At 44.9% G+C, this 72089-nt stretch overlaps 1 protein-coding gene across 1 annotated transcript; it reads left to right on the forward strand.

The window, feature by feature from the left end:
• Positions 1–11440: 11440 nt before the first annotated feature.
• Positions 11441–21227, forward strand: LOC144771696 (protocadherin-8-like). The gene is made up of 3 exons (XM_078656034.1): positions 11441–14028; positions 19172–19379; positions 20134–21227. Exons 1-3 carry the CDS (start codon positions 11626–11628, stop codon positions 20547–20549), a joined length of 3027 nt encoding a protein of 1008 aa, XP_078512160.1. The 5' UTR covers positions 11441–11625; the 3' UTR covers positions 20550–21227.
• Positions 21228–72089: the final 50862 nt, after the last annotated feature.

A 72089-nucleotide genomic window follows, 5' to 3' on the forward strand; every position in this document is an offset into this window, starting at 1 on the left:
TTGAGTGGCAGGGGGCGCGAGCCGAGGGGTGTGCCCCTCGCAGTTTGCTCGGGCCGCTTGTGCTGCGAGGCGCGGTACGGAGGAGTGGTGAAGTCAATCCATCACCCTCATTTCCTCGCCTCTTGTCTATGTGAAACCCGCACCTATACGGCAAAGCGCTTGGGCACCCCCGGTTGTGGCCAGAGAAAACCTAGGACCGGGAGACGTAGAAGGGCGCGAGGAGCGGCCAGTTGCGATCCCAGGGGGGTATTGCAAAACGGAATCTCGGGAATCTCGAGTGTTGAACTAAGGCTGAGTTTTTCCATTAAGCCTGAACCCTTGAGCTTTTGGGTGCCCCAACTTGGGAAAAATACTGAAAAACTCCCAGAGAAGGAGGAAAAGGAAGAGATCATCATTAACCCTCGGCAAGGCAGGCTGGTGGATAGTACACAACAGAGGTAAGTGAGCTACAGTGTGGAGGAGTGTGGAGGAGTATATGTTTTAAGCTAGAATATATGAATATCAATTGGCGATTACTTACTCACACTGTAAAGTAAGAAGAAAGGAAGTTTAGTAGGGATAAAGCAAATAACCCCCCCAATTTAATCCCATAAAAGGGTATGGGCCCCAAACTAAGACAGAAAGCACGGAAGGATGCGCAAGACAACAGCCTGGAGACGAGCGAAATACCGGCTGAATCCAGATTACGGGAAGAGAGCCAAGAGAGTCTGATTTCCCAGGAGGACATTTCCGCGGGGAGACGCAAGAAAGGGTAATGCAAAAAAGGATCAAAAAAGGCCCCGCAAGCAAAAAAGGGGTGCTCCTCAATATCTTTTAAAAAACAGACTACAGAGCCCTCTAACCCAGTAAAGGACTTCTTAGGTAAACACTATAAAATCCAAAATCCAACGGCAATTAATGTGGACTTTGATGATGAGGATGGCTCCGAGACAACAAATAGAGAAACAGATGATGTGCTTCAAGTGGATCAAAACCTGAGAGGAATGCTAGGAAAAGAACAGGAAGATGAGATGGAGGATCCCTTATTAATAAATTTAACACTAAACAGTCAGAATTCAAATCTGCTGGTACCTCGGCTCTCTTCATCCCCAAAACTGTTCTCCCTCCAAGTTTCGGGGAATGAAGACCATCTGAGAAGAGTTAGCCTTGAGACAAGTTTTGTTTGGGGGGCACCCCCCAGCCAAGTACCATTGAGTGAAGAAAGGGGAAATAACTCAAATACGCAGAATCCTGGGGAAATTAGAAGCCAAATAATCCCAGAGAGAAACAGCCAACAGGATCCTGATCTTTCAGTGGCCCCTACCACCTCAATGATGGACCTTCTATTAATGTTACAAAAATCTCTGCAAGGGATCCTCGAAGTTACATTGTTGAACAATGGGGTTCTGAATGCTCAAAAGCAATACCTAAAGAAGATTGAGGATGAGTTGACTGGAATTAAAGGTCAAATGTCTACCCTGATAAGACCAGTAGGAACTCCCCAAGTTACTGAACAAAGCTTGGAAAGCGGTCTGGTAGAGCCCCCAGATAATGTGTATATCTCTAGGCGCCCAATGCTGATAAGAAGGAGATGTGACCATGTAAAACCCCACACCAAAGGAAGAGCAGGAAAAAAGCAGGCCAGACAGGTAGCGCCTAAGGAAAAGATGAAGAAAAAGGAAACCGGAGGTACACTAAACGTCATGGCTCGGGCCTTTGGCCCGACCAGACCTTCGGAAATAGAAGCATTAAGGAAGGCTCAAAACACACAGAAAAAGAGACAGAATGGCAAGGACCCAAAAGAGATAGTACAAAAGAATAAATCCATAAGTCAGAGAATAACCACCTCACTAAAAAGTCAAAGGCAGACCCCCCTGAGACACCGTAACCTGGAAGAAACATCTCAGTAGCACGAGCTAGAAATGGGAGTAACAGGGAAGAAAGGACCAAGACAGATAATCATAGCGTCCCAGGGAAAGGATATGAACAGGGGAACAATAAATGGGTCTACTTAGAACCAGCAGAAGAAGGCCAAAGGGGTAAGAAGACAAGAAAAATAAAACCCCTAAATAGATCACAAATTTTGGCGATCTTCTCAAGATGTGTAAGCCTGAGTGGGATCGATACAAAAGATCTAAGACAGGTGGGCTTCATAGATAGCACCTCAGGTAGGGAAATAACAAAGTATTGTTACACTCAGATCTGGTAAGAAAGGCAATTTTGAGGGCAGCCAGTGAGATTCTCCAAGAGGGAGTAAAGGTGCTGACTGAAAAAGACCTAAGGGGAAATGCACTTAAAGGAAGGGACTTCCTAAACTGTCATGCAGGTCTGAGGAAGAGACAGGTGAGAATACACCAGGGTAAAGAGGAAGGGGGTAACCGTCTAAAGGTGGTGATAAATAACACTGTGAAAGAGGATTGGTGGGGCAATTGGAGTCAATGCAGTTATCTAGGGGACTCAATTGAGTGCGATCTGGATGGAAGTGGGGTAGCCAGGGGACTGAGCGAGATAGAGTAGGAGAGAGGGTTGCCGCCTGCCCTAAGTCTCTTAACATGGAATGTAAATGGGCTAGGCAATGACCTAAAAAGGGAACAGATAAAGCATTGTGTAAATGAAGTAGCAATTGCCTGCCTACAAGAGACTTGGGCATGCGGCGAAACCCCTATCTTTGAGGGATATTACTAACTAAATCGACCGGCAACGAGACAAAGATTTGGTCGCCCTTCGGGGGGGAATAATGACGCTTATCTCAATGAAGATATTAAGAAATGTGACATTGTTAAAAGTAAAGTGTAAATGGCTATTGGTATGTAGGATAAACCATCTCTCCCAGGATAAGTTATATGCAAAGTTACTTGTCATAAATGTATATATACAGTGGGACAATGTAGATGACTACGCAAGAGAGATGGGAAACCTCAAACAGGACGTAGATGATATTTCTGAAAGGTACACTTCAGACATACTACTAATTTTAGGGGATTTTAACCATAAACTATATGCAATGAAGACCGATCGTTGGTACACAGAATTATTAGACACCTATGGAATAACCTATGCAAAGTTCCCAACATGTGACCCCTCAAAGCTGGATTGGGAATTGGTCAATTATTTGGGGGAAAATTGACTCTTTTGCCTAAATGGCAGGTTTAAATCAGACTGCCCTGCAAAGAAGACTTTTAAAAAAGGACTACAAAATTCCCCAATTGACTATGTTTTTATGCCAGCTTGGAACTTCCCCTTAGTGCAGGACTTCAAGGTACTTCACGGTGAGGGTAGCGATCATAACCTGCTCTCTGTAAGTTTAAAATGGGGAAGGTTGGAACCAAGGGAAAAGGTGATTCACCAAGAATTAGATTACCCAAAAAGGGCAACAACTAGAGTAACCAAAGAGTATGTGGAAAAGTTAAAATCATTCCAACAAAAGACAGAACTGGTACATCTAGAAAATTTAAACCTAAAATGGTACGAGGAGAAAATTGCCCAATCAGTCGAATGTCTCAGGATAGAATTAAAAAAGAATAAAAGAAAAGGTTTAATAAATCATGCCAGCCGTCTGAAATGGTTCTCAATGGACTGCCAAATTAAAAAAAGGGAAATAAGGGCAGAAGCTAGAAAACAAAAGAAAGAATTTAAGCAAGAGAGGAAAAAATATATTATCTCTCTAAAAGTAGAGCTTAAAAAGATGGTCCTCGATGCAAAAAGGGAGTATAAAGAGAAATGCTGGGGAGAGCTGCTAGAATCAATTGAAAATAAGAACTTGAGACAATTTTGGAAATTGATAAAAGCAGCATCATCTTCCCCTGCTGGAGACATGATCTGCGTCGTAAGTGAAGCATCCTGGGACAAATATATAAGGGAACTGTATGAAGCAAGATTAGTCTCAGGAGTAAGAGTACTCCCAGGTTGGCAGGAAATCTCAGACGAATTTAAATTAGATTTCGTAGAAGACCACGTTGGGGAAATAATTAAGAAGTTGAATCTAACTAGAGCGGCAGGGCCGGATAACCTCCCAGCTATAATCCTTAAATCCCAAACAAAATGGTGGGCACAGTTTTTTTCCCATCTCTTCCAATTAATCCTAACAGAGGGAAAAATGCCAACAAATTGGAAGAGGGCAATAATCAGACCTATCCACAAAAAGGGTAGCCCAGGGGAACCGCAAAACTACAGATTGATAAACCTACTGGACATAGGGGAAAAAGTCTTTTCAAAACTAGTCCTAAACAGACTAAATGACAGGGTTGAGGAGCACTCAATAATACCGATTGAACAGGGAGGGTTCAGAGCAGGTCATTCAATGATAGATCATTGCTTCTCCCTATGGGCAATGGCGAGGAAGTCGACGGAGCAGAACGGAAAACTCTGTTGCTGCTTCGTGGACATCCGAGCCGCATTTGACTCGGTGGACCGGGACTGTTTCTGGGAAATATTAACTAAGAAAAATATCCCAAGAGACTTGTTGACGGTATTAAAAGAATTGCACCTGGAAAACTGGGCCCAAGTTATCAGGGATACTGAGGGGACACTGATGCCGAAAATCCCTATCGGAAATGGCCTGAGGCAAGGCTGAGTACTGGCCCCCCAGTTATTCTCCATCTTTCTATCTGAATTACCGGAATTCCTTGAAGTGAAGGGTAGTGCCAGTCCAAGAATGGATGGCAAAAAGGTGTCGTGTTTGCTATATGCAGATGATCTAGTAATAGTGGATCAAACATAAATTGGCCTTCAAAGGAAACTAAATTCTTTTAATAAATATTGTAAAAAGTTGTTTTTAAGGGTAAATCTAGACAAAACAAAAATCTTATGCTTTGGGAAAAAAGTGATCAAGTTTAATTGGTTTTTAGGGGATCTTAAATTGGAAACCGTAAATGAATACCGATACCTAGGTGTGTGGTTCGATAGAAAATTAAATTGCCAAACACACCTTGAAGCCCAAAAAGCGAAGTCACAAACCTCAATTGCTGGTTTAAAAATGTTTAACCGGGACTATGGGGATAAGTCTCATCGGCCACTATTGAAAGCATTCAATGTGATGATTCCACCACAAGTCCTCTATGGAGCAGAAATCCTTTATTTGAGCGGTAAGGGAGCCTGGGACATAGAGGAAGGAAAATGCCTGAAAAAGCTCTTATCCCTACCCCCATCGGCAATGGTGCAAGCCATAAGAACAGTGCTAGGGACAACTGCTTGGGGAGTTCAGGCACAATGTGCAGTAATTCAATTCTGGAAACGCCTTGAAACTGATCAAAAAATTGCACATTGGTGTCGAAATGAAATACAACGAAGTGACCTAAAATGGGCAAAAATGTGTAGGAAGAGAATGTTACAGGCCTGCGAAAATATAAAAGTGGATATGTCTTGTGATTCGCTAACTATAGAGTGCTCAAAACATGAACTACGAACTAATGGACAAGTGTCTACTAGAAACATGGATAGGGAATATCTTGGTAAGAAAATATCAGTGGATTTTATGATGAAGGCATGGGCAAAGGAAACCTGGTTCCCTTACTTGGATCTATTGCCTAACCCGTGGTTTAGACAAGAGATCCTAAGATTACGCATTGGGATCAACCCATGGTTATCAAATAAAGAATTTAAAACCAAAATGTTGGACCCTAATGGGCATTGTAAATGCAGGCTGGGTACAAAAGGGGACCCCGTGCACTTTTTGCTGGACTGTATAAATATTTTAGAACAGCGTAAACTTTGGCTGCGCCCAATATTTATAAAATACGATATAAGGAACAGGAGACAAGCACTTGAGTTAATAACAGAACTTCCAAGCATTGACATTGCAATCGCACTTGGGAAATTTATAAAGGTTGTACATAGTTTTATAATAAATCAGACATAGATTTTAATGTTTTAAATAGAATTGGTCTAGAGATAATTGGTTTTATGAATTTTATTAGGATAAAAAATGATTGGAATAGCTGATAATATGTGTACCCAGTGCCAATTGTCATATGTCTGGGGGAAGTCCATTTACACCGCTATTTTAAAGGAATGAAATTTAATGATAATTTTGTATGAATTGTTGTTGATAGATAATATTTTAATGCAAGTAAGCACTGTGTATTGGTTTAAAGATTACGATCTAAATTAACTTACCTTTTGACTTGACTTGACCTTATGTCACATCAACAGCAAATTTCAAATTTCAAAATGGTAGTTGGCCAGTGCCAAGCTTCAGAGTCTTTCGATATGTCATATCAGCATGGTCCAGAGACCTACCAACATAGTAGCCACCAGCATTCCAGGTATAGATCCCTCATTCAGAGTCACACAAATACCCTACAGTTATAAACGCACTGCTATGAGGAAGACGATCCCATATGTCCAATAAGTAACCACAGGAAAAGGGGGGAAAAAGTAGGATATATTGCCTGAAATAGGGTGACGGTTGTAAGTTCAGGGCAAGGGGGAGAACCCCCTGTGACTCAAGGTGAGAAGTGAGAAGTAAAGAACAGGGAAAGGTAGAAGGAGCACAGTGGGCTGTCCCAGAAAATCCTGAAACAAGTGAGTTGTGGATCCACCCATCAACCTAGGTGCACATGGAGCTCCTCATCTTGGTTCAATCAATCAATCAATCAAAGACATTTATAGAGCGCACTACTCACCCGGAGGGTCTCAAGGCGCTAGGGGGGGGGGGGGAGCTGCTACTGCTCGAACAGCCAGGTCTTGAGCTTCTTCCTGAAGGAGAGGTGGTCCTGGGTCAGGCGGAGGTGGGTCGGAAGGGAGTTCCAGGTCTTGGCGGCCAGGTAGGAGAAGGACCTTCCTCCTGTTGTCGCTCTTCGGATGCGGGGGACGGCGGCGAGGGCGTGGTTGGTCGATCGGAGGTGGCGTTTGGGAGCGTAGAAGTTGAGGCGGCTGTTGAGGTATCCTGGGCCTTGGTTGTGTAGGGCTTTGTGTGCGTGGGTGAGGAGCCGGAAGGTGATTCTTTTGTTGATCGGGAGCCAGTGCAGGTCTCTCAGGTGTCTGGAGATGTGGCTTTGTCTGGGGACGTCGAGGATGAGTCTCGCCGAGGCGTTCTGGATACGTTGGAGTCTCTTCTGGAGCTTGGCGGTGGTTCCGGCGTAGAGGGCGTTGCCGTAGTCCAGACGGCTGGTGACGAGGGCCAGGGTGACCGTCTTCCTGGTCTCGGTGGGGATCCACCGGAAGATCTTACGTAGCATGCGCAGGATGTTGAAACAGGACGAGGAGACGGCGTTGACTTGTCTGGTCATGGAGAGGGAGGAGTCCAGGATGAAGCCCAGGTTGCGTGCGTGGTCTGTCGGTTTGGGTGCGGTGCCCAGGGCGGGGGGCCACCAGGAGTCGTCCCAGGCGGAGGGCGAGGAGCCCAGGATGAGGACTTCCGTCTTGTCTGAGTTCAGTTTCAGGCAGCCTGGCTGTTTACTGGGTAGACGGATGATATACTCCGACTCTAGTCTCCTCGGTGTTCGTTCCCTGTCTCCCACTCTTGTGTGTGCTGGTATCCTGTCAATACCAAAGAAAGAGATCTTAAGAACTTCGGTGTTAGGGCCATGCATATTGCAATGCTTGGCCATGGGATATGAGGTACCATTGTTCCTGATAGCTCTCAAGTGTTCCAAGATTCTCTTCATGAGAGAAAAAATGGGGCTTTCCATGTAGCGCCGGCCACAAATGTATATATATATATATAAATATATATATATATAACCTTCTGGCATCCTCCAGTAGGTAGCTATAGGTAGGTCTTAGGGACTTGGTGCCCTGTCCTGAAGTTGTAAAAAAAAATATGTAGGAAACACTGATTGTCTAGGCCCTATGGTGGGACCCAGAGGGACCCCCCTCATGCCAAAAAAGAAAAACTTTGGGAAAAAATGCAGCCGGGCCACATTTCTACAATATATACCCTGGGGAGTCTACCCCTGTCGCCACAAAATATTTATTTGGGGAGGGGGAAGTGCAGCGCCCATCCCCAAGTCTTTGAAGGACCTTGGTAGCTCTCCCCTGGACCCAATGTTTTTATGGGGTGGCACACCCCCCTCCCTGAACCTCTAGGGGACCTGGGGAGTCTATCCCTGGGGCTGACATTTAGTATTCTGGGAAAGGGGATGTACGGTCCTCTTCCCTGAGCCTTACAGGGATAAGGGCGGAGACAACCCCCCGGCTGAAAATATATATTATCAGGGGGGCATGGCCCCCTTCTCAGTGGCCTCAAAAGGTCTGGGGGAGCCCACCCCCGGGGCCAATTCTTTGTGGGAGGGTGAATGCAGCCCCCCTCCTTGAGCTGCTAATGGCCCCAGGGAGCCCAACTTCAGGCCGGCTCACAGGCTGAGTCCAGGAGTGCCCACCCCTGGGGCATAAAGGTTTCCCTGCCCAAACTGGTGTGGGCAGGTTAACCTGTGTTTATTCTTTCTTGGCTGGAGCATTTTCAAATCTCCTGCCAAGTGACAGCAAACACGAAATCCACTGACAGGAGCTTTACAAATGCTAGTGCCAGCTAGGAGTGGACTTCAGATCTTTTTCCACCACCCCTCCTGAGCCTTGTTAGGCCCTGTGGACCCGATCCTTAAGGACCACTCTTTTATATAAAGGAGAAGGGGCACACATGCCCCCCTTTCCAGGGCTAATTTCGGCTCTGATGACACCTTCTTCTGGACCCTCACACTTTAAAAGTGGGTACCCTGGTGCCCACCCAGGGGACTCACCACAGTTTTGTTTGGGGCAGTGTGGGGATACCCAAAGCCACTGCAGCCCCAGATACAGCGTGAGCCAACATTGCTCCTGCCCACAAGGAGCAGCTCCTAATTCTGCTTGCCTGGGAGAAAACAATCTTTTGATCAGTTTCCTTGTACGCTTCATTGCAAACAGGGAAACAGGTCAAACGTCCACTACTAGCGGGTAGGAGCATTTTTGAAGCTCTCGCCTAGTGGGAGCAGACTTGGTATTCGCTCCAGCTTGGTGAAAGTTTTGAAAATGGTCCCATCAAGCAAGCTATATAAATAGATGGATAGACAGAAATATAGATAGATAGATAGATAGATAACAAGCAGCTGTCACCACTGTGTGTAGTCATAATTCAGACACACGATTTTTTTTAAAGGCAGTATTTGATTGGTCTATAACTATTGATCCCTTGAATGGATTTCGACCTATTCACTTAGCATAATCGTCTAATATCTGTGGTGCCAATTTTTGTGCAGATCTGTGCAGAGCAGTAAGTTATGAGATGTGTAAAAGATGCGTTTTCCAAAGTAACTCCCATGTGATATGTTGCTCACACCTACAGCTCAAACTGTTAAATGACTTTGCACCAAACTTGGCATAAAGAGGAACTTCACTTAAAAGGTGCATCATTTGTGGTTTAGTGTAAATATGACCAGAAGTTTTTTGAGACAGAGGCATTTAAAGAAGTTGCCACCTGGGCTTTAAAATTTTAGCACGTTTTTGTATCAATGCTGTTTGGGATTTGAGAATCTTTCCCGAATCCATAAATTAAAAAAAGGATTATAATTGGATGAGACAGCCTTTTTCCCATTGTCCTTTGGCTGCTGCAACAGAAAAATGTCTCTTGGGCTGTTATTTCAGGACCCTGGGAGACATCCCCACTTCCTAAAATAAAAAATAAAAGGCTGCATAAAGTGGCAGACTAGGGAGACCCTAACCCCTAGGCCATATTATGTGGACCCTCAAAGGCTCACCATCTGCACTAAGTTAAAAAAATAACTGAGTCAAAGGAGCCTCTGTATCTTTTCGGATTTTCAGGTCTTCTGGCACCTAACTTGGTGGCCTGTTTCCAAGAGGTACTGAAGACTCCGCCATCACTCTGAGAATAGTGGTACTGCAAGACCAGAAAATGTACTGCAAATCTATGGCAAGGTCAATGCTTGTGTACCACAAACCCAGGGCAAGCTCCTCCAATCTATAAATCTCCTGTCATGGATGCACAGACATGAATTCAGAACCCGTAAACCCTTGAAAGGGTCTGTATGGGTTGGAGAAGCTTGTTCTGGGTTTGTGGTACCTGGGAATGGCACATGTCACAGATTTGTAGTTTTAAACTATTATGCTGCGTTGTGTTATGTTATGTTATATGATGTTGTGTTATGGCATATGGATTGTCGTGTGATGGAGGAGATCTAGTGGCAGGGCACTGCAGAGGTCTGTATAAGAATATACAAAGCAAGTATGTCCATTACATCCACAGACCTCCTGAGACTAGTAAACCAGGGTCGTCGTGCTTCATACCCCGTTTGCGCATCATTCTGCCTCAAGAGGCAGATGGTTTAGTTCCCCGGGTTCACGCAGGTCGCATCTCACGCTGTGATTTTGTTCTTCTGGAGCGAGCCTCGCGTTACTGCGCACAGAAGCGTCACTGGAACAAAAAAGACAAAACCCCTGAATAGGGCGAGCAGCGAGCCGGGCGGGATGGGGCTTTAAGTGCCTTTTAATACGAGAAGGGTATTGTGTGGGGCTCAGCGCCTCGCACAGGCCGAGCCCTGGCAGCGACGACCACTGAATGGGGGAGAGAGGCTACATGTGCCCCCCGCTCATTATCCTCCGTTGAGCCCCGGCTCTCTGCGGTAACTGTTCCACTTTCCCCCCTCTTGAGCCTGTCACTGCGGAATAAAGCAGGCGTCGGGGCTCAGAGGGGATCGCCCGACAGGCCATTCTGTTCCCTCGGCTAACGAGGGTTTCACGAGCCTTTGATACTGTCTAATCTTTGAAGTCTCTTCAGCGAGCCCCCGGCTTCGGTTTTAGGGCATTTTATTCTTTAGCTGCCAAAGAGCGGGGCTTAAATAGTGGCCTCGGCTGCGTCCGGCATGTTTAGGCAGCCGAGGAAGGGCTTCAGAGTGAGCGCCTCAAAGCTCCAACGCGGGAAGTTTCGAGATATAACTGGCGCCCTAGACGCCCATTTAATAACAAGCGACACGTTGGATGGAGCCTATCGTGACGTTTAATTAAGTTCTCTAAAGGCTCTTAATGCAGATATGAAAAACTCAGAGCATACCGAGTCCGCTTGGTTGTGTATCTTGGGTTCATCGGGCACAGAGTGATTCACACGAATGCGATCATTCTGAAGTGTTCCAGTGAGAAACACTCCGGAAGCCAGGCTACGTGTGTCAGGACAGGACACCTGTCGGGCAGCCGAAAGGGATTTCAGGGGCGCATTTAACTAAGACCTTTGTCATTTAACTCAGTGGGTCTTTGTGCCCTCGAGAGCAGACACTCGAGCATTTAAAACAAAAGTCGAAAGTTATAGAAAACAAAGAGAAGATTTACAGATCTCTCTCTTTCTTAGTGCAGTTCCCTGTCTAAGCTTCTCCGCGCTAAGTGGATTTTCTGATGTGGGGCGGTGGGCTGTGGGCAGAGGCATTGAGGCGAGCGCGGCGGCGCGGGATGTGATTGGCTGCTCGGTTCGGCTATTTGCATGTCTGCAAACAAAAAGCACAGGCGCTGACAGCCCGGCTCTCAGAGTCTGAAAGGACAGAGGAGGAGCGGAAAGCTTTCCCGGGATTAGGAAGAGATGAAGCCTTTCTTCTGACAGTGTAGAGTAGGTTATATGGAGCGACCGCTGAGCTACAAAAGTTGTCTGGCTTTGTTTTATTGAGGGATCATTCAGAGACAGTGTTCCTATCCTTCGGCAGGCAGCATACACCTGCCAGGACTTTTAACATGGGAAAGTGCTTCCACTTGCTAGCGGGCGTCTTCTGCCTGCTCTCCCTGCTCACCACCTGCACTTGCAGGACCGTCAGGTATCGGATCTACGAGGAGGATGAGCCGGGCTCCGTCATCGGGACTCTGGCAGATGAGCTTTCCCTCAATGTACCCGGGGGGTTCCGCCTGATGAAGCAGTTTAACGCGTCCCTGATCCGCATGCGGGAGAGCGACGGACAGCTCTCCATCGGGGAGCGCATCGACCGGGAGCAGGTCTGCGGACAGACCCCGCACTGCACCCTGGCCCTGGACGTGGTCAGCTTCTCCAAGGAGCAGTTCCGGCTCGTGCACGTGGAGGTGGAGGTCCGGGACATCAATGACAACGCCCCCCGCTTCCCCAGAGCCGAGATCCCACTGGAGATGTCTGAAAGTGCAGCCGTGGGCACCCGTCTTCCCCTGGACATCGCCATCGACGAGGACGTGGGGACCAACTCCATTCAAAGTTACCAGATCTCCGTGAACAGCCACTTCAGCCTGGAGGTGCAGACCCGGGCGGACGGGGTGAAGTACGCGGACCTGGTGCTGGTGAAGGAGCTGGACAGGGAAAGTCAGGGCACCTTCACCCTGGAGCTGGTGGCCAAGGATGGAGGTGGTGTTTCACTGTCTGGAAGTACAATAATCACTATTCAAGTGCTGGATGTTAATGATAATAGTCCAAAATTCGACCGCAACTCTTTTACAGTGGACCTGATGGAAGACGCCCCGGCGGGGTCTCTGTTGCTGACTCTAAATGCGGCTGATCCGGATGACGGGGTGAACGGACAGGTGATCTACGGCTTCAACCCTCAGGTCTCTCCCGAGGTCCGGGAGCTCTTTAAACTGGACTCCAGGACAGGGCGGCTGACTCTGAACGGACAGGTGGACTTTGAAACCAAGCAGAACTATGAGTTCGATGTGCAGGCGCAGGATTTAGCTTCTAGTCCGTTGGTTGCAAATTGTAAAATCATCGTGCACGTCACTGATGTCAATGATAACGCGCCCAGCATCACCGTGACCCCCCTGACCTCCATCACCGCCGGGGTGGCGCACATCACCGAGGCCGCCAGCAGGGAGAGCTTCGTGGCCCTGATCAGCACCCTGGACAGAGACTCGGGCCCCAACGGGCAGGTGCACTGCTCCCTCTACGGGCACGAGCACTTCAAGCTGCAGCAGGCTTACGAGGACAGCTACATGATCGTGACCACCGCAGCCCTGGACCGGGAGAAGATCTCCGAGTACAACCTCACCATCGTGGCCGAAGACCTGGGCTCCCCGCCCTTCAAAACCGTCCGTCAGTTCACCATCCGGGTCAGCGACGAGAACGACAACCCGCCCTTCTTTGCTAAAGCCGTCTATGAAGTTTCTGTCCTCGAAAACAACGCCCCGGGCTCCTACATCACCACCGTGGTGGCCAGAGACCCTGACCTGGGGCACAACGGGAAGGTGACCTACACCCTGGTGGACACCGAGGTGATGGGGGCTCCGATTTCCACTTATGTATCTGTGGATCCGGCCACGGGCTCAGTTTATTCTCTCCGGACGTTTAACTATGAGGTTATTAAACAGTTTGATTTTCGGATCCAGGCTAGTGACGGAGGTTCTCCGGAGCTGTCCAGCAGTGCCCTCATCAAGGTGAGGATTGTGGATCAGAACGACAACGCCCCGGTCATTACCCAGCCCACTGTGTCCAATGGCTCAACTGATATCGAGGTGTCCATGAATGCCTCTCCGGGGTCTCTGGTAGCCCACTTCAGAGCCAGAGACCCCGATGAGGGGGTCAATGCTGTCCTCACATTTAGCCTGTCCCAGGAGCACAGAGACATCTTCACCATCAACAAGGCCACAGGTGATTTGTTCCTCAATGCAGACCTGAGCCACCAGTTGGGACACCTGTACAGAGTCCTGGTCAGTGTCAGTGATGGCGGCAGGCCTCCTCTGACCACCACGGTCACAGTGAACATCCTGGTGACGGACATAGAGCCCTCTGCCAGCCACGAGGCCGCTGGGACCTGGGAGGAAGAGCCCTTCCACTGGGACATTCCTCTGATTGTCATCATTGTCCTGGCAGGAAGCTGCACCCTACTCCTGGCCTCCATCATCGCCATCGCCACCACCTGCCGGAAGCACCGGAAGGACCCCCAGGCCCAGAAAGAGATCCCCGGCCAGAGAGACCTTTCTGACGCCGAGAGCGGGGAGCAGGAAGGAGACAGCTTCATCCCTGGACAGAGAGACGAAGTCTTCGATGTCCCATCCTTTCTTCCTCACAAGTCCCCTTTCAAAGAACCTACAACTGGCGACGAGGCATCGAGCGTGGAGGAGAGTGGGGAGGTCACCTCCTGCCTGTACGAGGCCAAGACCATGCTGCACAGGACCAAGACAATGGTAAGAACTACATTGCACTCGAAACTGTACGATAACTTTACCTTTAAGAGAAACATTTTGAATATTTGTAAGTGGTTTGTACCATGCCCCACTCGACAGCCTTTAACAAAGAATTTGAGTCTGCAGAGCCCTTGAACATGGACATAGTTATCAAACGTCGGACTTTTACTTTTAGATAGCAGGTGCTCTAAATTCTGCTATTGTGCTGGTCTGAATATGAAAACAGGGCCCAGTCCGCCAATGTAGCCAGTTGGGTCAGTGTCTGCTGTTGCTCACAACATGTTTTCTGTAATATGTTCGTCTTTAAGTATTTCTTGAATAAGGAGGTACCAGGCCAGCCATGAACTGGGCTCCAGAGCATTCTACTGGGTTGTGCCCTGCACCATAATGACTCTGCCTCAGTGTTTCTCTTGTATTCGAGATCCCATTGTTAAATATCTCATAAAAACATTAGAGCACAAACTATTATATCACGCATAGCATTTTTCATAAATGCCCGCAATCTCAACGTGATACTCTCATCACCTTGGATTCTAGCGCCAGCAATGCGTTGCCGTCACGCTCACTTGTTAAACTCAAAGTCCGACCACTATCATCTGTCACACTCACTGTGCAATTACCCTCATTTGTCAAACGCTCACGAGCTGCTCCATCCATCAGGCCGATCGTCCTTCAGGCTGCCCCTCACCCACCGCCGCCCCTCTCCCCGTTTCAGAACGTAAAGGCAAGATTATACCCCTACCTCAGAGGGCAGCGTTTGAAAAGCTCAGAAATGCTCCCAAATGCACCTGTTGCTAATCTCTGCGTGTGTTTCTTTTCCATTCTTTGCTTCTCTTGCTATATCAACTCCTGCAACCTTTCTGTGCTCTCTGCCCTGCCGCTATACGTGCTCTTGTGTGTAAACTGAACATTACCCGTGCCCTGGTGGCAGCTCTCTAGCTCAATAGGTCACGCGCCTGCACAGCCTGACTGCGTCCATCTTGTAAAACGCATTTTAGCGCCAACTATTTAATGTATTCCCAATCTCAGCGTCCCTATCGTCGACCTCTAATTCTCAGTTCATAGAAACCAGGGGCTTAAGTCTAAAGGGAATACATGAATTCAAGGGTTTCTGTAAATTCCTCATCTGGAACACATCGCAGTTGTAAAAGTTTTAGGATATAGGGTTCAAAACATCAAATCCACGCTGATATATGATGCGTGCCTTGTTTTCAATGGGGTGGGCTTTCTGATGGAGGGGCGACGACCGTAGTCGTGGACGGATGAATGAATGGAAGGGCAAGCAAAACGAATGAATGCTAAAAGGACAGATTGATTAATTGGCAATGGATGGGCACATTCATGGATGAATAAAATACAGATGGAGGAACGGGAAGGTGGACGGTTGACAGAGTGGGCAAGTGGATGGCTGGTTCAATAAGCGGATGGCGCCGTGGATTGTAGGTTGATAGGTTAATGGATGAAGAGGTGAATGGGTGGGGGGTGGGCAGATGCATTGATAGATAGATGGATGGATGTGCCAGGGATCGGATGATGTATAACGCATAAAGGCATGGATTTAGAAGGAATGGTTTACTCGCTGGATGGGTGGATGGATGTATGCATGGATGGATTGCTTTATGGATTTATGAATTTATGGATTGATGGCCTTTGGACAATGGGCTAGTGTTTGAAAGTAAAGGCTGTAAGGACGAACGGATGAATGGAAACATAGATTTCTGCTGATGGATGGGTCGATGGATGGTTGGATAAATGGATCGATGGGTGGATGGATTTAGGAATTTATGGATTGATAGATGGTTGGGCAATGGGACAGTGGTTGAAAGTAATGGATGTAAGGATGAACAGATGAATGGAAAGATAGATTTCTGGTGATGGATGGGTCGATGGATGGATGGTTGGATAGATGTGATGGATTAATGGATCGATTGATCCATCGATTGGCACTCAAATGAGAATGGAAGAGCCGTCGCAAGGAAAGATAGATTAAGGAGAAGGTTGACTTGAAGAAGTGGATGGTTAGACAGATGGTTGGATGGACGGACGGATGTGTGGCTGCATGGACGAACGGATGGATGGATGCATTGACGGACGGATGGATGGATGGATGAGCGGGTGGGTGGATTGAGGGAGGAACTGTTTCATGGTTGGATGGGCAAACACATGATCAGATGGGGGGTAGGTGGATGGATTCATTTTTGGTGCATTGGCTATACACATATTCTTATGTGCGGTAAATAGACAACAACGTGTTAAACTAGATACAATGATGATGGACGTAATATAGAAACCACAGGCATGTTAATACCCCCACGATGCTCGTGGAGTGAACCCCATATTCAATTAACCACTTAAGCTGCTGTTTAGTTGGCATATGTACATTCCTCGTGAAATATTATGGTGTTTCATTCCATATTTTTTATTCCAATTTTTCTCTATATCTGATCGTGTTGCATTAGAATTTGGCTGAGGTCTTGTGTTTGGTTGTAACGAGCATAAGTAATAGTTTTCATAGTGGTGCTCAAATGTACTGTGTTGGACGTTTTGCTGTAAGGGTATTTACCAAGGTTGACTTGTTACCAAATTTAACCGAGCCCCGCTCGGTGCTTTGTTATTCTCAATGCCGGAACGCCTTTCTAGTCCATATTCTCCGAATGGCGCCAATTCTAACCCTCTGGTGACGCACTGTTATGCAATACCCTCATCCGTGTGAGAGCAAACCCATTTCTGCTGCACGGATGACTTCCGAGGGGCAAGATTTTAACAAACGTTATAGCGGCACAGTGTATTTTTGCACAGGCATTTGCGTAAATGGTCGGTGTAAAATATAACTTTTTCAACGATGATAAGGCTGTTGCACTAATCGGTCGGTCGCTGAGAATGTTAGGGTAAACTTCCACAGCACCAGTTCTAGAAGTATATAAACTAGGGGGCAGATTTACAAGCCCCGTGCGCCACTTTTGCGTCATTTTTAACATGGGAAAAGTGGTGCGGCTTGTAAATCTGACCCCTAAGATATTGCGCAGTGGCGCAATTTTCAGCGCGTGGCGAGCCGCTGACAGTTGAGTGGAGGCTTCCGGTCTGCCCTGGTCTTCCCGCGTTAAGACCAAGATCGCCGCGAGCCATCCTGACACTGCCATCTACTTGGCGCAGGAGCTGCGGGGCTCATTTGCTTGGCAAAACGATGACATCATTCCTGCTTGTGATGTAAGGTTTCTGTGTAGATGGCACCTTCTGTAGGGCGCGTTTTCACACAGCCACAATACTGAAACAGGTGCATGGTAGAGAGACCTCAGCTGCAGGGCTTAGCAGCAGGACCACTGTAGAGGGGGTCCCCATGGTAAAAACTCAATGGGTTTGAGATTACGAATGAATGACGTGGATGTGATTTATTGAAAGGAAAAGCTGGTTGATGGTGGTGGTGTTTATATGATGGTTGTATAGTAATTATATAGATACTTAAAGTGAAAAAAGTGCACAGGGTTATGCACACTGTTAATCAAAATCACCACATTTGGTGTCAACTTGGAAGAAACATAACTATAAAAAGTACCAATTCCAAAATGAAGCTAAACACTTTTGTAGGTTATTGCTATGCCGTTTACCTTCATTAGAAGGCCTGGTGGTGGAAAGTGTGAAGCGCTTAGTGATTTTGGGATAATTAATGAGTGATAGGTTTGTAAGCAGATGAGTGAGAGGATAGAGAATATTAATGTTATTGCGCATATGGGGATTGAGTAGAAGTGAGTGATGGAGAGCATAGGTTTGGTGAGTGAGGCTGATTGTTGAACTTGGGGATGAGCGATTGTGAGAGTGTAGGTGGGTGAATTGGACGGGTCTATAGGAAGAGTGTGCATAATGAGAGTTTGTGGTGAGAGTATGCTTGCATTACGTCACCTGTGAAATTGCAGGAATGTTGATGACTGTGAAAATTGAGTGACCTGATCATTGCCTGGGCCATGTACCACAATTAGAGGTAGAAAGGGTCAGCATCTGATACCTCTGGCTTTCCCTTTGATGCCACTCCAACTTCTCTTGCTACCCATGGTTTCAAAGATCACGAAGGCAACAGTAGGACAAGAAAGAAACAGGGTTTTAAGAGCATCATTTACTTTTGTGTGTTCCCTCACAACCCTCTCCCTAGCCTCGCAGTAGCAAATAGGAATCTGTTGAGTGGCTCTGGGTGGGGAAAGAGTTCAACCCTTCCAATATGTTGTCACCAGTCAAAGGTATGTGATGTCACTTTGGTATTCTTGGCAAATAGGTGAATTGATGTCTATTTGTAAGATGGCACATTTTGGTTAGTTTATGCCAAACAACATAGGATTCAGTTGGACAATATGATGGCGAGTTTGTAGAGGTGATTGCAGATTGATTGGTAATAATAATATAGCTTGTAAGAGGCTCAGTAACACGTGTGAGTTCACTAAGGCTTTGAAAATACAATGGTAGTGCATGTGTGCTTGTGTGGAAGGGTGGATCTCTGTGTGTGTGTATAAAATTCAATTACCATACATCAGATTCGACAGAGAAGTAACTCAAGTTGTGTTTCTTTTCATGTTTAATGATTCCATACCAAAGATGCCCTTCCATTCTTCTCCCCGTGGTAGAGGTAGGGAGTCAAACTGGTCAAGTGAGCAGAAAGAAGTGTTGCTTCTCACCACCCTGGCATCGGTAAAGAACTAATATACATTTTTTGTGAGAAAGGATGATGGAAGAGGAAGACAATTAACATTTTATATTCTGATCGAGGTTGCCTCATCTCTTATCCACCCACTTCTTAAGGTTCCATTTTGCAAGAGAGGAACCCGCAGGGCTACCATTATCAAGAGGTCTATATGCGATGGGCAATATCCACGGTGGCCTCTACCCATGATGGAAAAGACCTAATTCCCAGCCCTGATCCTCACACACAAATATCACAGCTTTTCCCCCTGTTGTCTCAATATTTTTGGGGAATAATCCTGGTTCTCGGTTAAAAAACAGCACATCAAGTGCATAATTGCAAACAGTCTGTTATTCAAAAGAGAAGGCGAGATGTTTTATGTGTATTGGTTAGACATCATACTTGTCTTAGGTTAGTGTCAGGCATTTGTGTTTAACTTTCTGAATAATCCTGATGTCCTATATTTTTTCTTTGCAGTCTTATGCCCCTTCTATTCACTATGGCAAAGAACCCATGCCACATGCTCCCCACTGGAAAGGAAATTCTTTCAATACGATCTCCGCCCGAGAAGCAGAACTGTTCAGCGGCAAAGACAGTGGAAAGGGGGACAGCGACTTCAATGACAGTGACTCTGATATTACTGGGGATGCCCTGAAGAAGGACATCATCACTCGCATGCAGAATGGTAAGAAGTCACATCTTTATTTCCAATGCAGCATTGTTTTGTCACAACTTGAGTCCATCGTGCAATCGAAGTACCAAGCAATTTTTTGTTTCTCTCGGAAGCACAGGACCCACATCACAAAGACGGCTGTAGAAGTTAGGTATGGCTTACTCTTGTAGTACTCCTGGCTTACTATTAATTTACAGGAGTAAACCAGGAATACTCCTGGATTAATCCTCATAATCAGGAGTACCATCAAAACATGGTAAAACATAGCAATATTTTTGTGAATTAGGCCCACTAGAAGAGTACTTTTTTATGTACTCATAAATGTATCTGTTAATTGCTCCTGAAATGTACAACTCCCTATCAATTGAATTGGAAATGGAAGTCATAGTTCTTTCTGTTTGTACTATTTGTATATGAATATTCCCTGAATGTTCCAATGTTGGATCTTTCAGGCCAATTCACAAAGAAATTATGACTATGTGATGTAGTACTGCATGACTACTAATTCACATACTCATTAATGTCTTTGTGAATTGGCCTCCATGTGTTTATCTTTTCTTGCATATTTGAAGATCACTAAATACGGTTTCACTAAGAAGATCCAAATAAATGTATTTAATATCAAGAAAGGATCTGTTGCCTTGTTTTAGTGTGGCTGATCCTTTGTATTATTGCATCTTGTGATGAATACTCATCTGACTGTTTATTTTGGTAATCCACAATATTTGCTTCCAAATTAACTCAATATATACCTGTCTGTTTATAGGTTTGTGGGCGTGTACGAATGAGTGCAAGATCCTCGGACACTCAGACCGATGCTGGAGTCCTACATGTGATAATAGGTCTACCAGCCCCAACTCCACCACCGTCCATCCAGCGAAGCGCTCCGTATCCACCTTCTGCAAGAGCACATCGCTGCCCCGCGACCCCCACCGCAGGGACAACTACTACCAAGTGGGGCAGCAGCCACCTGCGCATATCCCCAAAACAGTGGGGCTACAGAGTGTCTATGAAAAAGTGCTGCCCGGGGACTATGACAATAGGACACTCACTCTAAAATCACCCCCTCGACCTGGAAGGCTAGCCAACCTCCAGGAAATAACTGTGCCCCTTTATGAGTCATCAGGCTCTGGGAGGTATCTACCCTCACTGACTGGCACTAGTGAAAGCAATGAACTTTGAGCAAATGCAGCTCAGCAGACATCTTGGAGTGATATTTGTACACTTATAAACATATGTATGTACTTATGTATAATATGATATGCGATCATGTGCCTTACAATGACTCTTAGCAAAGAGCTTCCTAATGTCATGTCAGTGTTGTTTGTTGATTGCAAACCAAAACTGTTTATAACCTATGTCATTTTTATGAAATGTGCAGTATTTATTTATTTGGTTTTAGGTGCTCGAGCAAATTTGAATCCGCACAGTTCACACATGACTTCGCATTCTTTTGCATTGCAAACATGCATGCGGTGTGTACTATATTTGTAAAGATAAACAAATGTATTATATTTTTATATTGAAGTATAGAAAGTTAACTCTTTTGCCAAAGGAACCATCTAAAAAATGTAAAATCTTCACTCTTTACACGTGAAAGAAGACCTACATTCCATGCCACGAGAAAACAAATCTGAACACAAAAACTTGTTTTACCAAGTGTGCCCTATCTTTTGAGCCTGTGGTTCTTCACACCTTAAATGTTATTTAATTGCTTTAGGATTCTATACATTGTCTCACAGATAAAATTCATATTAAAGATTTTGTGAATTGTCACCCTTTATGGTGTTCATGCTTAATAGATTTTAAAGTGAAATGAAAAATGTGGTTTGGAATAAACAAAACCAGATATTCAACACATATACCACCTGTGTGAATTTAGCTTTATAATGTATTTATATTGTATATTTTTTGTACGTAGCACTGGGGGTTTCTTTTTTGACAAAATTCAAGTAATGAATAACATACTATGTAAAAAGTATCTCGATGGACTTCTCTTGAAAATTGTGTCCCACCCACTAAAGTCATAAGTTCGAACAATCTAGTTTTCCAGACAAATATTTAACATGAAAACGGAGTTTTTGCACAAAAGGGGATCGAAAGTTTCTTAAACAACCCGTAGGATATAGATGCATAGACATTGAAGGGCATATTACCAAGGCAGGTGAAATGAAATTATCGCTGCTTTTGCGTCCGTTTTCGGAAGCAATGCGGCGATAATTTCATTGCCCTATTAGCAAGCTGTCGTTAACATCAGTTAGCAACAGCTTTTAGGTGATAGCGAGCGATTTAAGGCCCGCTTTGCATGTCAGCGATATTTATCACTAATGACATGCAAAGTGGGCGTACCCAACCTGTTAACGACTGAGGGGCATATTATCAAGGGGTTTTATCTCCGCTTTTTTGGCTTTAAAAGCCAAGAAAGCGGAGATAAAATTATCTCCCTATTACCAAGCTGTCGCTAACACCAGTTAGCGACAGCTAATAGGAGATAGTGACCATCTTGGGCCCCGCTTTGCATGTCAGTGATATTTATCACTAATGACATGCAAAGTGGGCGTGCCAAGATGTTAGCGACTGAAAACAGTCGCTAACATCGCTATCTCCTATTACCAACTTTTGGAGATATTCGCGCTTAGCGCGAATATCTCCAAAAGCTAACACTTGCCCAGGAGCAGTTCTTAGCCATGTTATCCAATGGGAGGTGGATAACATGGCTAAGAGCATTTGCTCGATAATGCAAGAATATCGCTGACTTTTCAGCGATATTCATACATTGCGGCCGTTTTTTATCGCATTTGCGATAAACCTTGCTAATAGCAAGGTTTATCTGCGATAAAAATCGCCGATGTGCGGCCATAATTTTTGTCTCTAAACAAGTTAGAGACAAAAATTATCTCTATTGGTTGGTAATATGCCCCTGAAAGCAGTCGCTAACATCGCTATCGCCTATTATCAACGCAGGCGTAGTGATTAAAATATTCTCGCTAAGTGCAAATATTGACAAATCTTCCTATTAGCGATAATGTCTGAATATCGCTGAATTTCAAGGATATTCACGCATTTTGCCGCTATCGTCAGATATTTTATCGCTTTGGAGATAAACGTTGCCAATAGCATGTTATTTCTGCGATAAAATCCGGCGATGCGCGGCGATAAAAAAAATGTCGCTAAGCTTATTTAGCGATAAATATTACTAGTTGTTGATAATATGCACCTGAGTTCCCTAAGACCCCCTTAGGCCACTAAGATGAGAAACACGCAGTGACACAGAAAGTGTGCCATAGGACCTAGAGCAGACTAGGAAAATGGGCCTATTACATCCTGAAGTCATATAATTGGGTCGTAAAGGGTCCATTGCATCACTAAATGCCAGTGTCACTAATCACGCTGCACTATTTTGCCTGCCCCTCTGGAATATCTGGTTGATGATAGTGAATTATCATGCCTCTCCCAATGAATTGTCCCAATTGCACAAACAGTTCTGTGGATAAAGACTTGGATCATTTGAGGATCAGAGGTGGTATAAATTGCATCTGGTGTCTCTTATTAAACATCTGAACGTCCCTAATGGCACCCCCAATTAAAAAATGCGTTGGCCCTATTTTCAAAAAATTTGCTGTGACTTAAGGCATCATGTACATACCAATGAATTGTCCATTATTTTGCCAGAGAGACAGAGTTAATTTCCATCGCCCTGGTGGAGGAACTGGCCACTGTATTTATAAATGACTGCCAACCGGCAGAGACTTGCACCGAACAGAATCCTGAAGCAAAATATTTGTTTGAAAAGAAAAAGGAGAATGCTCCTTTTGCCATGTAAGTCCTCTCCCATGGTGAGGATAGCATTTAACAGTTTTTACTGCCTCTTACCAATTCCACGCCATGGGAGTCCTCTCCCATGGTGAGGGGACCATGTAGCAGCTCTCACTGCTCTTTACTTTAATGTACTTTTTTTTTTTATTTCTGTAATTTTTTATTGTATAATAAAATATATATTTACATGGAGCACGGAAAGGGCCGTCAGAGGGCCTTCATAATGGCAGAGAAGGAGTAGTCTCTGCTGTGATCAAAGATATGGTTCGCCCACACATAAATTTGGCAGGTATACCCTGTCGCTGTTGCGAAGGGCTATATACCACCAAAATACAAATTATCAGACATCTCTAATGTAAATTGTTATGTTGGGAGTCCTCCTAGTATGGCACGGATGTTGAAGCTTCACCCAAACTACACCCTTCTCTTTGAGAATGATTATCGTATTCTGGCTGGGTTGGGAGGAACTGACAGTGGTGACTGATTATCAGGACCAGATTTAGCACTGTTGGTGCCCGGTGCAACAATCTTTTTTTGGCACCTCCTCCCCATCCCCATATGACATCCTCCTCTGATTCCCTCACTACCACCCAGCAAAAGTGTCTTTCATCTCTCCATTGACCCTCTCTCAAATACATTTAGGGCCAGATGTACGACCATTTTTGCGTACCCATTTGCACATCCAAAAACAGCATAGGCAATATACAATTCTTATTTTATGACTTGCATTTTTTTGCAACTTGTAATATAGGCATTTGCAACTCAATATTAGGAAGGGGTGTTCCCTACCTAATGGCGTGCGCAGCCCTATGTAAGAATGTTTTGTGTCCTCAATTGCGGGCGCAAAACACACGCCTTCAAGAGGGTGTTAATGGGGTCGCAAAAGGGAAGGGGTACCCAGGGGACCCCTTCCCCTTTGCAAATGCAGGGGAAAATATTGTTAAGGGAAGGCAGTGGTCCCAGGGACCACTGCCTGCCCGTAATAAATTAAACAAAATCTTAATTTATTTTTTTAAATGCAGCCCGTTTTCCTTTAAGCAAAACTCGCTGCATTTAAAAAAAACTGCTTTATTTAACCCCTTCCATGCTTTTGACGAACCCCAGCCGTCATGCTCCACGGTGCTCGTGTGCTGATGACGGCTGGGGTTCGTCACGGCCCCGCCCTGTTCGTTCGGCGGCAGCACACGGGGGGAATCGCCGCACGGAAGGGGTTAAAAGCAGTCCCCGACATGGTGGTCTGCTGAGCCGAGCAGGCCACCATTACTGGGAGGGCCTGCCATTCCCAATGGCCTCGCAAATTGTGAGAGGCTCATTAATATTCATGAGCTTCTCTATTTGCGACCCCATAGGGAATCGCTAACAGTGTGAAATACACTGTTGTACATAGGAAATAACGCCTCACTAATTGCGAGTCGCAAAAGTCTCACAATTTGTGAGGTGCTATTTCCAGGGTCGTACATCTGGCCTTTAATTTGTTTTATAGCACTGGTTAAGGCTGACTTTACTAATCCACTCAGCTATCCACATCAAATACAGATCCGTTCTCTGCAACAGGCATACTAACTTTCTGCGCTACTTTATGGAGAGTAACAACTATCACTTGACAAAACTTTTCTCTCTCTTCCTAGCAGAAACATTAATCACAAAAGTTTGTAGTGTAGTTCCTGTATCCCTGATAGGCTCTGCGCATTGGAATAATATACACTATAGTTTTGACATAGGACTGAGGTAAGTATGTCTCTATCAAGTACATTAAACTTCATTACTTGTGTGTGCCAGCTAATTCGGAGGTCACTAGAAACTTCTGGAATGAACAAGAAGGGATTAGTTTCTGACAACCACATAAACATGACAACTTTGTTTCCCTTTAGAATCGGAACAGTCTCAGAATCGTGAAAACAATAGATAACAGTTTCACTCAGTCAATCGTGCATGCTTCGTTTCTACAGAGGTTGCACAGAAATAGATGGACAGGCGTTTCAATAAAAGGGTTTATTGAACAGTCTTATTAATCGTGCAAGAGATATGAGCTGCTTAAACCGTAAGCCAGAATGCAAAGTATAATACGTACAGCGGTAGCAGTAAGATAAAATCATACTGCAATAGCATGGCTTGTAGCTATGACATGTATTCATAAAAATACATACATAACTAAAACTGGCTAAATTATAAATACTCAACTGGTGCTTCTAGCTAGTTCTCGCCCACAGTGTACCTAACCTAAGTGTAGTACGAGGTGAATAGTAGGTGCTGTTTTTCTATAGTCTAGTTCAGCTATAGTTTAGATTGGTGTTGCCAAGATTTGCCAAAAGTCCCTCTAGGTTCTAGTCCGCTCCATACCTTAGAATGAGAGAGGTTGGAATCTCTCTCTGGGTCTCGATCTCTAACACCCCACAAGGGGAGTCAGAAACACTGGAGCTGGATTCTCTGCGAGGAGGATGACAGCGTCCGGTCAGTGCGTCAGGCGGGGACTCGATCTCCTTCTGAACTTGCCGTGGCGAACCGCGTCCTGCAAGTATGCAGCTGGATTGTACCGTGCACCGTAGTTTGCCAGGGCAAGTGATGGTATATTTATACCTTGAAGGTGTTTTAGTAATGCCAGTATTGACGTAAAAGTCAGGCTTAGGAACGTCATGAATGAACCCCTAAGGAATAGATGTTCATGCATAATAAATGAGTTCTTGGAGAAATCAATAATCCAAGCAAGGGGAAGTCCTAAAGGCTTAAGAGTCTGGTTTTCCAAGAACTCGTTGTGATGTAGTTGGACGGATGTAGGTGATCATGCCTGTGTTTGATTCACATGGATAATGCCTAAATAACGGTTCGGTTGCTATGCCTAAATAAGGGCAACGGAAACTGTGCCTATATAAGTAGTTGGACGGATCCAGGTGACCATGCCTGTATTTGATTCGCATGGATAATGCCTAAATAAGGGTTGGGTTGCTATGCCTAAATAAGGGCAGCGGGAATTGTGCCTAAATAAGGGCATGATTTACAACAAGGGGTGGTGAGGGACAGAGTCTCTGAATTAAGCAGAATACTCTCACCCAGTCAAGAGATCAGGGCTAGATCCAACACCGTTTTTTAGCTCATTGCACCATCCCAGTTTCAGAACCTGGCTGTATGCAAATTAGTCTGTTCCTGTCCCAGTGCATGATGGGAACAGGGCAAACCAAACTACAAAAGCCAATTCTTACACTGGGAAGGAAACAAGCTTCCGGGGACCGGTTTCTGGCATTACAGCCGTCTTCGGCCCGGCTTGCTTGAATCCTGATGGTGCAATGAGCAAGGGACTCATGTCTGAGTATACCCTTCCACGCTTAGGGTGGACAAAATTATTTACAACAAGGGGTGGTGAGGGACAGAGTCTCTGAATTAAGCAGAATACTCTCACCCAGTCAAGAGATCAGGGCTAGATCCAACACCGTTTTTTAGCTCATTGCACCATCCCAGTTTCAGAACCTGGCTGTATGCAAATTAGTCTGTTACTGTCCCAGTGCATGATGGGAACAGGGCAAACCAAACTACAAAAGCCAATTCTTACACTGGGAAGGAAACAAGCTTCCGGGGACCGGTTTCTGGCATTACAGCCGTCTTCGGCCCGGCTTGCTTGAATCCTGATGGTGCAATGAGCAAGGGATTCATGTCTGAGTATACCCTTCCACGCTTGGGGTGGACAAAATTATTTACAACAAGGGGTGGTGAGGGACAGAGTCTCTGAATTAAGCAGAATACTCTCACCCAGTCAAGAGATCAGGGCTAGATCCAACACCGTTTTTTAGCTCATTGCACCATCCCAGTTTCAGAACCTGGCTGTATGCAAATTAGTCTGTTCCTGTCCCAGTGCATGATGGGAACAGGGCAAACCAAACTACAAAAGCCAATTCTTACACTGGGAAGGAAACAAGCTTCCGGGGACCAGTTTCTGGCATTACAGCCGTCTTCGGCCCGGCTTGCTTGAATCCTGATGGTGCAATGAGCAAGGGACTCATGTCTGAGTATACCCTTCCACGCTTAGGGTGGACAAAATTATTTACAACAAGGGGTGGCGAGGGACAGAGTCTCTGAATTAAGCAGAATACTCTCACCCAGTCAAGAGATCAGGGCTAGATCCAACACCGTTTTTTAGCTCATTGCACCATCCCAGTTTCAGAACCTGGCTGTATGCAAATTAGTCTGTTCCTGTCCCAGTGCATGATGGGAACAGGGCAAACCAAACTACAAAAGCCAATTCTTACACTGGGAAGGAAACAAGCTTCCGGGGAAGGGTATGCTCAGATGTGAGTCCCTTGCTCATTGCACCATCAGGATTCAAGCAAGCCGGGCCGAAGACGGCTGAAATGCCAGAAACCGGTCCCCGGAAGCTTGTTTCCTTCCCAGTGTAAGAATTGGCTTTTGTAGTCTGGTCTGCCCTGTTCCCATGATGCACTGGGCCAGGGACAGACTAATTTGCATACAGCCAGGTTCTGAAACTGGGATGGTGCAATGAGCTAAAAAACGGTGTTGGATCTAGCCCTGATCTCTTGACTGGGTGAGAGTACTCTGCTTAATTCAGAGACTCTGTCCATCACCACCCCTTGTTGTAAATAATTTTGTCCACCCTAAGCGTGGAAGGGTATGCTCAGATGTGAGTCCCTTGCTCATTGCACCATCAGCATTCAAGCAAGCCGGGCCGAAGACGGCTGAAATGCCAGAAACCGGTCCCCGGAAGCTTGTTTCCTTCCCAGTGTAAGAATTGGCTTTTGTAGTCTGGTCTGCCCTGTTCCCATGATGCACTGGGCCAGGGACAGACTAATTTGCATACAGCCAGGTTCTGAAACTGGGATGGTGCAATGAGCTAAAAAACGGTGTTGGATCTAGCCCTGATCACTTGACTGGGTGAGAGTACTCTGCTTAATTCAGAGACTCTGTCCATCACCACCCCTTGTTGTAAATAATTTTGTCCACCCTAAGCGTGGAAGGGTATGCTCAGATGTGAGTCCCTTGCTCATTGCACCATCAGGATTCAAGCAAGCCGGGCCGAAGACGGCTGAAATGCCAGAAACCAGTCCCCGGAAGCTTGTTTCCTTCCCAGTGTAAGAATTGGCTTTTGTAGTCTGGTCTGCCCTGTTCCCATGATGCTCTGGGCCAGGGACAGACTAATTTGCATACAGCCAGGTTCTGAAACTGGGATGGTGCAATGAGCTAAAAAACGGTGTTGGATCTAGCCCTGATCTCTTGACTGGGTGAGAGTACTCTGCTTAATTCAGAGACTCTGTCCATCACCACCCCTTGTTGTAAATAATTTTGTCCACCCTAAGCGTGGAAGGGTATGCTCAGATGTGAGTCCCTTGCTCATTGCACCATCAGGATTCAAGCAAGCCGGGCCGAAGACGGCTGAAATGCCAGAAACCGGTCCCCGGAAGCTTGTTTCCTTCCCAGTGTAAGAATTGGCTTTTGTAGTCTGGTCTGCCCTGTTCCCATGATGCACTGGGCTAGGGACAGACTAATTTGCATACAGCCAGGTTCTGAAACTGGGATGGTGCAATGAGCTAAAAAACGGTGTTGGATCTAGCCCTGATCTCTTGACTGGGTGAGAGTACTGTGCTTAATTCAGAGACTCTGTCCATCACCACCCCTTGTTGTAAATAATTTTGTCCACCCTAAGCGTGGAAGGGTATGCTCAGATGTGAGTCCCTTGCTCATTGCACCATCAGGATTCAAGCAAGCCGGGCTGAAGACGGCTGAAATGCCAGAAACAGGTCCCCGGAAGCTAGTTTCCTTCCCAGTGTAAGAATTGGCTTTTGTAGTCTGGTCTGCCCTGTTCCCATGATGCACTGGGCCAGGGACAGACTAATTTGCATACAGCCAGGTTCTGAAACTGGGATGGTGCAATGAGCTAAAAAACGGTGTTGGATCTAGCCCTGATCTCTTGACTGGGTGAGAGTACTCTGCTTAATTCAGAGACTCTGTCCATCACCACCCCTTGTTGTAAATAAATAAGGGCATGAGTCAGGAAACCTATATGCGGTATCTAAATCGACACACAACAAGTTAGCATGACATTTTTATCGATGCCTGAAAGCTGGACGCACAAGAAACTCTACAGCAAGTGGTATTAAATAGTACTTTATTGCTAAACACTGCACCCCACTAAGGTTTGTGACCCCCCCTTCAGGTCAGCAGCCAGTGCAACTACACCTGTCGCATTGCCCTAAAGCCGGCCCTGCTGATTACAGTGGAAGGGTCAGGCAATTTTTGCATGTCACTTATAGGTAGAGTTGCTTACTGGCTTCTCTTTGGAAAAGGTCTTCTTAGTCTCCCTCATCTGGGCCCTTCATGCCATCCAGAGGAACACAGGCAGAGGATGCTTCTTTGTGGGGTGAATGTCTAATATGTGTGTGGTGCATTCAAAGTATAGGACTCCATTTAGGAACTCCTGTTTATGCATAGCCAGCAAAACGGTGCCAGGATGGGGGCTTGGAATGATTCTTTGTGTATTAGGGGTAGTCTACAAACGTTTCAGTGTCACTCTTTTGAAGGGCTCTAGAATGTAAATAGAATATTGTTCAAAGTCATCGCCCTCTGAGAAGTTCCTACTACCAGGCCCCAGGAGTATCACCCAAACAGATTTCTGTAGGGGTTACAGAGCTCTGCTCTGGATTAATTTTGTGGCCTTCACAGGGGCCTGCTTTGAATTACTTTTGTAGCCTTTGTTCCTCACCTTTGAAATGGCACATCTGACTAATTCTCTTACTGCCCGTTTTGGTCGTTGCTCGCTCGCTTCCCTTTCTGTGGGTGTGTCCTATCAATTAATTAATCAATCAGTCAACTGAGGTTTGTAAAGCGTGGGAGGGGTTCCAGGCGCTGGCCTCTTGCTGATGAAGGGGGCATAGTCAAAAAAGGCAGGCCTTGAGTCCCTTTCTGAATTCCATGAGAGAGGATGAGATTCAGAGGTGCAGAGGAAGGTCATTCAAGGACTTAGTGATGAGGCAAGAGAAGGCACATCCTCCACTGTTGCTTAAGTGGATGCGGAAAGTGTGAGTGTGGGAGGCAAAGCGCAGGTGTCTCAAGAGTTGGTAGAAATTCAGGCGGTGGTTGATGTATGCTGGTCTATGGTTGTGGAGGTTTTTTAATCTGCAGAATGTTTGGTGCACTGGTGCCCTTTTATGGACACTTTTGGTAAAATATATTTTTGGACCTAAACATCTTCTGTCCTTCCCATTCCACTTCTAACTAGAGTAATGCACTATGTTTAGAACATATTATTTATTGTTGCTCTACAACCTTTTTATTTATACCATTGTTTGCCAAATCATACACCTCGTAATCCTCCATTCACATTACCATTACATTTTGTTTTTTCAAATATTTTGTGTCTTCACTTAAAACGTATGCACTTTTTTATTACAGCTTGCTTTGGATCATTCTTTAGTTTTCTCAAAAGTTCTTTTGTTTCATGTAATTTCAAATTACACATTCTTCGAGTATTCCAGAAGAGTAGTCTTGTGTTCAATCAGGCCACCAAAAGCGAAACATAGGCTAGCCTCTCAAAACTAGTTATTTTTCCTTGAAGGAGGTGTTAACGCGGGATTACTGGTTACTAGTTACCTTACCAGCTCCCAAGCCAAGTCGACTGGATCGTTGGTACCTGTCATTGAGTAAAAGGCAATCTAACAATAGGTCAATCAATTAAGAACTTACACCACTCTAAATGACTACTGACCAGGATTAAGTTTCAAAGATTTAATATAAAGTCAAAGATAACTGAAGATACAAACTTCTCAAGATGAGATTCAAAAGATAAACCGGTATCACTATGAACATAAACTCTTTGAATAGTCTGAGTCTGCAAAACAGAATAATGAGTACAAGTTCGAATATCATGAGCGTTGCCAAAATGGATACAAGTTGCAACCTCAAAGTCATTACAGAAAAGAAAATTCAGGTTAGTCTGTCCCTACACTACACTAAGTGACATCCCTACTTAACAAGATCTTTACCCCTCTAGGTGTCAGCTGTGGTGACTTCCTAAGAAGATCACGCACTTCTCTTTGTCTCTTTTCTGATAATGGGTCTCTCCTGATCAGTCAATCTGCCTACCCATCCGCTTCCTTAGGCTCCCAAAATCATCTGCTCTGCTCTCCTCCCGGATCACTTTCCCTAATACCAAATCACATTTCCGATAGGAACGCCCCTTGGGACGCCCCTCACGTGGTACATCTTTGCGCGGCAAACTCCATGATGGTACTCTTCAAGACCCTCGTTAAAGTTGACCTTGGCTCCCAGGCTTCTTCTCCAGTGCGCCGATACCCCCTGAAATTCCTGAAGACTCCTACAGGCCTGCGCCAAGCGCCACTGAACAAAGCTCCATTCATTTCGACTGATTAGGACCCCTCGCACCTGCATACATACAGGCCGTCCCGCAGTGGGCCTCAAATTCCAAACTCCACCATATCTATAGGTCATAAAGCATTATGGAAAGCTCTGTACTTGGCACCTCTCGACTTCTCCTCTAACGAGCACATTACAAATCAAAAAGAACATCCCTATCAGTTCGGGCCCTACTTGATTTACATGAAGCGGGTCCCTGCATTCTGGAAACCTTTAACTTGATTTAAACAGCATTCTTAACTAACATACGTTTCTTAAAGCACACATCTATAAAGCATATATTTCAAACTAAATTTGATAATACATTTTGGAAGAACCACGTTAACCCCACCTCACATTATTTTAGCAGCACGTTTAGATTTTCTGTGAATTGCCATGAGGCCTACACAATATACTGGTTTTGTAGAGTTCCACTTAACTCTTACATGATTCCTTTAACATGAGAACGTGAGGTTTTCATATTCATTCCAACACTTCTACATTAATCTCACACAGTTATGATTATTGTTACTCTACTTAAACATTCTATACATTTCACTACTGAATATAAAACACTCGTGTGCAAAGCATGTTTAAACTAATTACGTGCTTGTAAATATGGTGCACTTATACATTTTTCAGACTTGTGCTCTCTCAATCCCCCCTTTGATGACCTTCAGGGGTCATCACCATCAAAACACCATCACAAAACGTGGAACTCTTCAAAGTGAGGTCGTGGCAGTACCACTTCTTTTCATTGTCTCTAATGCCTTCAGACTCTTATATTGTGTATCCTGCATCGCTGTCAACCTTTTCTCCTGTTCTCTCATAGATCTCTGCAACCTGTTTGCTCTATACCACTGATACAAACGCACCAATCCCCACAAAGTGATTACACAAATCACAATTATGATGATGGGTTTCAGTATGTACCAAACGATACCCTTTCCTAGGTTGGCAAACCAACCTCCAACTTTACCCATTCCATGACCTACTTTTTCCCACACGTTTATCTTTGTCAGATCCTCAATTTCGTGGTGTATGGCAGTGATGTTTCGTATATACTTTTCTAGAGGTTTTGAATTGTCTGGAATGTAAGTGCAACATTCCTGGACCTTCAAAGCCTTACAGACTCCGCCCTCTTTGGCTAACAGAACATCTAAAGCAAGTCGGTTCTGAAGAACCATTGCCCTTATCGATTGCATCTCACCCTCCACCAGCATTAATGATCTAGCAGTACTGGCAGATAACCTATCTACGACTGTAGCCAGTCTCCTAATTTTGATGTCATTCAGTATCACTCCTAGGATAGGGAATGCAGCACCGAATACATCCCCAATTACTTCTGCTGCACCCAGCCCTCTCTTCCCTCTAGTTGGTATTCCTTTCTTTGTCGTTTCTAAATTCTCAACATGATATATTTTAGGGAAGACAATAGCCAGATAGCATGATCCGTACCAATTATCTGGTAGCTTCACATAGGCATTTCTTCCACATACAAAATATACATTTGGAATTGCTTGCATCTCTTTCAGAAAGTCTTTGGAGTAGTACTCCAATTGAAAGGCATGTTCACAACTGACTTGACCTACATACAGATTCTCATAATAGGAGTAACTCCTGTGAATACACAGTTTCCCCCATTTCTCCTTGTCTAAAGCAATTGGGCCAAAGCTACCCTTTCTTTGATGTATCCTTTCCTCCTTGGTCCAATCTGTTTCCCATTGTCCTGAGGCCTTTAGAATCTTCTGCCTCCTGTATCTAGTATCTACCTGCCCTATAAACTTTTTCTCGATTTCTGATACTTGGCAAGTCAGATTATTTCTTCGGGCATGTGAAGTATCTAACGTTTTCCATGGAATGAACCATTTGTGTAATCTGTCTTCGCTCTTGTAATAGTCCCACTTATTCAGATGCTTGTAATTTGGGACCTCTGGTAATGTCGAGTCAAAATTCGAGAAATAATACTCGAACCCCTCTCGTCCATAGAATATGCTCAACAATAAACTACATGTAATTCCATATGTCAATGGAAGATGATGGTATCTGATACCCTCCTCTACCGAAGCTGGTAATTGCATACAAACGTAGCAATTCTTCGCCTCCATGACATCAATGTATTCGTAAAGCAATTTTGCATAAGCATTTGACCTGAAATTTCCCTGTGACTCGTCTGTGTGTAACCTTTTAATTTCTGCATCTAACAACGCTTTGTCTTTATCATTGATGTTTCCCTTATAATTAACCGTAGTGGTTCTCGGTGTTGACACTCCCTTGATTTCCTTGACTGCAGTTGCATCCCTCTCGTGTCCCACTATGTATGAGACAGTAACCACTAAAACTATAAGTGAAATCACCACCCCTAAAGTGTGCCAACTATACATTTCGCCCTGCGGTTCGGGTTGCCAGCCTCCATGATCTCAAACAGTGTAGCTCTTGACGTTCTTCCAGCATTCACTTCTTCTTCTCTCTGAACAAAGTCTTTCTTTAAGACAATGTCTCTCTCTCTCTCTCTTTGGAATCTGAGAAGCTGACAATTTTCTCCGCAAAACAGTTTAAAGTCCTGTAAGAAATAGACAACCCTAGCCCTTCTCCATCCTCTAAAAGGGAGACCCTATCATTTTCTTCTTCCACTCGGCGCTAGGTTATCTTGCAGCAATTTATTTTCAAAGTCCTTTCCAAAAAGTCTTTTATCAAGCAGAATCTATATATGTTGCAAGGAGTGACACTACGTCTTCATAAATGTCCATTCGAAGAAACATTCCCTCAAGTATTGGGCATTCCTTGCAGCAACATGGGAATTCAACTGTCTCTAGGATTATTCTCCTTATTTCACTCTGGACCAGGGGACGAACAAAATGAAGAGTTAATGTCTTTTCAATCTCCACTCCTGGTACTATCAGTTCTACATCCACAGTTACAAAGGGGTCCGTTCTGACCAGGATCACCTTCTTCACTTTCCCAGTTCTGCGCCCCTTTGAAGACATTTACAACAAGGTATTAATCCAAGACAATGAGTGTTCCAAGAACTTCCACTACTCGCTCAAGCATTTCCAGTCGAAGAAGAGTTCCCTCCAACACTGGATATCGTGAACAGCAAACCGGAAAATCAACTGTCTCTAAAATCAATTTTCTTATTCCGCTTAGGAGAGGAGGATAGACGATGTTGAGTGTCAGCAACCTTTCGGTCTCCGCCCCCGGTAGCAGAAACAGTATTTGCACTGTAATGATCGGATCAGTTCTGATCAGGTTCACTTCCCTGACCCTCCCGGTTCTGTGCCCCACCGACATCTGCAACGAGGTAGGTCCAATCAGGAGTAGAGTATCTTCTACTAGGCACTCGCACCCTCCTTGACCTTCTAGGACCCTCCTCGGCTTGATCCTGGGTATCTTCTTCTGGATCCGAGTCTTCGGATATAGGAGCAAGCGTTTCTTCCTGAGCCGACCTTAAACTTAGCCTCCTTCTTCTTTCCGGCCAAGTGGCAGCTCCAATCGTTGGTCCCCTATTTCTCGTCCTCACACTCGGTTCTTGATCGCTCTGGTACTGATCTGTGTCTGTGTCGTATTCACTGCAGCTCTCTCCTTCGGTTGCATCTTCAGTCTCACTGCCGTCCTGTCTTCTCTCTTCGTCTGGATCCGATGCGTTCCCCACTTCTTCCGACACCCCCTCAGCCGATCCGATCCCCTCTTGTGACTCTTCTTCCACGTCTGGACTTTCGTCTGGGATAGGAGCTGTTTCTTCTAGGGGTGCTGGAACTCTTCGAGTATGGGATGCATGGATCCAATTTGGCAGCCCCCCGCACTTCACCGCGGTGTTCGTGATCAGGATTACCTGAAAGGGCCCACGCCAGCGCACATCTAGGCAGTTCTTCCAGACGTGCTTCTTGACCAACACCCAATCTCCTGGGTTCAGGCCATGACACAGATTCCTTGATGCTGGAACTTCAGCCGCCTGCACCTGAAGGGACACAAAATGGATGGCGTCAGACAGTCCCTTACAATAATCCAAGATCAGATCATCTGTAATATTCAATAGGGCAGCAGTTGGAACTGTGGGAAGTCTCATGGCCCTCCCCATCAGAATCTCGTGTGGAGAGAGACCTGTCCTCCTGTCAGGTGTGCTGCGCATGCTCATGAGCACTAAAGGAAGAGCATCTGGCCAACTCAAAGATGTGGATGCCACTACTTTAGCCAATCTATTCTTCAGAGTGCCGTTCACTTGTTCCACAATTCCTGAGGCTTCTGGTCGATAACTACAATGCAGTTTTTGATCAATCTTTAATGTGGAGCACAACATCTTCACTATTTCGCTGTTAAAATGTTTTCCTCTGTCCGATTCCAGAGAGGCAGCACCCCGAAGCGCGGTATCAACTCCCTGAGTAACAATTTAGCCACTGTGAGTGTATCGCACCTACGTGTAGGGTACGCTTCAACCCATCTGGAAAATATACATACAACCACCAGCACATACCTAAGGCGGTTAACTCTTGGCATTTCAATAAAGTCTAATTGCATTCTATTGAAAGGCCCCCCCGACCTCCCAATGTGACTCAGTGTGACTGGTGTTCGTTTGCCTATGTTCAGTTGTTGGCAGGTAACACATCGCTTGCATACTGATTCTGCCGCTATCCTAAATTTTGGGCAATACCAAGTCTGCCTAAACACTCTCATCATAGCGTCTCTTCCTAGGTGTACAGGACCATGTATTTGCCTTGCCATGGGATTCGCTAGTTCCTCAGGTAACACAGCCCTCCCATCTGCTGAAATCCAAAAATCCATTTCACTTCGCACGCAACCTGCTATTTCCCATGCCTTTTTCTCTGTTTCAGGTGCGTTCTCCTGCATCATTCTTAAATCCTCCCAAGTGTCTACAGTCTCTAACATCATGCTTAATTCTGTCTTTTCTTCAGCACCATCTATTTCTACTTTTGAAAAAGAATAATCTTGTTCCGCACAATAGCGTGCGACCTCATCAGCGTACCTGTTGCCTTGTGACACAAAATCTGTATTCTTAGTATGGGCTACACACTTTACAATTGCAATGGCAACTGGACCTTGTAGTGCTTCTAACAACAATCGCACAAATTCTCCATTTCGAATGGGCGAACCAGAGGAGGTCATGTAACCTCTCTGAGACCACAACTGCCCGAAATCGTGAACCACACCGAAACCATATTGGCTGTCAGTGTATATGGTGACTCTCTTTCCGTTTCCTGCTATGCAGGCACGGGTTAGGGCAATGATTTCGGCTACCTGTGCGGAATGTACTCCTTCCAGGCAAGCGGCTTCCACAACTCCAGTAATGGTACAGACAGCATAAGCTGCTCTCAACCGACCAGTATCGTCTCTTAAACATGAGCCATCAACAAAGTAAATCTCATCAGGGTCAGACAATGGCTCATCCACAATATCTGGTCTGGGTTTCGTGCATAGTTCAGTCACATCAAGGCAATCGTGGTCTTCACATCCTTCGCCTTCTATTACAGTAGGTAATGGCATCAAAGTAGCAGGATTCAAGACAGAGCATCTCCTGAGTGTCACGTTCTCCGCGGCAAGAATAACTTGCTCGTAGCGCGTGAGCCTACTATTGGTCAGATGCTGCATCTTCGTCCTGGTCATTACAATTCAACTGAATGTGGTACATACACCACTACTGGATGTCCCATTACAATACTCTCGCTCCTTTCAATGCTGACACCTGTTGCAGCAACGGATTTGAGACATCCGGGCAACGCTGCGGCTACTGGATCTAACGTAGCCGAAAAATATGCAACTGGTCTACGGGCATTTCCGTGGGTCTGTGCCAAGACTGACAAAGCACATCCCTCTCTCTCACAGCAATAGAGTGAAAATGATTTCTGGTAATCGGGCATTCCCAGAGCCGGAGCACGACATAAATCGTCTCTCAGCTGCAAGAACGCCACCAGACATTCTTCGTCCCATGGTACCGGATCACTCACCTCCTTGTGCGTCAGTTTCTGTAAGGGCTTTGCTTTCAGTGAAAAGTTAACTATCCACTGTCGGCAGTAACCCACCATCCCTAAGAACATTCTAACTTCTCTCTGTGTTGTAGGCGCATTCATCTTCATTATCGCCTCAATCCTCTCTGGGGACACCTTGCGTTTTCCTTTTTCTAACCGGTGTCCCAAATACTGCACTTCAGTCAGACAATACTGTAACTTGCTCGGAGATACCTTATGTCCATTTCCAGCTAAATGGTTCAGTAAGGCAATTGAGTCTGCTTTACAGGCTTCCTCTGTCTCTGACGCAACAAGTAGGTCATCTATGTACTGTACCAGAACCGAATTCTGCGGCAGTACTAGATTTTCGAGATTCTTTTTCAACAACTGATTGAAGATGGATGGGCTGTCTGTGAACCCTTGTGGGATTCGACACCATGTTAAAACGCGATCTTCCATTTTAAAAGCGAAAAGATACCTGCTCTCTTCATCCAATGGGATTGAAAAGAAAGCCTGACAAAGATCTATCACTGTGAACCATTCTGCTTGACATGGTATTTGAAACAGTATCACTGATGGATTTGGTACCACGGGACAACATGAAACGACTATGTTGTTAATTTTTCGTAAATCCTGCACTATCCTGAATTTCCCACTAGGTTTCTGCAAACCCATAATCGGGGAGTTACAAGGACTACCCACGATTTCTTTCAGTATTCCCTGTTGAATCATTGATTCAATCACAGGTTTTATTCCTGCAATCGTTTCCTGGGACAATTTATATTGAGGCGTTCTTGGAAACTCGGCATTTGGTTTTACCAGTATTTTTACCGGTTCTACCCCTTTAATCAATCCTATTTCTTCTTCTGTGAAATCCCATACCTCTGACGCCACTGCATCTCTTAAGTCTTGGGGAAGATCTTCTACTGTCAGAGTAGGATATAATTCTACACAGGATTTTGAGTTTGCTAACTTGAAAGTAGCATCATCGTCTGTAGTCTGTACCTCCACTCCTTGCGGGGTGCAGTATATTGTGCAGTTCAATTTGCACAACAAATCCCTTCCTAACAGACATACCGGACTCGAATCACAAACCACAAACTGATGTTCGTTCATATGGTTTCCTATCTTCACAGACACTGGTTCTGTCAATGGACTAGTCAGCCTTTTATTTGCGACTCCTACCACCTGAATTGTTTCCCCTGACATCGGCAAGTCAGGAACCACCGCTGACCTCAGAGTTGATCGGGTAGCCCCAGTATCCACTAAGAACGGTGTGGGACACCCTGCCACTTCTGCCTCAACAAATGGCCCTCTTTGATCCACCTCTAGGACTGCCCCGAGGGTACAGTCCTCTTCACTGCTCACACGTTGTCCTGTCAATGGATCAATGTAATAACACTTTTCTTCCTCGATGAAGAGAGGCATCTGTTTAAAGACCTTTCCCCCTGTCGCTATTTTCGGTGGCTGTGGGAATTGTGCCCGTGGAGCCGAAGTCCCCCCTTTGGCCACCTTGCTTCCTGGAACTGTCACCTTTGGAGCTGGGACTTCTTGAACCTGCTCTTCTACTTCTAGCTCTCCATTTTCAGGGTTAAAGGGACACTCGCGTCGCCAATGTCCCACCTGGTGACACAAATGGCACTTTGTCGTTTTCTTTAAAGTGGCAAAGTCTACCCTAGGTCTCTGCCCTTCTTCATTATCTTTGTTCTGACCGTTTGGTTTTCGTCCCATCCCCTGCTTCTGCTGTCCACCCTTCCCTGCTGACTGCATATGCACTACCATCAACTTCTCCTTTAGATTCTTCGCTTTAGAATCTATTTCGTCACTGCAGTATCTCGCATATCGCAAGATCTCATCTAGTGGTTTGTTCTGCCAGCAGATTAAATGTTGCTGTATCATCAAACAAATATCAGGTCTCAACCCCAAGACAAACTTTGACACAAACTGCCCTATATCTTTGGGATCCATTACATCGAGTCCACTGTATTGTTTGAATGTTTTCAATAATCTCTCATAAAACTCGTGAACTGTCTCCTTGGGTTCCTGCCTCGTTCGGTCTATTTTCACCCAATCTATATCCTGTGGTGGTACCTTATCTTTCAGCCATGCTATTACCCTTTCATACTTTCGCATGACAATCTCGGACGGTCCATTAGTTCGAGCATCCCTCACTGGTTCAGTATTTGGCCATTCAACACTAGTCTTGCACGGGGTCCACAAATCAGATGGGACCACAATGTCAAACAACGTGTTCAAATCAATCCACAATACTTTCGAGATCTTTACAAACCTTTCTACCTGCTTATACCATTCTACTGGATTGTCCCTCAACTTCGGAAATGAGTTGGTAAATGCAGCTAAATCTCCTCTACTCCAGGGCACATGTACATAATTTCCGTTCGATATTTCTCGCAAAGGGAATGCCTCCATCTGCATTATCCTTCCCTCTGGGGTCATCATACTTGTACTCCGTCTAACAGTGCCCTTTTTTGACCACCTCTCTTCCCATTTGTCCAGTTCTCTCCACACCCTTATCCCTGATACCAGCTCTCTTATGTGTGTTTTTAATCCAGTAGTTCTCTTCTCATCTAGGTCTTGGTCTGCGTACTGCAATCCGTGGTTACTCTGCAATGCCCTTGTCCTAGATAAATCCACGGCATACCTGTCTGCCAAATTGGTCAGTTTCTCATGAAACGCTCTAGCTTTCCTAGTAATATCCTTTGCCATGAACAATAACTCATCCTGTTCATACAATTCTATCCTTTCCAAAGGCAATGTTCCATCAATGATCTCATCAACATCTGATTTTAAACTAGTGACATCAAGTCTCTTTGCCTTAATTTCAGCTTTCAACACACTAAATTTAGTTACTCCATCCGAATCTCTCCCATCCCAGCTCCGAGATCTACGTTTAGGCACTGGTGAGTTATAGGGAGTCCTCCCCTGTTCCCATCTCTCTAGGTCCCATGCCTTTCCATCTTCTCGGGGTGGATGGTGAAATACTCCTTCACGCCTCATAGCCCCCCGTTCCCCATCCTGGCTAGTTTCACGGGATGCATGGTAAGATATTCCGTTACTCCCTCTCTCCTCACTACTTCCCTGTGATTCTTGTTTATTCGAGGCATGGCGGGACCTATCACTGTTCTCCTTTCTCCAATGTTGAACGTCTTCTCCTAGTACATGATGAAGGCACCTAAACCTATTCTGAAAAGCTTGTACCATTTGGTCTCCACCTTTCTCCCAGAGACGGGACATCTCCTCACACTCTACACTCCTACTATTTTGCTCCTGCTGTTCCCTCTCATCCGTAGGACGTGTAACTCCTCTATTCTCCTGACTTTGGCCTTCCCGCCCCTGACTGCTTTCGCTGGCCCCACAATGAGATACAGTCCCGTTACCTCTGCTTTCCCATTCTGGCTCTGTTCTTGACCTGTTACTCGGGGTTACTGCGGACCCATCCCATTCCCTCAAATCAGCTCTTAATTCTGTATAGGACTTTGGCCGCGGTCCCCTTAGGTCCATCGGTCCTCTCTGACCTCCCTGTCCTGTGTTGGGACCTACAGATGTATCTAATGGGGTGTTCCACGTTACCGAACCTGGCAATTGCTTCCATGCATTTGTCATGTTATTCCTCCTTTCCATCTCGATCCTTTCTCTATCCAATTGCCTCTGTTCTTCCTCTCTATCTCTCTCTGGGTTATAGATCGATACTATAGGTCCTATGGTAACAGGCACTTGAAGAGCGTCTGGCAATCCAAAGGACTCAACCCTTTCTGTGGCTGGCGTTTTCTGCACCACAAACCTTCCCACTACACACTGTGCTGTACTAGGTTGAGGTGTCTCCCCACCTTTGATAGGTGTCCATTCCGATATAGGGAGTGGTGTATACCCCTCTATGGCATTCCCATCTTCCCTTGCGAGCCCTCTATCTTCAATTTCCTCAACTCTCGGAGGTGGTCTGTCTATCAATAATCTATTTATCACATTGTCCTCCGACTCGCTCTCCTCATCCTCTTCCATGAGGTTCCTCCCACCTACCACCTCCCTCATTGGATACAACTTCTCTACCTCGATAGCCTGTACCCTCCATCTCTTTGCCTCCTCGTCCCATTTGGAATCTCGCACTGCTCTTACCGATCGCGTCAATCTTTGTTGACGCCTGTCCAAATTTCTATCGTGTGCCGCCCTGATCCATGCATTAAGGGCCTCAAACTGTGTTGGTCTAGGTGAGGGTTTCAATGAGGACATGGTTGCTTTTAGCCGATGTAACACCTCTAGCTTAAACGTTCCGTACTTTGGGAACTGCATTTCCTCATTTCCTTCCGTAAGCTTATTCCAAGCCCCAATCCATAATATCGTATGCAGCCCCACATTCGTTGCCATATAATGAGCTGGTGTACCCTCCGGTGGTGCCTCTTCCCCGTAATAATGTTCACTTCTTTTTCTTTTGAAAATCCCTTTCAAACACTTAAAACACTTCATGATTTCTCTTTTCTCTGCGTTTGTTTACTTCCTAATGACAATCTACCAATCGCCGTGCCGTTTCCGCTAACTGGCCTATCCGATCGCGGCTTTTCACTGACGTCGCACCAGCCGCCCAATCGCGTCGCGGCTCTTTGCCGACGTCACACCAACCGTCCTATTGCGTCGCGTCTCTTCACTCGCCACCCTATCTCAGCGCGGCTCTTTGTGACGTCACTCGTCCCCCTTTGCAGCCGTTCCCCTCCCTTCTCAGCTCGTCTCCGCGGTCATGCACGCGTCCCATTCATACTCTGAAAAATGATTACTTCCGTCCAAGCGATCACCTTTCTTGACTGTACGCCCACAGTCTTTTCTGTAGTTGTCACCTTAACTTGACGAAATGTCTTTCCGTTTACTTCCAGACAATCGCCTTCTCTGATAGGTTACTCGCACACAGTAACTTTCGACCAGCGTCCGTTACTCATACACTCACTCTTACACTCCCCCTATCTCAGTCCCACGGTGGTCAATGGTACCTCGTGACCTCCGTACTATGGTCGACAACTACCCTGGATGTTCGATACACCCAAAACCACTTAAGCTCTGGCCTGAACTTAAGATTTCACCAGTTCACCCGTTTACCAGGTAACCAGTTTACCAGGTTGCGCGCGCTCACAACCTTCTCTCATTCACACTACAGGCATTCAACTCCGCAAGACATTACAATACAAATACAACACAAAACACCGCAATCTGTTCACGCATGACCCTTGTTATACTCACTCTCCTCCGATACTGCTGCTTTTCTCGCACCGTCTGCACCTTCGGCACACGATTCTTCCGCTGCTCGTCTCTCGATGTCTAGGGCCCTTGGGGTAAACTAACCTCTCTAGATTACCTTCCTCAAGAAGATAACCATCCTAATCTGCTACCAACTGTTAACGCGGGATTACTGGTTACTAGTTACCTTACCAGCTCCCAAACCAAGTCGACTGGATCGTTGGTACCTGTCATTGAGTAAAAGGCAATCTAACAATAGGTCAATCAATTAAGAACTTACACCACTCTAAATGACTACTGACCAGGATTAAGTTTCAAAGATTTAATATAAAGTCAAAGATAACTGAAGATACAAACTTCTCAAGATGAGATTCAAAAGATAAACCGGTATCACTATGAACATAAACTCTTTGAATAGTCTGAGTCTGCAAAACAGAATAATGAGTACAAGTTCGAATATCATGAGCGTTGCCAAAATGGATACAAGTTGCAACCTCAAAGTCATTACAGAAAAGAAAATTCAGGTTAGTCTGTCCCTACACTACACTAAGTGACATCCCTACTTAACAAGATCTTTACCCCTCTAGGTGTCAGCTGTGGTGACTTCCTAAGAAGATCACGCACTTCTCTTTGTCTCTTTTCTGATAATGGGTCTCTCCTGATCAGTCAATCTGCCTACCCATCCGCTTCCTTAGGCTCCCAAAATCATCTGCTCTGCTCTCCTCCCGGGTCACTTTCCCTAATACCAAATCACATTTCCGATAGGAACGCCCCTTGGGACGCCCCTCACGTGGTACATCTTTGCGCGGCAAACTCCATGATGGTACTCTTCAAGACCCTCGTTAAAGTTGACCTTGGCTCCCAGGCTTCTTCTCCAGTGCGCCGATACCCCCTGAAATTCCTGAAGACTCCTACAGGCCTGCGCCAAGCGCCACTGAACAAAGCTCCATTCATTTCGACTGATTAGGACCCCTCGCACCTGCATACATACAGGCCGTCCCACAGTGGGCCTCAAATTCCAAACTCCACCATATCTATAGGTCATAAAGCATTATGGAAAGCTCTGTACTTGGCACCTCTCGACTTCTCCTCTAACGAGCACATTACAAATCAAAAAGAACATCCCTATCAGTTCAGGCCCTACTTGATTTACATGAAGCGGGTCCCTGCATTCTGGAAACCTTTAACTTGATTTAAACAGCATTCTTAACTAACATACGTTTCTTAAAGCACACATCTATAAAGCATATATTTCAAACTAAATTCGATAATACATTTTGGAAGAACCACGTTAACCCCACCTCACATTATTTTAGCAGCACGTTTAGATTTTCTGTGAATTGCCATGAGGCCTACACAATATACTGGTTTTGTAGAGTTCCACTTAACTCTTACATGATTCCTTTAACATGAGAACGTGAGGTTTTCATATTCATTCCAACACTTCTACATTAATCTCACACAGTTATGATTATTGTTACACTACTTAAACATTCTATACATTTCACTACTGAATATAAAACACTCGTGTGCAAAGCATGTTTAAACTAATTACGTGCTTGTAAATATGGTGCACTTATACATTTTTCAGACTTGTGCTCTCTCAGAGGCATGGAGGCTCAGTCATACCGCACAGTAAGGACCTGATAACAAAATAGGAGGATTTATGGGTAGGGGAAATGAAATCCATGTGGCCCAAAATAAAATGCTCAAATGTTATCCATGCACCTACATTCAGCTGTTATAAGTTCATCTTCACAGAATTGAGAATAACCACAGGTTTCTGTTTTTTCAGGGTTACCCTATACACGAAGTTCACAAGTGCACGGGGATAAATTCTCCAATTTATCAGCTGCTCGAGCAGAGGTAAATTAGAGGAGGATTTTGTCTGAGGTGGTGTGGGGTAAGTGTAACAGGGCGGAAGAGGTTGAAGGCTGACAAGTGGGAACATTTTGTGCGCTCCATGCTGTAGGTGACATTTAGTCTGGGGCTGGGGCCGGGGCCAAGTTGACTTTGCAGTCCAAGCGCTTTTCCAGATAAAATAGTTTCTGACCACTAAAATCATGTTGTTGTTCCTGCACCTGGGAATTCAGATAAATACAGCGCCAATCAATGTTTTTGCTGGACCTGATGCTTTTTCTTCTCTCCACTTTACCCTTCCGTTGAAGTCTCTGTACAACCCATTGCCTAAAACGTGGCTGCTAATGTACTGCTGAGGTTTTAGCTAAGGAAAAACATGATGGAGGTTTCCCTCGTCCTGCCCAGCAATAGCCACTCGCTATTTTCCTATTTACTGCTGTTGGCCCTTTGGGAGGGACAGAGAGAGAAGACAGCGATCAGTGCAGTTTAATTTGTAAAGTGAAAATCCTACCTCAGTTTCAATGTTTCTTAACATTATACATAACATGTGCTACCAAATTCAGTATTACTCAAAGCCAAAACATATTGACGTTGTAGTTTATTCAATACATTCACAAAAACAAAACCCTTTTAGAAAACCATTTCGAATTAATTGAAGCAAATATAAAATAATCCAAAACATTCTGTAAGATTTGAAAATGTTTATACTGCATATGCAACATAAACACATGCCCCTCTTGGAAAATGTCATCACAAATACATGTTTTCAAGAGAGATTTAAATTGTATTTGTGAGAAATTGGGATGTTGGTTGAATGAGGGTGAACCATGTTCAAGCAACCAGAGCCAGACTGGGAATCCAAAGCAGCCCTGGCAAATTTTGCCAGCCCAGCCGGCATACATTGCATAGCAAACCTGACCATGGAAAGGGGGGAATGAGGATAATGAAAGACTGGGAAAAAACATAACTTTCTAACCTAAATTGTGATTGTAGTATATGAACTGCACAGTAACAAAATGACCTCTGTGATAAAAGCTGTAACCCTCTGAGCTATGCACATAAAATACTGTTCTGTGATCTGCACAGTACACTCTCTTTCTGGCAGACATATTAACCCTCTACACTACTTTAGATGAGTCAAAGCTGCCACTAGACAAAACTCCATCCAGCAGATACATTAATCACCAGAGTTATCTTGAAACTTTTATTGTTGCCTGAAAAATGTTGGATATGCAAGGAAATATGCAGTGTTTTAAAACGGCTGCAGTGCTACAAAATTAGCCCCAGTAAAAAGAGTGGACTCGACATTTCCAGCTACCTGGGAAAACACACAATGCTCGGTACAGTCAGACTAGCCCTCCAAGTCACAGCCACAATCCCTGTTGGGCTGATCCCCAAAAAATCACTAAATTAACCTGTGCTTAACCCTCTGGTAGCTTGGCACAACATCAGCCAGGCTTAACTCAGAGGCAATGTGTAAAGTGTTGATACAGCATACAAACAGTAGTAAAATATAAACGTAAATAAAAAAAATCCCACACCAATTTAGAAAAATACAGAACATTTTAATACAGTTTTCTGACACCAAAATGACAAAAATCCAATAAGTAGAAATAGAGCTATGAATTTCTAAAGTTTAGGGTAAAATATAGCACCTAAAAGATCAAAGCGGATATCTTGCCGTGCAAGATTGGGTCAAAGTGGAAAATTATGTCTGGCCGCGATGGAACGCAGGTCGGATACAAGAAGTGGATTGGGCCCCATCTGTGCTCACTATTGGATTTAGAAGAGATTTTAAGAAAGTGTTCTGAGAAGGTAAAGTTCAGCGGGTCAAGACTGCAGACGGTATATGAGGAGTGTTGTCGTCAAGGAACCATTGGGTGAAGTCAAGGTGAAGATTTCTACATTCAGATTTTGTCTCTTTTTTGGAAGTCAGAAATCTCCAGCAGGACGAGCTAATAGGCATGACCGGATACCCCTTTCGCAAAGGATCTCTAAGCAGGATTTTCTGTTGCAGAGAAGAAAGTAGCAGAAGCTGCTGCAAAATCCGACCATCCGGTGATTCACCTGAGGTAGATAAATGAGCAGGCTGATCCTTGTCTTCTCTCAGTTCTCAGATCAGTTTTTATCCAAAAGTCCCAAGTTTTGGATTTGTCTACCTGTGTACATTTAGCACCACTACCAAGGGTCCAAGACTCGAGGGGCACCACTTGGTGGTTTAGGACTCAGTCAGGCTGGGTCCAGGTGTGGGTTGAAGATTGAGGGAGCTTATTCTTTCCCTGGGGATCTGATCAGGAGCCAGCCAACTAGCCTTCAGAGTCACTTTGGAAGACTTGGCTTCAAGGGTGGAAGCAGAGCTCAAGCAGCGGGACAGACCCCTAAGGGTTCAAGGCAGACTTCATTCAGCAAAGAAGAGCTTCTAGGTGCAGCAAAGCAGTCTTCTGAAGTGCACAGTAGGGCACAGAAGCAAGAATTCCTTGGAGAGATCTTCTGTAGGTCCAGAAAGTAAAATGAAGAGTGAGTTTGAGGGTTCCAATTTTATACCTGTGCCTCCCTTGAAGTATGAGACATTTCTAGAGAATTTCCTTTGAAATGCTTGAACTTTCCTGCTTCTCTTGCCCTGGCTCCAAGCTGGCTGCAGGAACAATGCAGGGATGAAAAGTGTAAAGACAGAGCACAGCCTATTAAGTTGCATATGGGGATGCGAGTAGCTCCATGATAGTTGATGGCACATTCAGGCACACCTAATCCCTTTATAGTGTGGCCACCTGGAAGGAATAAACAAAGTCCAACTCTCAGCTACACCCAGTCATGTGACCTAGGAGCAGGCTACAGGTCCCAAATTGTTACGTTAGGAAAATGCTAAAAGTGGGATTTTCAAAATTGTAACCTAAAATGCGATTTTATCATTAAAGAGGATTTTTAATTGCAATTTCTCAGACTCCAAACGCAAGAAGATCACCTGTTCCCAATCAAAAGTTAGCACTTATTAAATATAATAAGGCAACCCAATGTTATTCTATGGGAGAGGTAGGCCTTATAGTAGTGAAAAACACATTTAGGAGTTTTTCACTACCAGCACATGTAAAACTTAAAAGTACATTTCCAACCTTTTAAATAACAATGCACATTGCCCTATGGGCTACCTAGGGCATGCCTTAGGGTGACTTAAATGCAAAATAAGGAAAGTTTAAGGCTTAGCAAGCGTGTTGCATTGCCAAATAAAATGGTGAGTTTTAGACTGCATCCAGGCTGCAATAGCATGCCTGTGGCATGTTTTACGGGGCTACTTAAGTGGGTGTCACAATACGTGCTGAAGGCCCACAAGTGCATTTAATTTACAGGCCCTGGTTATAAGTTATACTACTTTACTAGGGACTAATAAGTAAATTAAATATAACAATCAGGTGTAAGCGAATTTTACCATGTTTTTGGAAGCGAGCAACAGCACTTTACCACTGGTTAGCAGTGGTAAAGGGCACAAATAGGAACAATTTTGGGGGGATCCTGCAGAGAGTGCCAAGTCCAACAGTAATCATGTCTGAATTGAATTTTCAATCTTTTTCCTCATATCAACAAGCAGGGTACACTGTCATAAAACTTGGTCTTGAGTTTCAGATACCGGAGGGTTACAATATCAATAGTTTCCATCATCCCCAGTTCTGTGAAAGAATCCAGCCCGCTGTATCTGGATGTACTCAATGTGCTGGTGGTGCGACTGTGGTGGTCCCTTAATGGAGGGAGACCGTCATGTGCAGTAGCCCATTGTTTTCACTTCAATGTCAATGCATATATATGTATGTATTTTAATGTGCATAGGTAGAAAATACACACATATGCACACATGTGCATTGGACATATGGAGACAGAGCTTGTGTGAGCAATGTCCAGCAGCACAGGTGTATTTCCATTGGAAGAGTGCCGGAATGTACAAGTGGCTTACGTGTGCCTATGGTGATGGTGGTGTGGATTTCCCACGGGAAGAACTGTCAGCTTCAAAGGGGGGACCTGTATATCGGACTCCATGATGGGAAGATGAGTGAAATTGAGACATAAGCTAAGTTTTGACCTTATTTCCTGTGTTCCCGCCGGGTCGAGTGTGAAGGTCTTCCACCACAGTCGGCTTGATGGTAAGGCATCGTAATCTGGATGGTGATTACAGTGTCTGGACGTCTATCATCTGATTTTTATTAATGTAAATTAAAATATTATTACAATTCTTTGGTTTATTCAATGGATTTCTTGATTTTATTTGCGTAAAGTAATATTTTATTACAGCTTTTCTATGAATTTCTGAGTTGTTTTAACAGAAAGTAACAATATAAAGCAATGACATTTTAATGAAGGCAGACTAACTGGCTTTATCAAAATACAAAAGACAGGCATTTTGACTTTATCAGGGGAGCACAGAGGACAGCACCATATATAAAACAGACCTATTAACTTCGTCAAAAAATCACCACAATAGTTTCTCAATGAACATTATTCAATATATTAATTAATTCAAACATATCAATGCTTATTAACACTAATTGTCACACACATCTTTAAATAAAGCGTTTGTATTCCAAATCTTGAACATGTGATTGAGTCTTTCTTTATAACTCTTTGGCCCACAAGATGCAGCCATTAGACCAACTGTAAGGGGTCCCTTCACTTCAGCTGAAGACCATACATCTCCAGCTGGGAGCACTAAAAAAAATATTGTAAACTCTCTTTGGGTCATGTATTCAATGACCAAGGAGTCTTACAATGAGATTTTTCTTAAATGGACCAATGGGACTGATGTGCTACCAGCAGCTCCCCATAAATTGTTTTGTGGTGCCCTTGCCCCTTCTTGGCACACCATAGGGAACTACGTATATGCCTAAAAAGCTGTCACAGGGCATTTTGAGGGGTCCTGCAGAAGCATTAAATATGAAATGAGCAACTTCTCTGCTCATTTCTTATTACTCCCTTTGGTAGTTTTTTTCTGGGTGGCTCAGTCCCACCCGGGGGACCTAGCACATATCTCTTAGTTGGGGCCAGCGGGAGAGGCCCATGGCCCCCACAGCCTACTGGTTCCCAAAGCAGCATCCTTCTATGATGCCAGCAAGAGCTGCCATTTTTTCCATGATGTCCCAGCCGCCACTGTCCAGTTATCATTAGGTCGGACCTCCCATTGGAAGAGCATTTTTTGCTTTGCTAATAACTTTGGTGCCATTTGATAAATCTTCATGAAACTTCCAAATATAAAACATGCCAGAACATGTTTTACCCCAAAAAATTCCCACCGGAATTTTAAGAAGTGTTTTAGAAAAAAATCTAAACAGAATTACACTAAATTTGAAAGAAAACTAGAACTTTACGCAGAAATTATGCTTTTATTGGTTTGGTGTACATCTTTTCAACCGTTTTTGAGAAATGTAGGCTCTAATACTAATATATCTGGATGGTCGATCCCTCTGGAGTACTGCAGTACTCCAACAGTACAGCAAATCAATGAAAATAAAGCAATCTGACTGGCCGAGAGGGTCTTTTTTCATTTCAGCCACTTGGAACCACAGCTGGTCAGGCCAGTAGTATCAAGGAATCTGATATCCTGGCTGCAACATCAACAGCAACATTGCTCCCGCCATTAAAGGGCTACCAGAATTCGGTGCATGTGCCCTTCTGGGTTTTATGGTGGGACCCCCTGTGGCAAACTAAGAATTATGCAGCAGGTCTCACAGTACTCCAGTTGGATCCAGTAAGGCCCATGTGAGGCACGCAGCACCCAGCATGACCCTCCAGTGTAATACCATGGAAATACCACAAAAAGAGCGGTAAGTGCCTCTGGTGGGTTGCTGAACTGTGGAGATTGGTCAGCAATGGGCATTGGCTGCCCAGGGGGTTTGTGTACCTGCAAATTATTGCATGCCAAAGTCTGTGTGCAGTGGTGGGTTGGGTTCATGACGGGCGTTATTTGTCTGTGAGAATTAGGTAACGGTCCTCAACAAACCCCTAGTGCACAGAGATAAAATTTATGCCTATTGAAGGAGTTGGATGTAAATGATTAAAAAAATGAACTTCCCTGAAAAGCGGAGTTTAAAGTGGTGTTTTTTTTAGATATGGTAATGCAGTATTACTTTACGATAAAAAACTTAAAAATTCACTGAAAAAAATCAAAGGTTACAGTGATGTTATAGTTAGGTATGGTAATATTATGAAACTTTATGTTATAAAATGTAGAAATTCACTGAATAAAAGGCTAAAATTGTGTTATATTTAGGCTTTTAAGTAACATAAAAACTATACATTTAACACACAAAACACTGAAATTAACCAGTTATAGTTTACTGAACTAACTATAACCTGCACTCCTGCCATGCACTGCTTATGGCCTCACATATTACATCACTCATGACATATTAAAAAACATCATTGATGACATCGCTGATGATTTCTATAATGCCATCATAAATTATTTTACTAACAGCATCATGCTTTCATTGGGACACGGTCCTATAGGGTTTTGGCATTGAAATAATTCTTCATACTACAGTCATTGACAATTTTATATTCACCTTAAAGGGATTACCACTTAAATAATTCATATGATCCCCAATAATAAATGAAGAGATTGATAGGTAGACATTTGCCACTTTAAAGACACTTTTTACGGGCCCTACAGACTACACACTGTACTCTAGTAAGATACACTAAGCACGTTCCTGAGATGGTCACAGTGGCATACAAACTTAGAGCCATGTTCACAACACCCTTGAAAGATAAAGAACTTCTAAGTGGGACTCCCAAACATTGTTAATTATTTGTTAATTTCCAATGCCTAAAACTCTTCAGAGAAGTTCTGAAAATAAACATCCAGGGCCTTATTCACAAATTGCACTCACATATTTTAGTACTACATTAGTACGTTTTGTAGTATTACAGTAGTACTCCAAAATGTACTACAATGTGCTATTCACCAACTACACTTTCTTAATAACTTGAACTTTTGTAGCAACTTACAATTTTGTTGTATTTCCCTACCTCCATTCTTTCAATGGCAGAGTGTTGCAGTACCAGTGGTTCGCCATGTGCAGTACTGGACTTACTCTGACCTAGTGGCAATATTGTGGACTTTTGCTCACCTTGCACATATCCAAAAAGTATTTATTCAACTCAATATGCAAAGCTCAATTAATATTTAAAGGAAGTACAACAGGTTAGAAAAGAAAATGTGTACAAATGAGACTGTGAAAAGTTGTAACTTAAACACTTGAAGTATTTTTGCCCGCAAACCTTCTCCCGCAAGACTACCAAACCAAACATGCTACATTAGTGAATATTTAAATAATACATGTAAGGTGATTTAATTTCCCAAAAGTATACCAATAGATCTGATAATCTCTCAAAATATCAAGTTGGCGGCTTTACCCGTATAGGTTCAGCTATGGACTAAGCATTCCATGTGTACATTCATGCATTTCAATTTTTTGGACCTGTTTCATCCATGAACCAAGCCATATGTGGCACCTATCCTAACAAAGCAATTGAGTAATTGACAAAAAGAAGAATTCACTACACTCAAGATAACTCCAACCCCTCTACAAAATGTTGTGGCCCGTATGGAAATTATACACATCATTCACAGAAGCAACTAAGGCCAGTTGTAGGATTCAGAGGAGCAGATATGACAAAGTTGATAAAAGCACTGAACGGTGTTATATTTGTAAATAAATTCATGAAATACCGGAGCCAGTTAAGGACATATTCAGCATTGACAAAGAAAAGACAATTAAAATCACCCAACTTATCTAAGCAATATTTGAAAGACCTTTTACATTTTTTGACTAGAAGATTTAAAACATCTATGGTGCTATTATTAATAGCTGATTACTTTCATCTTACTAACCCTTACCAACCACCTGTCATTGCCTTGCATTTTATAGCTAGGCCCTTAACAGCTCCCTGCTATTTTTGTGTGTGTGTGCCCTCATTGATTTTGCGACTCCAGGTCATGTTTCGCTAATCTCAAACACAGCTACACCTGTTGCTGTTGATTCTTGATTTTTCCTTGCTATTTTCTGACTGTTATATGAGTCGACTCAGGTTCCCTGTCTTATGAATTGCAATCATCCTCAAATCTGGCTCTGAATCAACATAACCAGTCTTTGGGACTTACCATATTTTATTTAGTTCCTTGAGCCAGCACTCGAAGTAGAGATCTGTGGTAGACTAAGCCTTTCAGTAGAGAACTAGTCAAGACCAACAGCTAATAGGCACCTGAGACACAGAAATAACACTCAACTCTCTAAAGCAGAGGGGAGAAGTCTTGAAACAGCCACTGAAAGGTACAGGTATTTGCGCTGGATAAAAACAATGTACAAAATTTAGTGGGGGTCCTCAGTAAATGCAGTGGCACTGGATCAGCCCAATGAGGGAGCGACAAGGCATGTCATCATTGATGTCATTTGAGATGTCATCAGTGATGTCACTGACCATGTCATGAATGATGTAATATGTGACATCATCAGCAGTGGATTGCGGGTGTGCGAAATATAGTTAGTACATCTAACTATATAGGAGCAATTTCAATGGTTTTTTTAGATGCTAATTCCTAACTATATAAGGCCTGAAACCTATGGTTTTTTCAGTGAATTTCAAAGGTTTTTTAAATGCTAATTCCTAACTATATAAGGCCTAAAACCTATGTTTTTTTCAGTGAATTTGCAAGGTTTTTTAAATTCTAATTCCTAAGTATATCAGGCATGAAACCTATGTTTTTTTTCAACAAATTGCAAAGGTTTCCTAAATGCTAATTCTATTAGCGGATAACATTTAAATATGTTAATATCCTTGTGGGACCACCTGAGCAGCCCTGGGGGGTGAGGGTGTTTCTACCCTGCCCCCTTTTTGCATTCTACACGTTTGTTTTTCTGCTTCTTTTGTGCCTCGGTCTAGCGAGCACAAGATGACTGCCCAAACTTCCTGGTTTGGAGTGTTCACAGCCAATCAATGCAGCCCATGGTCGGAAAGGTCTGCGCGCACTCCTGATTGGCTGGCAGTTGTCTGTCAACATTCCAAACTGTCCAAACCAAGAAGTGTTGGCCACCATCTTGTTTCTCAGGAGAACTGAGGCACAAGAGAGCCCAAAACAAGAGTGAAAAATGCGGGGTACGCGTTTTCGAAACTTTTTTTTTTCTGGCCCTTGGGGTTCTTCTGGGACCCCCTTTTAAGGGCTAGATGTCCTATTGAAAATTGCATGGGGAAAACACGCTTTGGGACCCCCTTTTTCACTGTTTTCCCCTGTGGTACGCTCAGGGTACGCGTACGGGTAAACGCACATGTACGCGTACATGTAAACGCACCCTGAGCGTACTCCGCGAAATAAAAAAAAAAATAATAGCTTTTTTGCCCTTCGGGGTGCTCCTAGGCCCCCCCCTGAGAAAACCTAGGGGGTCAGTGGGTCTCTACCCTGCCCCCTTTTAAAGTTTTCCCCTTTTGTTTTTCATCTCTTGTGTCTCGGTTCTACCGGGACACAAGATGGCGGACTCTCCGGACCGTTTGGAACGTTCACACACACCCGAGAGCCAATCAGCTTTCCGCTCGCGCACTTCCGTGGTGCGCCGGGTGCGCTTACCGGTACGCGTACCCAAAGCGCTCGGAGCGCGCATATAGATATATATATGTTTTTGAAGTTAATTTTCATAAAAACCACTGGAGCGATTTTCACCAAATATGGAAAAGGCCCTACTGCGTACCAGTACCTACTATTTTGCCAAGTTTGGTGTAATTCCGTTCAGCGGTTCGGCTGTAGCCGTGTCTAAATGTCCTATGGAAATTAACATTGGAAAAACACGTTTTGGGACCCCCCTCTTTTCTCGGCCCCTGCTTTTTACAAAGATATCAAGCAATCACTATAATTCCCTGTCTAAATAAAACAAAATGTACCTCTCTGAACCGACGTTTATTCTCACACCAGCTGGGGCACCCTTAGGAAGATATATTCTTCTCTTGTCCTACAGAACTTTAAATAAAAGAAATAATAAACAAGACATACTAAAACATAGCATCACTGGACATTTTTCCTAAAACCATTGACTTTTCTAAATACTTGCTTACTTTTCAATTTGCCCTTGAAAATTGTCCATTATAATAACTCTTGTAGAAATCAAGCGCTTTTGTACCAATTGTCTCAAAGTCTTTAACTCAAACATGCATGATGTGTAGAAAAAACAATTGTAGATTGGTTTATCTGTTCCCAAAACGAAATGCAAACAAACAATTGTAAAAAACAGAGTTCAATATCCTGGGTTGTCTATAAATATCTTTATAACGCAAAAGTAAGGATAGTTCTTACATTTCCAAGGTTTGTTTGAAGTCTCTTGTATTTATGATGTCTTCAAATAGTTTTAAAAGTAAGTACTTACTATTGTCCAAGGTATGTAATGTTTACCGTTCCTTTTCTTTTTCTGTTTCAGGTCTCAGCGTAATTTCCAGGTCTTCGCGGGACGGGGACCGGAAGATGCAAGCAAGCGGAGGACTAGGGACAGCAGTACCGGGAGACGCGAGGGGAAGAAGATCGCCTGGAGCCAGATGCCGACGAGAACAAGGAGCGCCGAAGATCCAACCGCCGGGACGTTCAACCGGAGCACAGGTGAGCAGGTTTTCATTGACGAACCCAAGCGCTGTTAAGAGGAGTGCGCAGCCTTTTATAGCAACTGTTGGGTGGGGTCGCTTAACTGCACGTGTAAACGGTAGAAAGAAATGTCTGTTTTCCACATGGTGATGCATCTGCACATGAATTCTTGAAAACCAATGTTATTTTGCCACTAAGCATTGACAAAATCATTGTTTAGGAAATAACTATCACTTTTAAAAGAAAGCACAAACATTGTACAAATAAAAAGGAAAGCTCACAGATTAATATTGAATAAGCACATGAACCAGACATACAGTAAAATGGCTAATTCAATGGACAGTAAAGGGACAAGCAGCTTGCTGTGAACACACCCTAACATTAATGGTGGTATTGGTGGTGATGGTATTAGTGGTGGTGGTATTGGTGGTGGTATTTGTATTGGCAGTGGTATTGGTGGAAGTGGTATTGGATTGGTGGATGAATTGGTGGTGATAGTATTAGTAGTGGTGGTATTGATGGTGGTATTGGCGGTGGTATTGGTGGAATTGCTATTGGATTGGCAGTGGTGGTATTGGTGGTGGTGGTATTGGTGGAGGTGGTATTGGTGGAGGTGGTGGTAGTATTGGTGGTGGTATTGGTATTGGGGGTGGTATTGGTGGAAGTGATATTGGATTAGTGGTGGTGGGGGTGGTGGTTTTGGTGGTGGTGGTGGTACTGGTGGTGGTGGTAATGGTGGTGGTGGTATTGGTGGTGCTGGTATTGGCAGTAGTGTTGGTGGTAATGGTGGTGGTGGTATTAGTGGTGGTAGTGGTATTGGTGGTAGTATTGGTGGTGGTTGTATTGGTATTGGTGGTGGTTGTATTAATATTGGTAGTATTGGTATTTGTGGTATTTGTGGTGGTGGTATTGGTGGTGGTGGTAGTAGTATTTGATTGGTGGTGGTGGCATTGGCGGTAGTGGTATTGTATTGGTGGTGCTGGTGGTATTGGTGGTGGTGGTATTGGTGGTATTGGTGGTTGTGGTATTGGTGGTGGTATTGGTATTGGTGGTAGTGATATTGGACTGGTGGTGGTGGCATTGGTGGTGGTGTTATTGGGGTGGGTGGGGGTATTGGTGGTGGTGGTGGTGACATTGGTGGTAGTGGTGGTATTGGTGGTGGTGGTGGTATTGGTGGTGGTGGTGTTGTTAATAAAACAGACTTTTGAAAACAACCCGTCAGGTGGCTTTAGTATAGATGACATGTAACACAGATGTGCTGTTGTCAGCTTCAGCCCATTAGCACAGGATTATGTGCTACCTGGAATTCATATGACTTTTGCTAATCATTTATAAATCCTTTTTAGTTACGGGGGTTGAAACAGACATGAGATAATGCTGGGTTAAAGTGATTGAAAGCAGGCACCCGTGTTGCTAAAAAACACAAGCGGTTTCTGCTGAAGCAGGGCATGTCCGGCCTGCAGTAAGAGAAATTCAATAAAGTAAATAATGTTTGCAGACTAAATAACATGTCCCGTGTAGCAACCGAAGTAAAAGGGCCAGTTGCCATGGGAGGGTTCAAATAAAGACAAGGCCGCACTAAGGGGGGACTAACAAGCTTATTAACGAGTCCAAAGGCATTATTTACAAAAGACAATGACACAAGCCAATGAAAATTATGGGAGGAGAGAGAGTGCGGCTTCCTTTCCATACTCCAGTACAGCAGTCTTGCAGAGATAGCAACGCATGTGCGCTGCCTTTAGGCTCGACGTAAAAACTACAAATACTCCTGTCTATGATCAGTTGTAGCCTAAAGAATAACATTTCTTATTTTACAAAGAGGTTTTCAGGCAATTTGAGGGAAATGCGATGGGCACCAGCTTCACTCCTGCTATGCTAATTTGCATATGGGCTGGGGGAGGAGCAGGTCCTACAAGCAGAGTATCACAAGGAATGACAGGAACATATCATCTGCTTGAAATACAGACACCACCTTTTAATCATTTGAAAGCACTGCTGATTTCTTTCACAATGTCAACTACAACAGTTTAAATATGCATTTTACCAGTGTAATTAGCTAGTCAGAAGTGAACGTCTTGGATCTGACTGTTCATATAAGAAATGGAAAGATTAAAACAAAGGTGCTCAGGGTTTTAACATTATGGAATGCAGGTAGCTTCCATCCTGAGAAAATTAACATCAGCATCCCATTTGAGAAAAGTCTACGCCTGCATAGAAAGTGCAGTTAGGTGAAAGAACAAGAAAAGGCAGAGTTAGAGTTGACCAAAAGATTTAAAGAGGGAGGTTACCAGAAAGAAATCATAAAAATGCATCAATAAAGCCAATCAAAAGAATAGGTAAGAACTTCTATTATATAGAAACCACAACAAGAACACATTCAAAGCTCATCAGTAAATAGGAATGGGTGATCAGAAAAATAATACAGAAACATTGGTATTTAATTAGAAATTATCCAATTATAGGAATACGGTGCCCAATATACCAGGAATCACCTTTCAAAGAGCTAGATCCATGAAAGATGAATTGGATAAGAGCAGTCCCAATCTGACTGAAACAACGACTGGTTGGGGAACTTTAAGGGCTTCCGGAAAGGTAGCAAATGTAATGCTTGCCAGTATGGAAAAAAAAAACTGTTGAAAAAAAATAAAGTGCAATTCACTGTAAAATAGAAAATTCAGTTTATATCCTGAGTTGCCTGTGTAATTTAACATATGTAGGCAATACAATCCTGCAATTTCATAAAATAATCCTCCAACATGTGCAGGCCATTATAAATAAAGGTAAGAGTTACCCAGTTTTTGGACATTTTGAGGAACATCATAACAGTACTGTGAAAGATCTAAAATATTATGTTATTTATTTTATACCTAGATAATATAGAGGGGCCAATCATGAAAGAGATCTCAGGAAACAAGAGCCTCGATATATATCATGTGAATTGCATGAAATGTAGGCAAATACGGCACGTAGCTTATTCCGGCCTCCCCAGGAAAGCCATTATCTGGAGAATTAGGCCTGGGCAGACTTTCAATTATGCTTGAGAAATCAGATTAATTTAGGTGATTTTGCCTCACTCTTTGATGCAGAATTACCAATAATAACACAATTACACTTGTTCACGTGATTAAGATCAAGTTGGGGAATAAAGCCTACTGCAATAGCTCATTTAGGGCCAAATGTAGGTAATTCAGAAATACTGAGTCCTTAATAGCGAATTTTACAGACTCGCTATTAAGAACTTGGTATTTCAGATGTATGTAAAAAAAAGAGTAAAAATTACTGATTCAGTAATAATCGGTAAAAATTTGCGATTCGGAATGAATCAGTAAAAATAATGACCGATTCCCCATTACCGAATCGGTATCACCGATTCCTTAATACCGTTTAGGTAATTAGCGAATCTGTAATTTAAAAAAATCGTTAATTGTTGAACCAGCCAATCCTGTGCTTCCTCATTACCTCACAACCAGGAAGTGGCCACACCCATGCAGCTGCACTGATGCTGAAGCTGTTTGAGAGGCAGGGAGCACAGCAAACAAGCCAGGAGCAACTCTTCCAACTTTTTGCTGACAACACTGAGCAAATATGGACAACCAGGAGAGGGAGAAGTAGGCAGCTGAACGCAAGAGAAAACATAAATTCAGTGAGAGGGAGCTGGAGGTCCCTATTGAGGATGTCACAAAGGACCACAACAAACTTTTTGGGAAACAGTCTCTTTACTTGCTTGAATCCCAGAAGAGGCCGATATGGCTGGTTATCCAAGAAAAGATCAATGCCATTGGAGTAACGCAGAGCTTCATTGAGGAACTCAAAAAACGCTGGTATGACCTGAGGAAGTGTGCAAAGGAGAGGCTGTCAGAGAGAAAGAAGCAAGCCAACCTGACCGGTGGAGGGAGAAACACAGCACCTGCACCAACTGCCCTTGATCTCCTGGTCGAGTCCACCCTCCAGCCGGAGAGAGTGAGTGGGATTGGGGATGAGGACTGCTCAGCCAGAGCTGGCAACAAACAAGGTAAGATGCATGCACTGCATGCTGTGCCCCCCACTCCCTAACCCCAATCCCCAATGAGGCATTGTGAATCCCACTCCAGTACATGTTTCACTAAAAACAAACCAGCAATGCATTATGGGAGATGTAGTCAGAAGTAACACATGTCAGAACAGTCAGTGCACTGAACTCAAAGGCATGTGACGCACATCAGCAATTAGCAAGCAGAGGACAGTCAGTTTGATTGGCAGGCATGAAATGTATTATTACGCAAATGCTGCCAGATAAGTGAGCACATGTACATTCTGTCTTCACAGGCAAGCCATCGCGCAGGGCTGCAGAGGGGAGCACAGGAAAATCACCCAGGAGAGAGAGGACACAGGAGGAGGAGGTCCTGTCGCCTGCAGGGCACACCACCCCACCACCACAGCCACCATCATCACCACCACCACCATCACCATCACCAACATCACCAGCATCACCACCGCCACCATCAACGCCACCAGCACCGAGAGCCAGGAGGCATGCAGTGGCCAGCCTCCAGCAGATGGAGGTGTCCAAGGAGGACAGCATGGGAGGTCATCAGTCCACGGTGGCTGAGGATGCCAACGGTGCAGGCTCACAGTCCCCCACCAAGTACCCCCACACAGGTGCCAGACACTGCAGGGCAAGAGCAGCCAGTCCAACTTCACAGGGCGAGGATCAGAGTGTGTTTGCCGGTCTTGATGAGAACATGCTCAAGGTGCAGCGCCTGCAAGGCAAAGCGATAAGGTCAGTCCAGCGGCAGATGGTACAAATGAATGGGCACATGCTGCGAACCGAGAAGAACATCAGTATTATGAACAATACTGTGGCTGAGGGCATGAGGGACATGTCCGAGGCAGTGAGGCTGCTGTGCAGCAAATTGGATGAGGACCATTTGGCCAAGCGCAGGGAGAGGCAAAAACTTGACAACTAAACCATGGCGGTGAACCGCTTCTCCACTGCCACCTCTCTGCTCTGCAGGCACTCAGTGGCCATGCAGGAGGTGATGGCCCACTGCAGCTGTGATGTGGCAAGGGGGCTGGTCACAGTGACCAGTGCACTAGAAGTGCTACAAACAAACCAGGTTGCCACTACAGGTGATGGGGGGATTGTGAAGAGACTACTAGCCTCAGTAGCATCTTGCCCCCTATAACGGAGTCCAGAAGGTGCCGCGAACATCACAGCACTTCCATAGGACAGACTGCCAGTGAGGACAGTGTACCCAAGGAACGCAGCAGTGCTGCGCATGGGTGCAGGAAGTAATGCTAGCCGTCACATAGTTTACCAAAATGGGTGATGTAACCCTTTTTGGTTTTGTAATCTGCATTCAAAATTTGGCCTGGCATGTGAAGCCCTTCATGTTGTGGTGGTGTGCTATGACAATTAAACACTGTCACACACTCTACAGGAACAACATATTTTACATGCTGAGACGTTAGAAACACTGCGCACCATTGATTACAAGGCCTATTTACAACGACAACACACGGAGGCGGACCGTTCTAGGGCGCTGCTAGCCCGCTTAGTACGTGACAGGCCGGACACCCCAGTCATTACTCAAATCCGTAACCAAGTGGGCGACCTAGTGGACACACAATCTGACATCAACCGGGCTTTCCATGACCACTTACAGGCTCTGTATGCCCGAACTGGGACGGAAGATCCTACACGCATAACTGATTTCATGTCGGACCTCCCCTTCCCCCAACTGACAGCAGAGGTACACAAATCGATGGAGGGCCCCATCACCCAACACGAAATACGCGCTGCGATCAAACACTTAAACAGAAACAAGACTCCGGGCATGGATGGACTCCCGGTGGAGTTCTATTCAACTTATGCCGACATATTAGTACCGGTTCTGGAACTAATTTATAAGGAGGCCTTCGAGAGGGGCAATCTGCCGCACACAACCATGCAGGCCATAGTGATTTCCATCCCTAAGCCGGATAGGGACACTCTGGAGATTGCGAATTATAGGCCTTTATCCATGCTGGCCACAGAATATAAAATCCTGAGCAAAGCTATTGCCCTACGTGTCCAGCCCCATCTGACTACACTTATACACTGCGACCAGTGTGGATTCCTCCCGGGGTGCAGTATCTCCCTCAACACGAGACGCCTGCACGCTATCATGACAGCGTCACCGGCCGAGCTGGCGCAGGCGGGCTGTATCGCGTTAGACCTCAAACAAGTGTTTGATTCGCTATCTTGGCCCTTTATGTTTGAAGCCCTGTGCCGATTTGGGTTTCCGGCCCTGTTGATACGGTGGATCAGGTTGCTGTATACTGATCCCACGGCTAGGGCAAGAACGGGACGCTATGTGGCGGCTGAAAACCCAGTCCACCGGGGCACCAGGCAGGGATGCCCCTTGTCCCCACTGTTGTTCGTGTTAGCATTGGAACCACTAGCCATCGCTCTTCGCCAACACGCAGAGATGATGAGAGTACCAGTGGCGGGGACGTCCCATCTTCTATCCGTATACGCGGATGATATGTTATTATACCTCCGGGACCTGGAAGCTGACCACATGCTATTATATGACACCTTCCGCCGATTTGAAACAGCATCGGGACTGGCTATCAACCCGGACAAATCTGTGGGATTTTACTTCCGCGAGGGGCCTCGTCCGCCCTCTCTGCCGTTTGGCACCTACGTGATCCCGGTAGCCCAATCCAGCTTTAAATATCTGGGAATCCGCATATACAGGAAGTCAGAGGACCAGCTGGATGGTAATATTTCTAGAGCCATTACTGGTCTCCGGGGTAGTATCGGCTTTTGGACCTCACTCCCCTTGTCAGTTATGGGCCGCATTGCGATAGCAAAGATGGTAATGTTACCACGCCTGCTTTACTATTTCGTGAACCTGCCTATATGCATCCCGCACCGCACCTTCGAATCCCTTAAATCCTTACTGATTACCCTTATATGGGGGTCGGGCAGACGGCGGATTAGCTTGCGGAAATTACAACTCAGCACCTCTCAGGGGGGACTGGGTGCCCCTGACTTCCAAGGCTATTTTTACGCAAGTCAACTCCAATGGTTGTCGTACTGGCTGGCGGTGAGAAATCTCTACGAGATCGGTTGGACAGCGAGCCGGTTGGGCCGGGGTGACTTGCACGCCTTACTGCTACCCAGGAGTAGAATTCCACGAGAGTGCCACCCACTGCTCCAAACTGCCCTTCTATGTTGGAAGAAGGCTTTGGCTTACACGTCCACGGTACTGCCATACGCAGATAATATCCCATTGCTAGGTATCCCGACACCACAGGGTAAACTTACCAAATACGCCCTCAGGGATTGGACGGCAAATGGGATCGAGGGGGTGGGCAGTTTCTTCGGGGACGACCTATTGTTAGACCACAGCACCTTCGTGCAAGTGACTGGGACCTCGGACAGACATTACTTGTTACATGCCACTGTCTCTCATTACATCAGGACGACTTGGGTGCCACAACGCATCCACCCACAGCAACACAAACTAGTGCACCTGGTACACTACATGGGGGCCGGCGGTCACTTGGTACGATGGCTGTACACCAGGATTAGGACTCATGCTGCACTCTTCCTTGACACACTGCGAGAGACCTGGTCACGGGATACAGGGGAGGAATTTACAGATACAACTTGGCGGGTGGCCCTGGAACATCCAAGGAGTGTCTCCAGAAACGTGAAATTTGAATACATTCAGGCCATGATTCTCCATAGGGCATACCTCACCCCGGTGAGGATCCACAAGATGTTCCCCAATGCCTCCCATCAGTGCCCGCGATGTGGGGCGGACGAGGCAGACTTCCTCCATATGCTTTGGTCGTGCCCACGGTTGAGCGGGTACTGGAGTGAGGTGTGTCAGATGCTACGAGAGGTATCTCAGATACAGGTGAAGGAGAGTGCACTGTATTGCTTGGCGGGAGCCCAGCCTCGCCCCAAGCCATTAAAACCCAAGTTGAGATTTGTGGACTTAGCCCTCCTCTTAGCGATTAGGAAAATCACAATGCAGTGGAAGTCCCCGAGAGCGCTTGGGGTGGAGACATGGCGAATGGACATAGTGAAATGGGGTAGAACAGAATGTGCTGCCCTTAGAAAAGAGGAAGAAGGTGGGAGGCGAAAAATTCCGATGGCACTGGACTGGGAGGTCATGCTATTAGAATTAGATGGTATGGACTGGCCCCTCTCCCAGGACAACTGAGCGCACTGAAGCCCTGAGGAACTATTGTAGAATGTATTGAGCACTGAGGTGGGACGGAGGTGGTTAAAAGAGCTTCTATTGCATAATCCTGGTAGAGAGTAATCAGCGCTGGGGAGCGAAGATCGACCAGATAGGATGAATTGAGCACCAGAGTTGGTTGGGAGGGAGAGGGATAGTTGGGGAGCGTGCGGGTGGGTATATGGACACGCCCTGATAATAACAGAGACATTTACTATTGTACGCAAATTTTGATGGGAATGATCTAGAGAACGGAGCTCTGCCCTCCATATGTGGACTGGGAGAAAATTGAAAAGCGTGATGTATTGCATGTCTGATGTAAATACTGTACACAAATGTGCTGAATATACATTCACGAATAACGTTTAAAAAAAAAAACTGTCACTCACTTACAGTAACTGGCTGTGTCTCCTTACTGACTCAGAAAAAGTTACGTGTTATCTCTGCCCGCCTGTGTCTCCCATCTAGTGCTGCTGCCACACCTGCCGCGCTGAGCTCTGGCTGTGGACAGTCTTCATCCTAGTCCTCAGAGTCAGTTAGTTCCACTGCTGTTCCTTTCTTTGTGGCAAGGTTATGCAGCATAGCACATGTTACTATTATTTTCCAGCAGATGATGGGGTGGTACTGACGTGCACCTCCACTTTTGTGGAGGCAGCGGAACCTGCTTTTTAAGAGTCCGAAGGTGCGCTCCACAACCTTGCGCATGCTTTTATGTGCCACATTGTATCTTCTCTCACTTGGTGTGGATGGGTTGAGGTATGGAGTCAGGATAAATGCCCACACGGCATACACGCTGTCACCTAAGTGAGAAAGGAAGTGCCATTAATATGAGTCACCGACACGTTCATCCAAGGTGTACATCAGGGTGCGTCACATTGATTTACCTAACAGGTATCCTTCTCCAAATTAACCCCCAGCCAGACGTGTGTAGATCCCACTGTTCCTGAATATGTAGGAGTCATGGGTACTCCCTGGAAATTTGGCCACAAAGTTAGTGAAGATGTGGTTCGCATCGCATATCACCTGCATGTTGAATGAATGCGTAGATTTGCGGTTCCGGTATATATACTCAGTGGCTGCAGGTGGGCAGATTGGTATGTGTGTCCCATCAATGCACCCAATTACATGTGGGAACTGTGCCTTTTGGTAAAAATCCAGTTTTGTCTTCTGCAGTTCCGCCTGTGTGCTGGGGAAGCGTATGTAGTGATGCATTATTTGCATCATGGCATCCAAGAAAGAGTTAACGAAATGGGACAGCCAACTTTGTGACACACCATCTGCCACAGCTATCACCCCCTGGTAACTACCTGATGCAAGTAGGTGCAGGCTACAGAGCACCTGAACATGTGTTGGTATAGCATGCGCCCTTAGTGTCTGACGCTCCAGGAGTGGGTGCAGGTCCCGTATCAGGTCTAGGATGGTTTGGGGGTGTAGCCTGTACCTCTCATGGATTTCAGCCTCAGTCATTTGGAAGAGTGTAACACGCAGTCTATACACACGCTCCTCCCGTCTCCAGATCCTCAGTCCTGCTGCTTGCAAACGTAGCCACCTTGCAATTACGTAGAGGGCCGCCATTGTGTTCACACTGTTGCATTTTGGGTCTGTTTAAATGCAGTGCACCTGATTACCACCTGCTTTGAGTCAGTGGTAATTAGCGACTCCTAAATACCGAAAATTGGGTATTACGATTTTTTGTACATCGGATTTGCGATTATTTAAGGATTTCTTATTTACCGATTCGGTATTTAGGGGTTTCGGTGTCTGCTAATCGCAAATTAAGGAATCAGTAACTGGTTTCCCTTATTTCTACCGTTTCCTTATTTGCGATGGCGTTCGGTGTTACCTACATTGCACGTGGCTAAATACCGGTCGGTAACGATGAAATGCTGCTCACACTCACTTTCCATGTTCTGTAACATTTAGCACCATTTCTAACTCCAAAATGAAGGCTTGAATCCATTTTGCATGCAAAGGAACTTGCACTAAGGAAATAGCTAAGGAAATAGCACTAAATACCGGGAGTAAGATAGGTGAAATTCTACCCCAGGTCCACATTTAGTGAACGTGAATGGTTGCTCATGCTCGCTGTTCATGTTCTATGTTCTCTTGCCTTTAGCACTATTTCTTATCTGTGTCCATTTTGGATGTAAGGGGGAATTTTGCGCTAAGAAGATATCGCTAAATACTGAATCACTCTTCTTGCATAAATCTGTGCAATCTCGCTACATTTTTCGGTTATTCTGCATGATTACACTACACAGAATTTCACAAGTTATGCCCACCTCTAGTAAGGATGTGCCTACATCTATAGAGATATGGACATTTCAAGCCTGCCTTGAAGGCAACCCACTGGCTCCAGGTTGCTTGGAGAATAAAATTCACAAAGGGACATATTTTTGAGAGCCTTGTATCATGTTTGCACCACACAAAGTGGTGCATTCATGGCACAAGGCTCTGAGTCAGATTTATGAAGCCACACAAATCCACATTGCATGGCTTTGAGTGGCCTCATAAATCTTGAGTAAGGCAACGCAGCGGAAACTGCTGCATTACCTTACTCGGAGCAACGGGGGTGTTCCATGGGTGCTGCAGTGGGCATTCCCATGCAACTCCTATGGGTTTTGACGCATTCCCAGATTGACAAGGTCTAGTAAACCTGGGAATGCGTCAAACTCTTATACCTACCTAGAGCAGGCCTAACAAGGAGAAATATGTTCCTTACTCCTTTTATTTTCCTTTTTTGATGTGTGCTGCATTCTGCACAAAACAATCCTGACTATAACACAGGCACCCTTGCACCACGGTTCAAAGGTGCATGCCAGCCGCGGCTGGTGCAGGTAAGTGCAGTGGGGCAGAGGGGGGGGGGGGGGTTGGATGGGCGGTCCGAAGGGGGAGTCAACAGATGACTGAATAGGGATAAAAAAAGATAAATAACACCATTGTCTGTCAACTTCCCTCCCCTGCGCCCTGCTCCACCCCACTGGGCTTACCTTCACCGGCCACGGCTGGTGCCTGAGTTAGCACTAGGAATGCACCGTATTGGATAAATACGGTGCATTCCTGCCCTTTCCCTTTGACATATGGCACTTGCTGTGCTGCCCTACGCCAAATCCAAATACATGAGGCCCAAAGTATATTTGTACATTTGTGTTATCTCCAAAAAACTGTATTGTCACTATGTACCAGCCAGGAACCTGCAGTCCCGTCCTCCCAGCAGATAAAACAAGGCTCCTTTAACGGTCTAAAGCATGTTAGAAGATTTTTAGGAGTCCATTTTGCAACATTTTGCAACAGCTACAATCCTCGGACCGAGCTGTGTGCAACTACGTTAAATGAAGCAAAGTCCTTAAAACTAAGGTGTCTGTGCTGCATTGAGCTAAAAAAAAAACGATACATTAGGGATAAACTGAAGGACTTTTGATTCCTGGTTCATCGTGCTGTGCGCCAGCACCCCGCAAAAGAGTTGTGTTCTCTTTCTTTCGTTCTGCTGTTCAAGGCGAAATGTCAGCGTAGAAACAAGATACACTGTTCTAATTTTTTCAAACATTGGAAACAGAAGTAAAATCAGAAAATGCTGAAAGACAATGGGAGGAAAGAAACTGGGTAAAGTAACAAGTTTTGAACTGCAGAAAATTGCAACATTCATTCTTGACTTAAATTCATGCAGAGACGCACAAACCAATTCATATTTTGCTGCACATTGGCTATCTTGCCACCTTTTTTAATTACTAAAATGTGAAACGAAATTATGTGGAACATGCCACACAGCTGTTCAAACTCAATAAGTGTTCTATGCCAGAAGAGCGGAGGGTGGAGGTACCAGATTTATTACTGGTAACACATTCAAAATCAAAATACCTTAATTTTCAAAGGGTTCTGACCAGACCAACAAGCTCAAATCATCGAGTGTAATCGTGTAATCGTGGAAAATGGGACATTATTATATTAAAATGAATATCGGCAAAGGACAAACACAGCATTCAATCTATGTGATTCAGGATTTTAAAAAACTTAAGCAGTGGAACAAAGCACCTAAGCTGTGAGGTTTTTGTGATTAGGGCACTGAAAGTTTCAATGAAAGTCAAAACACAGCTATTGTTGTGCACCTACTTTGAAATAAATCTGTTTCAAGGAAAGAACATGAAAAATAGGGAAGGTGCAGTGGCGCTGAAAGAACCAGGAGGCATATTATCAAGACAGGCGATAAAATTATCGCCGCTTTAGCGGCAGAAAACTGCTGCTAAAACGGCGATAATGGACTTGATAATATGCTCTATGGAATTCCAGGGTTCACAGTTCGATCCCCAGCTCCGGCAGCAGGTTAGCCCAGCACTATGTGACTCTGGGCAATAGCTTGCTTAATCTTCCCAAGGGCCCCCAGCGCCGAGAAACCTCCGTCGGAGGTAGCTCTGCGCTTTACAAAGGCTGGCATGGGCTTCAATTGGAATTCCATAGAGCATATTATCAAGCCCATTATCGCCGTTTTAGCGGCATTTTTCTGCCGCTAAAGCGGCGATAATTTTATCGCCTGTCTTGATAATATGCTCCCAGGTGAAAAACACATAGGAAAAAACATTACATGGATGCCGGTACTTGGAACAACCGATTGCTCTACTCGATACTAGACCACAATTGCATATCAGGCCCCTGATCCCAAAATCAACTCCTGCACAAACAGTACAAAAGAAAACGATTATCCCAAGCACCTATAAGGCAACCAGAGTCTGGAGTCCAAACGATACATCGACCATTCTACATGCTATCACAACTACAAAGGACAGGAGAGGATTATGTTGTATTCAATAGTTTGGTTTATCCCACCTATTGAATACACCCTTAAAGACTACAGCCAAACAACCAGAACAAAAGGAACCCACCTGCAGCTCCCAAATCAGGAGACAACACGTTTCGAGTAGATCGCAACATTTTTGCACCTGGGAGGTGGACATCCATCTATTATTAATCCAAAGTTTGTTCAAGATCATGCCAAGCAAGATCTCTCCACATGAAATGACTGAAACTAATGCCCAACAAAACAGAAAATTTTCGGATTCCATTTGCAAGATTATTATAGTGTCACATCATTTGGAGCTTACCCAACTTTTTTTGTGTGGAAGTTTTATATAGAGTGAATATGACCGAAGATATCACAGCACTTTACATGAGCACCAGCTGAGTTAAAGACAGACACATTCATTTTTGTTAGGCATGGGGAGATTAAGTGATCTGCCCAGAATCACAGGATGTTGAGCGCCCCTGCCGAGACTGGAACCTGGTTCCCCAGCTTTGAGGTCGACTGCTCTAGCATTAGAGCACATCCTTTCCCCTTGCAATTCAACTCATGTAAGGAACCTGCAAATAACCCATAACAAGAGCATGAGAGATATCAAATGCTCATTGGATAATGTATTTGCTAAAGTACCATGTGTCCGGGTTAGGCCCATGTAGCGAAACTACTCAATTCTTACATTGTATTCTTTTTACTAAAATAATATTTCTGCTGCAACCTTTTGCACATATTTGCAAGCGTGACAATGTTGGATTAATTTCTCTGAAAAAACTTCTGTTTTCTGGCTTCTCATAACATTATCACAAAGTCTCAAACACCAAGTACAAGGCCTCTACAAATGAATGTACAAATGTCTATCTTAATCCATGGGGCAACAGGGCTATCTATATTTCCATAACATTGCTAATCCATGTGTACATCGAAAGAATGCATTTTATTATAAATAATCAGCATCTCATAGGATTAGCAGAGGAGGCACTTCAGCTGATACCAAAGGTCCCTGCATGCTGAGACTTCACCATACAACGGTTGTCATATGTCCTATGTAGGCCCATTGTTGTTTTCCCTATGTTAGCTTGAGCACTTTCCAGACTGTTCTCTGATTTGCACATGTTACTCTACAAACATATTTTGCTTCGTGCCACACGGTACTTTCACACAGACCCTGCTGCTGTTTTTGCATTCTGTTGTTTCCTGGGTTTTAGTCTAAACATGTAAACAAGGTCAAACAAAAATGCCCCTTGTTTTCTGTTCTAGTCAGGCCCTAGCACCTAGATGAAACACTCAAATGCAGCTGTTGTTTGGGATCGTGTACTTTTGTCACATAGGTATGCACAGATAGGAAACACACACACTTGGAGAGGGACCTTTCCAGGGAAAAGATCGTGAAGAGTACCCAATATGTAGAACTTTCATCTGTGTATGCTAAGGTACAGAGTATGCTGCTAACACCCAGAGATCTTCCGATATATAATCATTTTGCTCAGTAGAAGGGGAGGGAGGTTAGAATACCCTGTCTTATATAATGTCTTCTATAATGAGAGCTCTGTTTATGATTATGGACTACTTACTATGCTGACTAAATTTGTGTTAGGCATTTTTGTACTTATTGCAGAACATATACTGCATACTAGAGTACAATAGTTAAAATAAACAATTTAAATTTCCTTGTGTCTCTGTCAGAACTTATTGTAGACTATTACGAGTGGAAGGGCAAAAGGGTGTGTTCTGCAACCATGATTCCAGAGAGGGTGAGGAGTGTTGTATTCTGGGGTGTCTAATCACTTGTTCCTCTGTGAATGAGTAGGGGGGCAAGTGAGACACTATAGCTTGTCGGTCCTGGGCTTATAGGCACTCAGGTGGTAAGATGACTCAGTCTCTGCTTACTAAGCTTCTGTGATAACAAGCATAGTTCTGTGACTCAGCAGAATCCCTGCAGCATGTTGCCGCCAACGTTTGGTCTGCAACTTATTCGTGGGACGCCTGAATAGCGCTTGTGCTTGTCCAAAATACCCTCGCACCATTTCCCAGGGATGTGGGAGGGCTTTGCCTCCTCAGTTTGTAGGGATCACCTATTGCAGTAGGTTTTTAAAGCTTGACGTTTTATGCTACCATTTGTTTCCCTTGAATTTCAGTGATTGCTCAATCAATTGCGATTTTGGCTCATTGCTGTGCTGTGGTTACTCAACATTTGTTGCAGTATGGGGTCCCCGGTGCGAGGTCTCTGATTGTTTTTGTGCGTACCATTTCAAAGTGTTTTACTCCTGGGTTACGTTTCCCACTGTTATGCTCCTGCCCCTGTTCCGGCAGCTTATCACCCTTATGCAGTTGTTGAAGTTCCTCTTACGGCCTGGGAGCACCAGATTTGGTTTAATGGTGCCCTACCCCATCCTATTGCTTTTGTTCATATAGGTCCCTTGAGTATTGATGTGGCCACATGGCCTGTTTTTGCCAGCTTTACTCCGCATCGTAATTATCTTATCACTAATTTAGTGGACGTCCGGTTGTTAAATGGTCAGGTGGTTGTTCTTTGTTGACGCCTGATCCAGTTTGTTGCCCTTGCCTTTCTAATGGCTCTGTCTGGTGCTTTGTTATTAACCCTGTTATCATCAAATCTGTGATGGGCAAACATCCTCAGAATCACAAGGACTTGTCGTTTTGAATTGCTCAGAAAAGTCAACAGCTTGATGCAGTTTTCCCTCTTACCGGTCCTGTAGAGAAGCACATGATCCTTACTATGTCCTTGCCTAGTGGTCTGCTTCCTCCTTTGGCCGACTGCAACACCTGGGGAACGGTGTTTGCCTCAGTGTATACACTCTTTTATGGCACCCTCTCGATGAGTGTTATTCCGAGCATTGTCAAATAAGTACAGAATGAACATGTGGCAGGTCTTGCCCTTGATTTGGGGATGAAATTGGTGAATAATTTTCCATTGGTCTCTGAAATTATTCTTTCTAATATTATAGGTGAACCAGCATTGTTGATAGTTCTTCAATGCCTTTCGGCAGTAGCTGACATTGATCGGGAAAGTGAGTTGCTGATTATTGTTGCTGATGTTTTTAGATGGCCGCATGGAGGGAGTAACTGGGATGAGCTCCGGTCAAGGGATCACTTCTGATGCTTATCCCGAGCGGAGCGACCCCAACGAATTCCCCCGCACTGGAAGGAACAACGCTCCCGGTCGATCCACCTCGTAACCAGATGCCGCCATATGCCCCTGAAAGCGTCCACGAATCTGACACGGAGCGTGGAGACTGCCACGAGAGGAGGTACGCGACCACGACCCCCGCCCTTCCCGGGCCAGCGCCGGCGCTCGCGCCCACCCCCTCGCCCGCAGCTACCCCCTTCGGTAATTTGGACACACTTACCGGTTTCGGCAAGGCCAGGTCCACGGCCCCGAAGTAGTAGCGAGGTTCCACGAAGAAAGGAGCAAGTTACCAGGTACCACAGCAGTGTTGCTGCCCCGCGCATACGATACGCGAGAAAGACCCATATCGTGGAGATCGTGGCCCCCGCCCCGGTCCTAAGAGACGCGACGCTCAGCCTGGGCTGCCTGCTTCCAAGATGGTGGCCCGCCTCCAAATCATATGACGAAAATGAGGATTGTCCAACCCGGGCTGCCTGCTTCCAAGATGGCGGCCCGACTTCAAAACTAAAGACAACAGAAGGTGTTTCCTGACTTTTACTGCCCCATTTGGGCCCCCGCCGTGCCGCGCTTCAATCATTACAGGCGCCAACCTTCTAGGGCACCATACTCTGCCCCCCCACCGCCTGCGCGAGATCGCTGCTCCTCGGCCCAGGGCTGCCTGTCCACAAGATGGCCGCCCCCTCGGACACCCCACAAAACTACAGAAGACGTAGGAGATGCCCCACCTAACGACA

This window comes from Lissotriton helveticus, chromosome 8 (assembly GCF_964261635.1).
Source record: "Lissotriton helveticus chromosome 8, aLisHel1.1, whole genome shotgun sequence".
Taxonomy (NCBI): Eukaryota; Metazoa; Chordata; class Amphibia; order Caudata; family Salamandridae; genus Lissotriton; species Lissotriton helveticus.

Excerpts from the sequence above, each read along its gene's own strand:
- LOC144771696 (XM_078656034.1), top strand. The coding sequence starts at position 11,626 with ATGGGAAAGTGCTTCCACTTGCTAGCGGGCGTCTTCTGCCTGCTCTCC. Across the intron at positions 14,029-19,171 it reads TGCACAGGACCAAGACAATG|TCTTATGCCCCTTCTATTCA; the intron begins GTAAGAACTACA and ends TTTTCTTTGCAG. Across the intron at positions 19,380-20,133 it reads CATCACTCGCATGCAGAATG|GTTTGTGGGCGTGTACGAAT; the intron begins GTAAGAAGTCAC and ends GTCTGTTTATAG.